The following is a 72089-nucleotide window of genomic DNA, read 5'->3' on the forward strand; positions in this document are numbered from 1 at the left end:
GCCCCCAGCCTGCTCCCTCCTCTTCATCAACCCTCTGCTTCTTGCCCTTCTCTCCTTCCTCAGTTTCGACTCCGGGATCTGTTATCACCTCGCTGTGGCCAATCCCTTTGTATTTCCTATGAAGTGGAGCCAGAAGCCATCAGCCCTGGAGGGACACGAGCACCTCTTCCCCCCCAACCTGCAGGTGAGCAGTTCAAATCCTGCCAGAGAACCTCAAAAGGGAGACTGCGCGGGGTGGCGGCGGGGGGTCGGGGGGGCTTCACCCGGTGGCTCAGTGGGTAGAGTCTGCCTGCCCGTGCAGAGGACACGGGTTTGAGCCCTGGTCCAGGAAGATGCCACACGCCGCAGAGCAGCTCAGCCCATGTGCCCCAGCTACCGCAGCCCGCGCTCCCCAGAGCCCCACTCAACGACGAGGGCAGCCTCCACGGCGAGAAGCCACAACCAGAGAGGAGCCCCACCGGCCACAGCTAAAGAAAGCCGCGCCCAGCACAGCCAAGACACAGACCCAGCACAGCCAAGACAAAACAGTTCTTATTTAAGGGAGACGTGTTCCTGAGCACCAGGGTCAACAGGCCCCACCGCTGCTGGAGCCCGTGCTCCGAATGTCCCTTCAGCTCGCTCTGCACCACCCGTCTCCAGGCTCACCCCTCCCGAGGGGACGGCTCTCAGGCCTCCCTCCAGCCACGGTCCTGCCTTCCCCCCGGGCCCAGGAGGCCTGCAACCCTCCCCTGCCTGCCGCCTCCGCCGCCAGCTTGGCAGTCTCTCCTCACCACCACCCAAGGCACGTCTAGCGCCTTCAGCTCCAATCACGCAGCAACCGCACCAAAGAGACTACCGTCCTGCCTCTAGAGAACCTTTGAACCAACCGCGTCTCCCCCCCACGCCAGGACGTTTCATCCAAGGCACAGTCATCGCTCGTCCGACCGGTTAACGGCCCCCTGCTCCCCCAGCTGCTGGGCTACAGTCTGTTCTCCACACGGCGGCCTGGTGACCACAGCCTGGAGCGAAATCCTCCTCTGCCTGAAACCTTCGGGCGGGCCCCAGAGGCCAACAGGTCAGCGCTGTCCGACGGAAATGTCTGTGGTCGTGGAAGTGATCCAGGCGTGTTTTTGGCCTCGCCATGTGGGGTCTTCGTCCCCCGACAGGTGGCGGAACCAGAGCCCCTGGCAATGCAAGCATGCGGTCTTAACCCCTGGGCCGCCGGGGAGACCCCGTGGACGTGATCCCACTGTTAACACAGGAGACACCATCAGTGCTACGTGTGGGAGGTGAGCGCTGAAAACACGGGTATGACAATTACACTTTTTTTTTTTTTTTGGCTGCACAGCTTACGGGATTTTAGTTCCCCAACCAGCGATTGAACCTGGGCCCTTGAGAGTGAAAGTCCTGACCGCTGGGCCGGCAGGTAATTCCTGAGTTATAAACTTTTAATGAAAACACTTCTGTTCCCTCACATGAAAACAGCCGCCTATGGCTAGAGGCCACCACCCTGGAAAGCGCAGCTCTGTGCACCTCACCCCACCCCCGCACCCGGGTGCCCCCTCCCGAGTCTGCCCACCACAAACACTGCCCTGGAGGCAGGCACAGCCGTGCCTCTGCTCAGAGTCCCTATGGCTTCCCTTCTGACTCAAAACAAAAGCCAAAGAATGTCCTTATTGTCACCTGCAGCTCGCTCTCCGAGGCCTGGCCGCCCCGCCCAGCGCCCCAGCCAGTCCCCGCCACCCCCCTTGTCCACTCCGGTCACCGGCAACTGCGGCCTCTCCCGGGGCCACTACCAAGGGCCTTGTCGTTGCCGAGCCGCTCAGTCACGCCCGACTTTGTGATCCCACGGGTGGCAGCACGCCAGGTTCCGTCCTTCACCACCTTCCGGAGCTCACTCAAACTCATGCCCATCGCGTCAGTGATGCCACCCGACCATCTTGTCCTGCCAAGGGCCTTTAACTCACGCTGCTGCCACAAGCTCAGAGCCCCTGCACTTCCTGCAGGACACGCCCAGTGTCTTCCCAGGAGGGCAGGTGGATCCACCCTTATTTGCCCGGAAAGTCCTGTCCCAAACCCGCTGTCTCCAGCCTTTCCTTTAGAGCACTTATCTCCATCTGATAAACCCTGTTTGTTTACTTGTTTATGGTCTATCGCCTCCAGCAGGGCAGGGCCTTGTCAGTTTTGCTCAGACCACTATTCCTAATGCCTGAAACAGTGCCTGGCACTCGGGGCGGGGGGTGGGGGGGAGGTGGGGGAGGGCGGGGGGTGGGGGGGGGAGGTGGGGGAGGGCGGGGGGCGGGGGGGGAGGTGGGGGAGGGCGGGGGGGCAGTGGGAGAGAAAGAGCTGAATTGGAGGAAAGAATGTGGATGGCATGATGGTGCTAAAAACTATTGCGAAGCATCTCAACCCGTCTGCAGATATCCCCCGGGGAGCGCTGGGGCCTGCAGTCAGTCACTCAGTCGTGTCCGACTCCTTGCGGCCCCCTGGACTGTAGCCCACCAGGCTCCTCTGTCCGTGGGATTCTCCAGGCCAGAATACCGGAGGGCATCTCCTTTCCCTTCTCCAGGGCATCTTCCCGACCCCAGGATCGAACCCAGGTCTCCTGCGTGGCAGGCAGACTCTTTTCCTCTCTAAACTCTGCCTCCTCACTTGCAGAGGGCGGGTGCGTGCTCTCCCTGCTCTGGTCCTGAGTACACAGCCACACACTGTCCAGCGTGGACGCAGCGGTGAGCAAAGCTGCCCAGGGTCTCTCTGCCTCGCAAGGGGGGTTTCCGTCACCAGCAGAAAATCCTTCATGTAGGGCCACACGGTGACAATGCAGCCTCCTGATTAAATCTCTTCTGACTCTATGCCTGCTTAGGAGGAAATGAGAATCGTTACTTTGATGACAGACCAAATGAAAAATAATTCAGTCCTGCTCACAGGAAGTGAGCCTTACGCCCGACTTTCACCCTTTATCCTCTCCCCTAACTGGCCTGTCTCTCTCATCAAATTGCTTCTAGGTTCTCCAAATGCTATGCTCCAACACTTCGGCCACGTGATGCCAAGAGCTGACTCATTGGAAGAGACCCTGATGCTGGGAAAGATTGAAGGCGGGAAGAGAAGGGGACGACGGACGATGAGATGGCTGGATGGCATCACTGAATCCACGGACATGAGTTTCAGCAAGCTCTGGGAGTTGGTGATGGACAGGGAGGCCTGGTGCGCTGGAGTCCATGGGGTCGCAAGGAGTCGGACACAACTGAGTGACTGACAACATGCTAAATAAAATACAGTTGGCCTTCATGTCTGAAGGTGTTGCTGCTGAGAGTGCTAGTTTTATGCTAAAATGTTTGCCGTCAGCAAACAGTCATGGCCAGTGAATCCCAGGCTAGCCCCTAAGCCTTGGCCAGCTTCCTCTTCACCCACTGGACAGGGGTGAAGGCTCGTTTTCCTTTTCCCCTCGGTTTTGCATTTAGCATATTTATGAGGAGCGAGAATGGCCTTTGTAATTCGAGCCACAGGTAGCTAAAAGGCCTTAATTCTATAGGCCGGAAATAGTTTTTGCCCTGAGTCCTAACTCTACGGGCTGTGAAGCCTTTTGGTGGAAGGGGAAGACTTTCTGTCTCACATCCTGTTCTCCGATGCTGCCTGACTGCGGCACCAGTGAAGGGGAAACTTGTATCTTTGGCTACAAAAATGCAGATGTGACTGGTGTCACCCGGCGGACAGAAAACCTGAAAACTCCCAGGGACTCTGGGACTCCTATTTCCAACATCCCTGCTCGTCAGAGGGGGAACCCAGGTCAAGCAGTCTGCTGCAAAGCTCAGGTGCTGTGATGCATGCAAGCATCCTGACGTCCCTGCCATCCCGATGCTTTCACGGAAACATGATTATCCTCTGAGTGGTGCAGGGGGCAGGGAGGGAGACAGAGAAAGAGAAAGAATTTCCACGGAAGGCCTGCATATGACTCTTCTGATGCTATTCGCAGTTATGATTTGCAAATTACTTTTCAAAATTACTTCTCTCAAAATACCCAGACACCTGGCCACAGGCTGCCAAGCAAATGCTAAAATAGGCCCTTGACCAGCTCACCCCAGGACTTCACCACTCAGCTGCCTTTGACCACAGATGATCTCTGCCAAAAGAAATACGAACAGCTCTGGGAAATGATTACTAAAGTTGGGATGGGTCCAAGCTTTTGAAAAGTGATGGTCAGTTGTTTGGAATATCCCATGGCCAGGACGTTTTTCTCAACAAGTCAGCTCTGTGTAATGAAAGCAATTAGGAGAAATTCAGATGGGCCCACAACTCTATCTCTGCCTAATATGGGAATAATAATTAACTGCCCTGAATCGGAGTGCTGGCTCACAGCTGATGATTCACCTTTCAAGTTGTGCAAAGAAAAGGTCAGACCTTTTGTAAAGCAATTTAATGGTGTGTATCAAGAGTCATAAAAATGTCTGTTCCCTTTGACACAGGAAGCTTACTGCTGGAAACCGGCCTGCAGAGATGAGCCAAAAGAAAAAGATGTTCCCTACAAAATCTGAAACAATCTAAATGTCCAATAACAGGAAATCTAATTATGGTGCCCTTTTCTTATGAAACATTACAGAGCCATTAACGGGAATTAAGAAGAGTGTCATGATATGGGGATGATGCCGGGGTCAACATGACGGTCGGACACGGTAAGATCATTCGGGCACCCGGCTCGAGGCAGGAAGTGCAGGCCCTTGGATGGGGAATCCGTATGCAGGCCCCTCCCACTTCCAAAGAGGCCTGGTCTGTGAAAGTCTCTGGGCCCGCCCCCTACAGCCACTGCACGCTCTGGGAGGCCAGTAAGCCCTGCCTAGTCTCGACTTTGGATCCTGGACCCAAAGGGAGGAAAGTCCACAGCGGTGAGACCTGTTTTGACGTTTGTTTCTCAAAAGCAGACTTTTCACCCCCTGGGAAGAGCAGCTTCCTCTGGGACCCATCAACCGCTCTCCTCGGGGAGGTGCAGAGAAGGGGATGCAGAGAGCGGATTCATCGTCTGTATGGACAGGGCAGGAAGGAGGCAGTGCAGGGAGGGGCCCTGACACTACAGTGGCGTCCACACAGAGGCCGGTCACCAGGTTTCCACATGAAGTGTGACCGTGCACATCTGCTGCAAAAAGCACTAAGGCTGGGGGATCTACTACATTCTGTAGGTTTGTCTTAGTGTCTTGAGCTCTTTGAACTCAGGTATCTTAGAAGAACACCTATGGCTCAGCCAAGGCTTAGGAAGCCCAGACACAGTCATCCTGCTGTGTCAGTATGAGTCCCTATTGGCAATCATTGATGGATGTGACTTACACGGCTTCAAATGAGTGTTTTTCCACTAGTTCTTCCAAGGGAAAACCTGAAATTCTCCGGGATCTCTTCTTACGCGTGGAGCTCTTCCTGAGCCGTCCTGCCTCTGTTGCTCGAAAACTGCTGTGACCTTGGGTCAAGGAGACACTGGTGCTGGCACTGCTCAGAAAATGTGCTTCTCTCACTAAAACAGCCACTTACGCAAGAATGTGGAAATGATTTATCTCGCGGTGTTTACAGCTGATCTTCCTGCTATGTCAGGACCGCGCAGTCCGTCAGGGACAAGTGGTTACACGCTCCCAAACAAAGAAGGACGCTCGAATGGCCCAAGTGTTGAGTATCCAACACACCCGAACCACCTTAATAAAAGTTACATTACCCACACCCCAAAGAACACAACCACCAACAATAAAAATACAAAAACAAAATTTTTTTGTCTACACGGCATTCGGGACCTCGGTGGCGCTAGTGGTAAAGAACCCGCCTGCCAACTCAGGAGATGTAAGAGACACGGGTTCGATCCCTGGATTGGGAAGATCCCCTGCAGAAGGGAATGGCAACCCTTCAGTGTTCTTACCTGGAGAATCCCACAGACAGAGGAGCCTGGCAGGCTACGGTCCCTGGGGTCGCAGAGTTAGACACGACTGAAGCGACTGAGCACGCACACATGCGTGATCTTAGTTCCCAGACCAGGGACGAAACCCGAGCACCTGCAGTGGGAGCTCCAAGTCCTACGCGCTGGGCCACCAGGGAATCCCGAAAAACGTTTAAGTGCTAAGAGCAACAGAACATAAAATACATCCATTTACGTCACATACAGACTGTCTTCCACATATGATGTTAAGCAGTGGCATTGCAGGATATGAGGATAAAATCAGAAAGGAAAAGAAAAGGAATCAAGTGTCATAATCAGAGGCTGCTTATTTTCCAGGAGCAATGGCACCCCACTCCAGTACTGTTGCCTGGAAAATCCCGTGGACGGAGGAGCCTGGTAGGCTGCAGCCCATGGGGTCGAGAACAGTCAGACACGACTGAGCGATTTCACTTTCACTTTTCACTTTCAAGCATTGGAGAAGGAAATGGCAACCCACTCCAGTGTTCTTGCCTGGAGAATCCCAGGGACGGGGGAGCCTGGCGGGCTGCCGTCTGTGGGATCACACAGAGTCGGACACAGCTGAAGCGACTTAGCAGCAGCAGCAGCAGCAGGTTTACTATAAATGTGTGCAATAATGAATGGATAAATGCACAGATAATAGAAACACGGTTTGCAATGTGAGGCTGTGGAAGCACGTGGACCTGCCTTCACAAGTCGGAAGACAGACCCCACCCCAGAGAGGACTCTGCGTACACACCGTATTCAAAACCTGGGTGTTAAAATTCAGGTGCAGATGCTGCCTTTAAAAGGCAGAGACAATATTAGGGGCTAAGGAGGCCATCTCTGTAGACTGGGTCACGTTCGAGTTTCACAAGGCTCTCGGTCACAGCGACCACCAGGCCTTGAGCGCACGCCCAGCCCCCGGCCAGTCCCACCTAAACCTCCTGTGCCCCTAATTCACCGTCTCCCCTCTGAGCAGTGGGCTCCGAGGCTGCTCGAGGACGCCACCGTCACTTCTCCTGGGGTCCCGTGTAAAGCGCCCCGAACCCCTGCCCGGCTCAGGTCCTGGGCCCCTCCTCCCAGCACTCATCACAGTCCGGTTATCTCGTTTGCTGTTCTCCATCTGTTACTCCCACCGGAACGTCGCTCCCCGGAGAGCAGACCCTTGCCATCCTACTTTATCAGCGTCTTCCAGCACCTGACACAGTGCCTGGGACCTGGCAGATATTCAAACTCTTAAGAATGAATGAATGACTAAAAGAATATGGACCCAAGGGTGAGGCAAACAGCTTATCAGGAGCTCCAGGAAGAGCTGTGCAAACATGCTCTCAGACCGCTTACTCTCCCCTGCTATCTGTTTTTAAGTGAGATTTAGAAAGAGGCTAAATAATTTACTTTATTCTCCATGGAGGAACCATCCAAGTCTTCCCACTGAAGGCAGATTCTAAGAAAGACCCAAACAGTTCAAAGTGCTCTCAAATTTAAGTTATGGCCTACATTCCTACAAGTGTATATATTTTTTAAAATTAATGTATTAAAACCTGCAAGATTCCAGCTATAGCATCGCCTCCAAGTCTATTCAACTTACCAAGTAAGTATAAAGGTCCTGTCCTGCTTCTCATTATCATGGCTATAGTGAGCATAACCCAACCCACTAACTCAACAGTGAATCTGTAGAAACCCAAGATTTCTTCTTTTTGCCCTGAGTGACTTTAGGGTACTCTAATTTTTCATTATGTCTGGATTCTCAGGAAAGGATGTTACCTAACGGGACCTTTTCTTAGAAATGGGAGCTTCGACGTCAGCCTAACTTCACTCTGTTCTGGTGCCACTGAGCGCAGTGCACTCCCCTGCCTTCCCTGAGCTGTGGACTGAAAGAAGGAAAAAAGCATTTCATTTAGGGGGAGATATGGGCATCGCACCAGACTAAGTGCATCACTCCAGCTAAAAAAGATTTTTTTTTTTTGGCCACACAGCTTGTGGGTTTAGCTCCCTGACCAGGGACTGAACCTGGGCCACCACAGTGAAAACCCCAAGTCCTAACCACTGGACTGTATAGATGTATGGATGTGAGAGCTGGACCATAAAGAAAGCTGAGCACAGAAGTGATGCTTTTGAACTGTGGTGTTGGAGAAGACTCTTGAGAGTCCCTTGGACTGAAAGGAGATCCAACCAGTCCATTCTGAAGGAGATCAGTCCTGAATGTTCATTGGAAGGACTGATGCTGAAGCTGAAGCTCCAACACTTTGGCCACATGATGCGAAGAGCTGACTCACTGGAAAAGACCCTCATGCTGGGAAAGATTGAAGGCAGGAGGAGAAGGGGACGACAGAGGATGAGATGGTTGGATGGCATCACCCACTCCATGGACATGAGTTTGAGTAAGCTCTGGGAGTTGGTGACGGATGGGGAAGCCTGGTGTGCTGCAATCCATGGGGTTGCAAAGAATCAGACACGACTGAGCGATTGAACTGAACTGAACCAGTGGACTGAGGGAATTCCCAAACATAATTTTAAATTGCATGCACAGTACACATTCTACTGGAGGTTTTGTGCTTTACGCTTTACCTCTTCCATGTTGCCAGATACTTCACGTTTATACTTTTCAGTGGTGGATATTTCATGACAAATCCCATAATTTTTTCTTTTTAATGCTCCTTCTGTGGGACACGAGGTATGACTTATGTGTAGGGAGATCATCAAAAGGAACACCACACACATCTGTCAGATTCTAAAGCAAATTCTTGGACTGAGGGATCCAATCAGAGAACACAAACATTTTCACATCTAGATCACATTTCAACCCAGACTTCGGCTTTGTTCTCAGAAGCATGAGTAATCTGGGTGTTCCTCGAAATGCAGAATGAGTATAAAAACACTATGGTTTTTGTTTATGTCAAGAAAAGCAGTGGAGAAACAGGAAAGGGGTCAGCCATATGCAGTGGCTGGTCCACCCAGCCGGGCATTTCTGGGGAGTCGAGGCGCTCTGGGACGGCTTACGAGCTACGCCCTCCTTAGCGCCATTCTGCAGTAATTATTCACAAAACTATCCCGTATACCTTCTCTTCAGAAACCGGCTGAGAGGTGCTGGCTGTACCCCCTGATGGCCGGGACATTACCACCCTCATCCCTGTGGCCCCGGGCTCTGCCGTACACGTGCCGACCCGCTCCGCTTCCTGAATGCTAACAACAATGAAGGAGGTCTGAACTCACCACACACGTGTAAGTCAGACACAATCCTTGCTTTTGCACTCAGCGAATCTTTACTTACCTACTGATCTGGTCTTTGACAGATCTCTTAGTCAGAACACATTTCAAAGAATGTCAAAAGGTGAGCCCTCCGGGAAGGTCAAGTTCAGATCCTTCCCCTCCCTGAGGTCCAGCCACATTCAACTTGATGGAGCCTGCCCCGCCCAGCCCGATACCCTGACACACGGCCACACTCCTTGCTGAATGTTTGGTATGTTTCTATTCCCTAAAGGACCAATCTCTACACAGGAATATTAAAGATAAATTTAACTGGAAGAAATAAAGTAAGAAACAGCCGTGGTGCGCATCACAAATAGCTCCCTTTGAAGGAGGTGGAGGAAGGGAGTCACGGCGTGAGACGACCGGACTACCATCCCGGAGGAAACACCGGGCCCGTGAGCGCCTCTCCACAAGAGACGTGGAGCCAAACACGGCTCATCGCGGGAGCCACACAGCGACCCGGGGTGATCAGGCAGCCAGCGCTCGGGGAGAGCGGGAAAGAAAGCCCAACAGAGGAGCTGACACGACAAACAGAAAGCTTTGTCCAGTTGCTTTACAGTCTGTGGCTTCTAGTTCCTACAAGTAGGTCGGTAGTGGAATTCCGCATAAACCATCTTTAAAAGAGTGCACTGAGATTCCTAGGAAGGTTTCTAACGCAAGAGCTCTTGGGGATTTCAGCAAACTTTACACTTTTCTCCAGTCCGTGGATGACTCCACCCAGTTACACATCACCAAGTTCGGGGCAACCTGTCTCCAGCCACGCAGCGTGTTCCGCGTACGCGATACCCCCACGTGGCTCTGGGTAACGAGTGCATGCTGACAGCGTGTGAAAAATAAAACCAAGGTGACGCTGCAGCTCCAGCGAGGACAGAAACTAGAGCAGGACTCCAGATAGGTTGCACAAGAGTGTTAAAGAACATAACACATCACCTCTACTACAGACAGAGGCTGTACACGAGTTTCCATCACATTCTTTAATACTCATGTGGTTAGAGAGAAATCCCATTCAATATCACGTGACAACCCTCAATGGGAAAAGAATTTGAAAAAGAATAGATGCGTGTGCATGGAGGGTTGGATCACACTGCTCTACACCTAAAGTAACACAACACTGTGAATCAAATGTGCTCCATACAAATAAAACATTTAAAAAGGACAAACTTAAAAAAAAAGAGAGAAAACCATGTTGGTTCACTCTCTTTAATAATTTTTTTTTCATTCAAAAAGGTACAGGATTCATTGCCATACACAGAACCATCCCACAACTATTCTAGAATTTAGAAAAACTCTGAAGATAGCCTAAGCACCCTGTAATATGTTGTCTCTGTGCGTCTCAGAGGAACGAGCACACACGTCTGACAAAGACCAGAAGTTGCTGGGTTAGCATATTAACAAAGATCTACCAACAATCACAAAGGTGAATTTATATTCCACACTAGCTCCAGATGGAATAAATACTATTCCAACTAAATCGTGAGGGTTAAGTTTAAAGAAACTTTATATTAGCTTATTTTTAAGCAGACAGTAATATTCCAACTAGAACGACCATGTAGCAGTTTCTCTGTAACTTAAGGTCGAAGCTGCTTCTGTTTCTGACAACATGGACACTTCAGGAGGCTCTGGCCACTTCCTTTCTGTTGTCTTTTGCAGAGCTTAAATCTCTACATGTGCATGTATCGATGCAGACACATTAGAATGCACAAGTACACACAGACTTGGGCAGAAAACCACCCACAATCCCATCACCCAGACATAACACAGCCAGCCCTTCTAGACTTTTCTTTACGTGCTCGTTCTTAGAAAAAGAAAAAGGAATGATCCTACACTTTATTTTACAGCTCCTTGCTTCTTTTTTTTAAGAAACTGAATCAATATCGAGCATTCTCCCATTTCTATGAAATCACTTTTTTAAGCACTGGGCGGCTTATGGGATCTCAGTTCCTTGACCAGGGACTGAACCCAGGTCACAGCAGTGAAAGCGCAGAATCCCAGCCAGAAGGCCACCAGGAACTCCTCCCAAAAGCATTTCTAACGAGCGCACTCTAGAAATAGAGAGGGCTGGTCGGCTCATCTGCACATCTAGAACGCTTCCACCTCCCACTTACAGGCCGTGCTGGGACGAGCATCACTGTCACATCCACAGTGCTCCCACGGAACTCACCCCAGGATGGTAACTGGTAGCTCAAATGCTCTATGAATATTGTAAGACTTTTGACATAATTGACCTCCAGCAAAATTGTACTAATTCAAACAACTGGCTGTATGGGACAGGTTAGTCCATTTCAAAGGGTTGGGACATTAACGGTGTGTTTAACTTGCATGATGTCTTAAATCAAAACGCAGGAAAAACCCATTAACAAAAAATGCCAATAAACCTTCAAAATAATCATGAAAATGCAGAGGAAAAGGACTGAATTTCCCCTTAATCAAAATGGCAACGCTTCTCAGAAAGAACTATCTGGAGTTGGTGAGACCGGGCATAACCTGGGCACTTTCTGACAGTGAAGCTGAGAGAGCACGCGCACACGTTTCTGGAGGCGAGCTTAGCGGTGTCAGAACCTTGAGAATCTTCCAACTCTAACCTACACTTACGGACTCAGTGCAGTAACAGAGAGAGGCACAAACAACTACACACAAAGGCGTCACAGCTTTATATATTTCATCATCACAACAGTGAAAAATTACCAACAACCAGTAACAGGGAAGCAACAAACCAGATTTTTAAAAATACACAGAAAAATCATAAAAAGGACAAAAACTAGGGAAAACTGAAAGGAAATATGACAAAATGTTAATTAAAAAGTTTTCTAAATGTTGAATGTTTTTTTTTTTTTTTTAATATCTTCCTTCTTCTTAGCAATGAACATTTGTTATCTTGATAACCAGAAAAAGCAAAAGAAACTTACATATAAACTTTTTTCTTTTGGTAAGGTAAAAATGCTCCCAAATCCCCTTTCTGTTCTAGAGTTTTATCTTCTGCATCTTGGCTCATACTGTTAATGGACTCTGTGCACCTACAGGGTTATAACTTAAAATATGTCTGCTTCTAAATGCTGTCCTACGATCTCTAGAGGGTTCATGAAAGTATTTAAAATTTGTTTTTCTTTAGGATGAGACGATTTATATGAGCTTTTAACAGCATAGTAACTTAGCAATTAAGGCCCACCTATGGCACGTGTAGCAATAAAAGATGTTTTCCTTGCACAAGGACAATCAAGTGTGACAGAAGGCTGGACACAAGGAAGAGAATTGGTTACTTATTCTCCAGCTCACTGCCCTGTGCAGCAGGCATCTGGAAACAGAGCAAGGAAAGGGGATTGGGAAGAGGCCTTTGGGGTTATTTGTTCATTCGTTAGAAACATTCAGAAGCTGCCCTGAGATGCTGGCGTAAAACCTAGAGTCGCAAACGCCCGTTTCTCTCCCTCATTCCCGCTAAGGGATAAGATCCAGGCAGACACATAAGACAACTCCATCATTCAGGGAAGGCATGCTCCTCACTTTCCAGAACACATTTTTCAAGTTATCAGTTGGGTTTTAGTGGGTCCCCTCCAGCACCTTTTAAAAGATGAAATAAAATATATCAGAGGGCGATAACAAAGATGTGTGTGTGTGCACACTCAGTCATGCCCAACTCTTTGTGACCCCGTGGACTGTCACCCACCAGGCTCCTCGGTCCATGAGATTCACCAGTCAAGAATACTGGAGTAGGTGCCATTTCCTCCTCCAGGGCATCTTCCTGACCCAGGGATCGACGCCAGGTCTGCATTGCAGGCAGATTCTTTACCACTGAGCCACTTGGGAAGCCCAATACTGAAGACATGTTGTATGAAAACTGTATCTGCCATCTGATTTGTATTAGGTGATGGACGGTGCCGTCACGGGGAGAGTTTGAAGGCTTCTTCTATTCTAATGTAGTGAAGAAACAGTGAAACCAACATTCTCCCCCACCCCTGATCAGACTGAAACCCCAAATCAAGTATTCCTGGAAAGTATGAAAAAGTAACGTGGGGCAGAAGGATCCCGTAGTTATGCCCTAACCTAACCTGAACCCCAAACCACAGGAAGTGTTGGCAGCGCGGCCACACGGAGCCCTGGTCTGTTTGTTGACGCTTGGTTCCCCTGTGACACCGTAATTACACAGACTGCGGTGCTGCAAACCCCAGGCTCTCTGCGCCCTACTCCTGGCCAGACTGCTCCTTCAAAGCCTCCCTTTGTGAACTGGACGCACAGCCCAGATGAAACTCTCCAACCCAACCTCCTGCGTTCACTGCAACCTCTCTCCCCGCGGCCTTTCAAGAGGAGGCTTTTCTCCACTCACTTAACACTCACAGGGCACCTGCCACAGGCCCGGCCCCGAGGCAGGGACAGAGTGACCGGCAGGACCCGTCAGCCTGTGCTGGGCTCCCGCAGGGACATACACCTGCCTGTCGTGAGGTAGGGGCAGACTCTGAGAGAGGCGACCACCGCGGGCCGAGGGCCCTGCAGGAAGTTTGGGGTTTACCTTAGCCGAGGAGCAACACTGAGTCCTTCTAGATGAGACAGACTGCACGGTGGCAAAACGGAGGCTGGGAGGAGAGGAAGGCAGTTAGTGGAGAGACCAAGGGACTTTTCTTGGGGTGACTGAGAACCCAGCCACCTGCTGAAACGGGGAGAATTCGGAAGGATCGGGTTTGGGGGCTGGGAGGTCTCACCCCTCTGCTTTCTAAAAGCTTTCTGAAAGCTCCCCTCCTGTTTTGGGCCCCAGGGCGTCTGGCTCCGGCCCTGCCCACGTGTCTCTTGGTGGGTCTCCCAAGCATCTACAGGCCCCAAAGGGAATGCTCTAGAAAGGGCTCCTCTCCTCGCCAAGTCCTGCCATGCTCCTGGAAACCCTCTGGATCCGAGGGGCTGCCACCCATGCCCTCACCCCTCCGAGTTCCTAACACCCCGCTCGGCACCGTCCGACCGGCCCCCACAGCAAGGTCGGCCTCTGGACTAAACCCCGCTGCCTCGGCCTCCACCTCCCGTTCCATCCCACCCACACCCGCGGCTCTCCTGCCCCAGGGCTCTCTCCTCTCCCTGCCCGTCTGACATCCTTCCCCACGGCAGTTCCGTCCTGCCGCCTGGCCAGGGGGTGCCACCTGCCCCGCGGTCGCGGTGGTGCCCAGGCCTGGCCTCCTTTCCTCGAGGCCATGCTGCCTGCCTGACGTCCCCAGCCCCTCCCCCGGAAACTCCCAATCCCCCCTCATCACTCCGGGCTGCTGCCCTCTGTCACTTGACTTTAACTAAGGTCAAGAGGAAGGGCCACGTCTGAGTCTTAGCTTCTCCATCAGCTAGTGGAGCCTGGCACGCAGTCCGACTGTTACAGGTGATACCCTACCTTGAACATGGACATACTGAAAGGGAAGTGATTCTTGAGTTGAAGAGTGACGTCATCATTTTAGCTCTTTCACCAAATTCACCTAGTCTGTTACGTTTGACTGGAAACACCGCCCACCATGAAAGGGACATAAAACTGGCTTCTCACTTGCGGGGACTGGCTTCACGTGGATCTACTTTTGCTCCCCCTGCAACCAGGGGCGTAAATCTGCAGCATCCCTGGCTGGTTAGGATCCACTTGGCAGCACAGAATACTGAATCATCGACTTGTTAGAAACGTTAAGGTATGTTTCCCTTTTTTGGGCAATTTTAAAATAAAAAGCTAATATTGAAAATTATTAAAAGTGTGTGGCATTAAACCTGCTAGAAAAGACTGATGTCTGTGTTATCAGCATGTTAAAGTGGGAAGTCTCAAAAGTGAGGCCAACCTGTTACATGTAATTATGATATTACTATTCATCTTATACAGGTATCTTAAGCAATTTGTTTTGCTAGAAATTCTCAACTGTCCTAGTTGAACTAAATCCTTAAGCAATAAAAAGTATGAGCTGCCTCTTAATGAGATAATGATGACAAGGTGCTGCTTTGCATTGAGAAGCATCTATATCCTCCAAGATGAGGTGTTTTATGCCTGACATCCACTCATGTGGAATACTGAAGTCAGACCCCAAATACTAGCAACAAGTTTTGTTTTCCTTTCTACTATTTGTGGGGAAAGATTGAGTGGGAGAGCTGACTATATAATGAGAAGTCCCAGAAAAACCAGTCATCAGATTATCATCACAAGCAGCAAAAAACCACGTGACATTTTTGTTCTTAAAAATATTCTCTATCTTCAATTTCCCAGTTCATCCTCTAAGCAAGTCTTAAACAGCTTCAGAAAGATTCAATAGACGACAAATCAAAAAATACAGTTAATGTGTAATAAACACTAGTTTCTACTCTTGACTATGTCATTTTCTATTTTCTCTCTAAATTAGTTATTCTGAAAACAAACTGCATGGTATTATAAACAACCCTGATACCATTATACAACTCCCTTTTCTAAGAAAATTGTATTTTCTCTTATCTACTTATTAGTATTTATTAAGAATGCTGTGATGAATAACAAGAAGACAAATTTCTCTATAAATTGTTATATTTTGGGGAAACAAAATGTGGAAGGTGGTCATAATTATACTAAATTTCCTTTATATTCATCATGCCAATGGAAACCACAAAAATAATCCAACATTGTAGAGGTAGAAAACAATTTACTTTCTCATGTTCTAAAATGTCCTTTCCTCAAAAAACCTTTTCCAGTGTACAAACTGCAACATTAGCACTATCCGCTATACACACTGCGAACTGCCCACACGGCTGAGCACAGTGGCACCAGCACCGCCGCAGGCTGGGATCACAACAGGGACGGGCAGAGTCTAAGAAAGAAAGGGTGAAAACAGAAACCTTCACTCCCATACATCCACTCAGCACACTTCTGCCAAGTCAACCTCTTTCAAGTAAGGCCACAGGCCTTACCTGTCACAGAGCAATTTCCTGTCCCCGCTCTGACAGTCACAGCAGTCCCGAGACCCAGGCAGGCACCCATTTTATACTTACGGGGAGAAGTCATCCAGAACAGGTTAGCAGAGGCTTGAAGCCCTGCTGCCAGGAGCTGCTCAAAGAACTCACGCCTCTGGGACCTGGGGCTCAAGCTCTGTCTGTCCATTTCCTGGAAGCCCGGCACCAGCTGGGCAGGGAGCCCCATGGAAGGTGGAGGGGGTCTGGGCTGGGCTACACTCACACGGCCGCTCTGCCCTTTCCACCGTCTCTGTTCACCAGTAAGATGAGGGGATTATGATCCTGCCTTCCAGGCTTGTCGGGAGAACTAAATGAGGCGAAGTATGCCAGCTCTTATACAAAGTAGGTGTTCGGTAATTGGTAACGGCCCACCACCACAAAAGCCAGCAGAACCTCAGGAACGGGGTTCTTCACCCAGTTCAGGACACGTGCTTGGGGTGACAGGGCACACATCAATCGGGCTCCTGGGGGTTCACACAGCTCCAAAATCAGACATTCGGGCCGATGGAGCACAGTTCCAGGTCACCTGTAATAACCTGCTCCTCCCAAGATGACAGGCCCCCTCCCTGCTCCATGCATGTCCAGAACGGCTGCTGATCTGAAGCAGTGATTTGCACGCCACACGTGAAGGGGTTATCAGATAACACACACAGCTGAAGGCTGGTCTTTAAGGGACATTTCCTTTTTAAAGAGAAGAGAGTCTTGGAACAAAAGGGAGATTAGTTATCTCTTCCTTCACTAGTTTGTGTTTTGATGCTTTCAATATAAACATGAAATTAATATAAATAAGGAATTTTAGCTAACTACAAATAGATTTATTCTCATTAAAGAAACTAGGCTGATCCCAAACTCTGAATATCACATAATAATCCTAAACCCATCACCATGGTGAGCCAGAAATTGTCCAGCATGCACCAGAATCGTTATAGTGCTGAGTCAAATCTCCAGATGCCTCTAATACTCCATCAGCGATTTTAATTTAAAATTTAAGAAGCAGGAAGTTCCTTCAATTAACTAGTATCACTGTCAGATAAAACAATGAGAGTAACTGGCTTTAAAACAAGCTTAAAAATGAAATCACTGCATCAGGTAGGCCCAAGGAGGCTTTTGAGCAAAGCTTCTGGGTAAAAATCACCCCGTCTTTGACCACACACAGCCCTGTACGCATCTCTTACACAGAGACTGGTCAGGTCATCTACATATTCCAGGAGCTCCCCTGGCCTGCTCCCTGGTCACCTCAATAGAGGCGGCCTGAGAGACACCTTCTGTGCTGGGAAACCTTTGCTGTGGGGGATGTCTAGCGACATCCCTGGTCTCTTTCCACAAGACGCCAGGAGCAGACAGCCTGGCTCCAAGCTGTGACAACTGCACCTGTCTCCAGAAACCCCCCATCATCCCCCAGAGGGCAGAACAGCTCCGGGCTGGGAACCATTGCCTTTCCTGTCTCTCCTTGGGCGTCGCAGTGCATGGGGCGCGACCTGGCAGGTTAAGGAAGGTCATCAGCTCCAGCCCCTGGGCTGGAGCTCCGTGCGCCGTTTCACAGACAGGAAACTCAGGTTCAGACGATGAAGTCACTTCACTCCCATCCAACGCAGAGCCTCACTGCTAAGTCACGTCCAGCTGTAAAGTTTTCTATCTGGACCTTTCCATAAGGCCAGAAGACCCCTGATGAGAGAAGGCACAGTGCGGCGGGGTAGAGTTCCAAACAAAACAAGCCCCACCAGACTTAGAATCACCAAGGGGTTTCACCACTTCTACCCAACGTGCGGCCTCCCCCGGGTCTCTATGCCTCACCAGGGATGTGGAAACGTCGGGCCCACCCCCAGCACAAGGCACGCGTGCCGACACCCGGGTGTGTCAGCCCTGCGGTCTTACATCCCCACGCGGGACAGCAGCCCCTGCGGGCCTTCCTCCCCTAGGGCCCCCTCCCACCTCCCACACCCCCCGCCAGGCCTCCCTGACTCCCTGCAAGCACACACCCCAGCCTGCAGCCTGCGACGCGCCCGGCCGCCCCGCTCCCCTACTGGGGTGCAGGGCACTCTGTCCTTCATCTCTAACCGCCCAGGACGCTGCCTGGCACCCAGGCGTTTGACTGGTGGATTGACTTTAAAAGCTAAGCCGACTGTAACAGTGGTGGCGACGGACGTCACCGTGTACCGCGTGTACCGAGTCACCACGCTGCACACCAAAAGCGAGGACAAAGTGACATGTCAACTAGGCTCAGTTTATTTAAAAGGTGAACAGAGGAAACCAGAGAAATTCCAATTAAGGCCCTGCGGGGTCGGGATGGAGTTTGATTCTCCCATCGAAGGGAAGCCAAGGAGAAAGTGTGGGAGCCTCAGTGGAAGTCTTAGGGCAGCGCTCCGCAGACATCCCGGAGGCTCTGGCTCCGCTGCATCTTCGACTCGCAGGCCCAGGTGGGCAGGGCTGAGACGCTGCGGGTCTCACATGCCCAGGTGATGCCCACGGCGCAGGTCCACCTTGCACAGCCCGCCCCGGGACAACCACACAGGGCACCTGGGCAGGGTCTTATCAACGCTGCTCCGAAAGGAGACTCGGGGCCACGGAAGACTAACCAGAGTGGCCTGCCCGTGGAAAGCACACTCGTGTGTAACTCTGTACCGCCTGCCTTCTAGCTTCAAAGGCCAAGGAGGTGCACAGAGAGCCTGCGCATCCCAGACTAAACAATCCCAGGTTTACACGACATCTTGTCCACAATGTGATGACCATCTACATACATTTTGGTCTTGTTTGGGCAGTAATATACTGGAATCTGTAATATTTAAAAATATTAAGCTTAATTCCTGATTACCATACAATAAATACTGATGATGAATGTGTCTCATTCAGTGAGGGATAGCAAACGCTCTTTTCCACAGTCACTGAATGCCGCAGGACTGCTTCAGCATCACCTACGGAGCAGGGGACACGGCAGGCCCAAGAGCAGGTGGCGGTCCTCAGTCTGAGGTGGCAACAATGTAACTGTGACTAAAATTAAGAGCAGCACTGAGCATCACCATCTCCAACTTACAAAAGCAGGTTTGCCTCTGAGAGCCTCTGTAACAGGAGAACGCTCCCTTTAGTTTTATTACAAAAGGCAACTTTAAGTAAGCAATGCGCAACTATCAAAATGTCTTTAAAAAAAATTACCCCTAATTTAAAATCAAGTGATGCTATATTTCTAACAGAAAAAAATGACTAAAACTTATATTATTTATGGATTAATAAGTTTCAGCTAACCAAGATGTTTGATAGAAAAAAAATGACAGGAAAATCACAGAATTTTTAAGATACCCACTTCCAAAGTGCAAACCAAGTTTATGATTTCTTGGTTCTAATCAAATACCCAATAGTGATTATTCCTAAAAGATAATTCGCTTCACATGTTACTCTCTTCGGTGTTTAACTTTTACCTTCCAACAGAAATTTCTAGAAATGCACTGCAATTTTATCAAGTGAGAACTTTCAGTTTTCTTCAAGATCTTTAACTCACATTTTACCATCAGCCTGACTGGTGCCACCCAACACCTGCGGGTCCCCCGAAAGGTCTCAAGTGGATGTTCTTGAAACACAGGCAGAAACCGTACGTGAACAAAGAATTTCAAACACAGGTGAAGCTCAATTTTCTAGGCATGTTGATCAGAAATGGGTTTTTTCCAAAGCCCAAGTCAAGCTGGGTTCAGGTAGGCAGTGGTTGCTCCCTCTTGACAGGCTAAACTTTCTTCCCCTGTCTTCAGAATCTCAAGAGCTCTGAATATATTAATCTTATTTATTGCTGAGCTACGTACCCACCATCTGTTCTTACTGGTATTTCATCAGAAAATTCTTTCTTTAAGGAATATATTCAGCCCTAGTAATTTGTGTCCTGAATATTTTGTTGGGCAAGGAGTACTGAGGATAAATTTGAGTACCTAAATAACTGTTTACACCTGGCTTTTAAACAAAATCATTAGCTGAAACATGAAAGAAAATTCTACAAATATTTTAAATTTCTTTTCTCACATTCAGTTGCCAAGATTCCAACTGATATTTCAGTATTGAACGTTTTTAACGAACAGTACTTTCAGGCCATTCAAAATGTTTTTGTATTTTAGTTCCAGATGGAGTACTGGTTCAGCTGGGTGGACTGACTGAATATAATCCAGAGGGATCATTGCTTGTTAAATTATAAAACACGCATACAACCTGTCCTCCTTTTCACACGTCATTTACACCAGCAGCATCGGCAAAAATACTATTATGTCATTAATAGTCCTCTCCTCTTCTTGCCAAACACCAATTTCAGAGGTTTAGTAAAACTCAGAGTGAACAAAATGAAAGGCTGTGATTTTCTTATTCATTCTATCAGTCTTCTATAGAAAATTTCCCCCAATCTTATTTTGTCTCCACCGTGCACTCCTGTGTCTCCCCGGCAGGAACCCACAGGAACCCACGTCAGCTTGGCACCACTGCCAGTCTTCCCAAGCTGTCTCACTCAGCCCTTCAGGACCCTTCAACGATACAACCAGAGGAAACGCCCTTTAATACCAACCTCCCGGATCCCTCTTCCCTCTACACCTACAGTCCTTCCTTCCTTTTCAAAGACGAATCTGCCATAACAGTTCTAATACTCTGAACATGTTCTGTTCAACGTTTATAGGTTTTTTATATTCACATAAATCCTTACGTTTATGTGAATATAAAATAGGTTTTTTATATTCACATAAATTCTCAGAGTAAACTATGTTAAATCTAGTCATAGCCTGATTATTTTCCTTACTAATTCAGCAATTTAAAATGTTAGCGAGAAATGGGCTCAGATTTTTCTAAACCTTAAAAGATCAGCTAAATTACTGACACCTCTAAGAAAAACACACAGCTAACTATTCCAAATGTGACTGAGTATAGAAACACCTACAATATCTTAGTGGACTTCATTAAAAACAAGCTAAACGTCTATAACTTCTGCAGGACTGTCTCCCGAATCCAGAGACATAGAATTCCACAGTAACTTACCTCACAAACACAACCCTCAACAGTATTAACCCCATTTAAAGATGTTCACTGAAGGTCTACTTACAGCAAAAGTGGAAAGTACTGCAAGATCAAGGTTTTTTTAATGTAATCACTAACAGGCACTTTTACTGTTTGGGCCCCTAAGTAAGAGAGGGCACCTTCAGAAAGGATTTTTCCAGTCCTGCTCTCAAGGTCAAGGCTGTCTACCAGAGTCCCAGAAGGATACCCATTTACAGCTCTCACCACCCTCCATAAAGAAGGAACTCTCAAATGTTTGCACTTGGCTTTCTTGTAGGAAGAGCCTAGTTATGCACAACCAAACATAAAACAGTTATACTGCTGATCCTGTCGCTCAATTTTGCAATCCACTCCTTAAAGAAAAAAAAACAATCTAAAGTATCACTTTCAGACTTAAAAAATCTGCATCCCCAAAATCAAAACTTGAGTTCCCAACTAAAATTAACTTTCCAATAGTTAATGCTTTAAAACAAGATTCTTATTCAAATTAGAAGGAACGGATTGGCCATCACAAGTTAAAATTAAACATTTTGCAATGCAAACCTTAAAAAATAATTAGGGAGTTCCCAACTTTTTACAGTCACACTTTTCCACTGTGATAACCAAGTGCGCCTTTATATACTGTACTTGTCATTTTTTCTTTCTTTTGTGGGTTGGGAAGGGCAACTCAAGAGCTTTTGTCTTAATCCCTAAACTCTGTGCATATTCACTTCATCACATCTAACAGTAATTTTGACTCTAATCGTTTTGATGAGAAAGTCACTTAAAATTCTCACCAACCAATGGAAGCTATGTGACTTTGAGTTACTAAAGCAAAGATAACAATATATAAACACAAAGATTAGCCATCTTTTTCCTAGTTGGGAATGTAAACAGAAGTTCACCACGGTTGTCTGTTATTTATTAATTGCTCCACAATGAACTACAGTTCATACCAAAGTACCCAAGGAAGCCTAAACTGAAAAATCACAAAAGAACTGTTTTCCCATCACAGAGCTCCTTTACCCTCTGATCACTTACCCTCCAGGACCCCCAACAGTACTGGGCTGTTTTACAATCCCTACTTCCCCTTCAAATCCTGTTCCCTCTGGTCTCCATTCTAAGAGATCCCTACCTCTCTCCCTGAACACACCACCTCTCCCCACTTCTCCGAAACAGGCAGCACATTTTCCCCTGTGGAGTGTAAGGTCCAAATCATTACATTTTTCTGTGGCTATTCATCTACATTTCCCAAGAAGATACCTATTTCAACACAAAACATGCTTTATTTACAAGGCTTTTATCTTGCACAGTGTATTTCAACCCAGCTAGTCACTCAGGCTACCTGAGGTACAGGCTTCGTGTTATTAAAAACTCACAATTATTCCTTCCAGACAAACAGGCTGTGGGCTTTCATTCTGGCCAATACACTTATGCAGGAAGCTACTTCCGTGCAAGTGAAGAACCACAGTAGTTGACTGTAGTTATTATGCGCTGTTAACACATTTCTTTGTTGATGGAAAAGACTGAACTATTGTCTAGCCTAGCATCTCGACAGTACTTATTATCAGATGAGAAACTGCAAAGAATTATCAATTCTATTCATTATTTGACCAGCTTACCATAAAACTCTATAGCTTTATGTAACCTGAATGTATTCCATAAATGCTAACAGATAAAAGAAATTTTAATACTGAAAACCACTGTTCCATGCTTTTTAAGTATTGCCTATGTTATTTATACGACAAAAGTTCAATGTTTAAACAGCCTTCTAAAGAAAGGACCCTTAACCTGAATTTTTTTTACCATTACCAGGTTTTGGTGGGGGGGAGTTCTTGTGAGCCTATGTGATGGGCTTGTAAATTTTCATGTGCAAATATATTTCTGCTAATGCAGGGGGCGGGGAGACATCCACTCCATAATGAGCTGCCCAGAGTCCATGACCCTAGAAATGCAATGCAACTCTTCCCAAAGGTTCACAAAGAATTCAAATAGAATCTGCTTATGTTACACTCACACAGTCAATACTTTTTGAAAAAGGAAGAGAGGTAAAAACAAAGCAGAAATAATCTGAAAAATGCATGCCCTCTTTACGGTAACGATCTCCTTTAAAACCATATAATCTCAGAGAATTTGGGGGCTTTTGTAGATCTTTTTTTTTTTTTTTTTTTTGATCAAGGGTTAAGGACATAAGAATTCCCAGATGCTGTCTTCATGCTAATGTGCATTTTAAGGAATAAATTATCAAGGAGATAGAGAAATAACAAGTGGAAACTGAAACAACACCGTTGCTCAAAATCTATCAGAAACCGTCTATCGCACTTAGAAGGCACAGCAGGCTGGAGGAGCCCCTCAGAACTGTCCTCGTGAACACCAGACGGCCAACATCCGTGGGCCAGAGCCACGCCGCCTCCCTCGACAACGCGAGGCTGGCAGCAGAGCGCTGACGGAGGAGCCTCGCGTCACATCCCAGAGACGAGCTCCTGTCGTCGCGTCTCAGAGCACACAGAGACCGTGGCACTGTGAAACGGCAGTCTTCAGGCGCAGCTCACTAAAAATGGAGCTCTTTAGTCCAGCAGTCAATTCTTTTCTGAGGGAAATTCTCCAGTTCAGCAAGAACTTAGGAATTCGGAAGCTAAGAACTGTGTGGCCTCAGGAGGCTGGACTGCTCAAACTCACGCAGTTCAGGCTTGAACGCTACTAATGACAAGTGACTACAAAACCAGACACCAGAGGTGAACCAAAAGCTATGCCTCTCTCGTCTGATGAGTGTAATACAGAAAAACTATCTGAGGTAGAAATATTTGTAAACTGCAATTTTTAAAAAAACTTGTACAGATTTTTCCCCCACATTTTTTTTGTTTTCATTATAGAATAAGATTACCTTACAAATCACTAACAGGCAACTGCCAAATTATGGTAGACCTTATCTTGAATTCACAGCAGCAAAGTCCAAATTCAAAGCATATTTACCTACTTCATAGCCTAATATGTGAGGAGTAAAATCTTAATTTTAAAATTATCATATTCAGATACAGACATTCCATGCAAAGGATAAAAAGGGGGGAGGGTCAGTAGATGAACAAAATTAATGCTAAGGTTAATTAATGTTACGGTTAATCTAGAACAGAGAAATAAGTCACCGGTGCAGAAGACATCATGAGTTGGATTTTAACGCAGCATCAGTGAGATTTCACTTAGTGCTCTTGTTCAAGAAAACGACCAAATCTAGGGAATAATCTTGGCAAAGAGAAAACAAATTTACTTTCCCTAATTAAATGGCTCCATGAGTAGACAGCCTCTCTACAGAGAAATCCACGTTTACGCTTAACATGAATGTATCATTTGTCTACATAGTATGATATACGAAAAAAGCAAAGCCTCAAACACCTATTCTACCCTCTAAATTTCAAAGCATAATTTTTCTCACAGATTTTACACACACATACAATTCTTCCCCTTTATCTTTAAAACTTAACATACATACTAACTTTCAAACCTTTTCTGCATCCTCAGTATTTACATGTCTTGGCTCTCTCCCTCTAATATCTATACTCACAACTTCTTGAAACACTGTTAAACTATGATTTAAAAATGTTTTCTTCCCTACTAAAAATGCTCAGGGCCACCTTCGTATCATACTGTTCTTTCATTACAATCTTCTGGGGTTAAAAAGGATGCACCTAGAACCCAGAGATACTGGAATCTGATTTAAAATGAAACCTCAATAAGTAATCTCTCTGGAATAATATTTGGGATGGCTAACCGCATTTCCATGTTCTAACTTCCATACTATTAAGTTTCTATTGTTGCATACGCCTCAATTTGAAGAAAATATTCAACCAATTTTCAAGTAAAATAAAACCTAGAAAACATAAAACACTCAAGTTAAAAACACAGACATAAAATCCCAGTCCCTAAACTGCAGGTTGTATTACTGACGTAAGTATTTTATGAAATGTATTTAAAATAAAAACCTGAAAAATGTGGCTGGATATTAAGTGATATCTCCTTTCTTCGATTTTGTGATTAACAGGTCTTTTATTGGTAGTAAACTAGAGCAAACAATCAGAATAGTACATATGCAGTATTCAGTACACACAATAAAAGTTAAAGGAATTCAAAACCTGTATAAAACAAAACACTGGAGAAAAAAATCATACAGCTCAAGAGATACAGTGGGAAAGGTCCTCTCCATCCTGACTGCAGCTTGTACTCTGCGCCCAACAGGACTGACAGCACTCACCAAGATAACACAGACTTTTAGTGCTGAGTGTATTTAAGAGGATTAAACACGTTTTCTAAGAATCTTGCAATGACAAATAAGTGACACTTTCGCTGGTAAAGCAGACCTTTAAAAGAGGAAAGTGGGGATAGGAAATTAACTATTTTGTAACCATTTTAAATAATTTCTCTTTTCCAAACACTGCTTTCATAACAGAAGTGTTTTACACTTGCACAATATTAATTACTTTATTATACATGGAAGCCTGTGTTAGGCTCATTACACAATAAGACTGCAAACAGCCAGTGGTACTTTTCTGACGTCAGAAGAGTACATAAGACTGAAACATCACGAAAAGTACATAAAAAACTCATCAGCATAAACATCAAAGTACATTAAAAATATAATCAGGAAAAAAATACAATTGCTAAAAAGTGGTTTAGAGCAGAGCCACTGTCTACCAGTGGCCTCAAATGGCAATTAGCGTTCAAAGCAAGTTTGGATGACTTTACAGGACCCTTCTACAATACTGACTAACGCACCCTTTTAACATGTACATTACACAGGCTGCAATTTCACAAAGAGGTGCTGATGTCATTACTTACTAAAGGAGATACTTTAACCCTCACACTGGCTCTGTCACCAGCTGGAATTACCACCTTATTAATATCCACAGCTCCGAGTATGTGGGGCTTTATAATACATGGACATCTGTGTGGGCTGTTTTTTAAAAAGGGGGAGGGGGGTGTTTGACCTATCGTTTGGTGTTTGGATGCCATAAGGCATAGGAAATGCACGACGAATCATGCATTGGAATGTGAATCATTCTAGAATTAAAACTGTTCAGACAGGGAGCAGAGGGAACCAGGAAGGCCTAGAACTCTTAAGAGAGGACAGGTTAAGAACCAAAATAACAAACTCCCCCAGAGTGTGGGTGACATGTAATAACAGAGACAGAGAACAATGTTTTTAGGCCATGTATAAATACCACACACCCCAAACCTCAAAGAATTATGTAATTCCAACTTGGGTTCTAATACTGGAACCAACCAACCACGTGGGTTTTAACACTGTGCCCATCAGCTCTGGATGGAGTCACAGTCTTCTTACTGTGACTGGGATAAGGAGAGGGTGCTTTTTCTTTTCCTTCTCTTATTAAAGCTATCATTCCAGGCTTTGATCAAAGATCCAAGAATATTTGTTCTACCAGGCTGGAATGAATGTGGTTTGGAAGATCAGAGTACATTTAAAAGCTGCAACAAAATATAGGTAGCCAACATCTCAGAATTTTGGATCAGCCCAGATGGAGACAGCAAATTGAAATGTTTTCGATCCCTTAAATGATGAAACGTGTATCACATCAGCCCAGATAGAGCAATTTGAAATGTTTTCGATCCCTTACTTATGTGATGAAATGTATTATCATACTATCTGTAAATTGGATATTCCATTACAGTGATAACGTACAGAATTCCCATGCGTTATTACACTTTCCTGAGAGTAAAGCAATTAGAATAACCTTAATCCTAGCAACAAAGTTTTTTTTTTGTGGTTTTTTGTTTTGTTTTGTTTTTTTGTATGATTTTTTTTTTTTTTTTTTTTTGCATTTAAAACTTTTGGGCTATTCCCTGACAATCTATACATGTAAATTTGATTGCTAAACATTGTCACTTCGAATGTCAAACTATTTTAATCTATTGATTTTGATTAAAAATCATAATACAAACAGAGCTAAAATCACGCTAACAAAATAAACTAAATATGAAAAGTTGCATTGAAAGGGCATTACATTATTCTTAATAGGATCGTGTAGAAACATTCCAATGGCAGTGTTCTCAAAATAAAACAAAATTACATTAGAAGACCTCCAGCCTGGTCACTCCTGGGACCTTACCTGTAACTCTGGCTGGTGGGGGTCTTTACTCTGGTACTACATGGCTCACTAACATCAGACATCATGTTTGTATACCCTGAGAAATCTGACACTGAAGTCCTTGCTCTATGGTCCACTTCTCCATTAGAGTTAGTGATAAAGGTCATTGGCACCCTGCTGCCCGACTTGAACTGAGAACCAAACGCTTGTGCGAAGTTCTCGATCTGGTACGTTGTTCTAGGCTCTACGTCTTTCTGAGGATCTATCTGGCTAGCTAACTCCTGAGATGGAATCTGAAAGCTTGTTGAGGACTCTAAGTTTTTCTGCTGTTCCTTCTGGCTAGTCAGTTTCTGAGATGAAGACTGGAAGGCTGACGACGTCTCTAAATTCTTCTGAGAATCTATCAGGTCGTCCAGCTCCTGGGAAGGTGTCAACTGCTGATGTGTGGCATCCAAAGCGGATAAATAAAGACCTGGCTGAGACCCAAACAACATCCCAAAAGGAGGCTTTGGCAATGAAGATGGCAACACTGAGGTAACAGACTGGCCGAAACCACACTCCAAAGGAGACGTAGTGTATATCTGTTTTTCTGGGAATAAAGTGTGGTTGTGGAGAGGTGAAGACAGGCTGACAAACTGGAAACCGTGTCCCAGAGTAAAACCTGCATTCGTGGATTTTTCAAAAGCCTGTTGGAGGTATTTGGAGTATTCTTGCAACATGCTCGCCTTGTCATTTGAAGGAGTTTGGGTGCCAGGGCTCAAATTTTCCTCTTGAACCAGTTCCGAGTGTTCTCCTGAGGCGTGCAGATCCACTCGTGGCTCCGCTATGCTGAAGGGGTCCTCCTTCTGGCTCTCCGACTTGTTGGAGTACTGATCCAAAATACTCTGTAAAACCTCGTCAGGAATTCCTGACTTGTCATGACAAGACTTAATCTCCGCGTTCAGGGCGGAGGAGTCAATAAGGGACAACGGGGCCTCACTGTCCAGAACACCGACGCCCGCGGACTGAATGACGGACTGCGGGGACACCATGTGCCCCACGCTCACAGAAAAGGCACTGTTGCTGCTGGCGGTTGGCAGGTATCTTCTTTTCTTTGAGAACTGCATGGCATCATCGTAGTTACTGCTTATCTGACCTTGTTTGCCACCTGTACTCTGGAGGAGACTAATGGTCTCCACGCTACTGTTTGACACGATGCCAAGGGAGCCGCTGGGTTTCCCGGACAAGGACTTCTGCCCAACCAGGTCTGGTAACGGTGACACAAAATTCAGGTAGCTTTTATCGGTGCTCTTCCTGCTTCCTTTCTTGAAGATCAGTTTTGGCACCCTCTTCTGGAGCTCGTCTATGTCAGGGCCAACGATGCCTCCACTGGAAGGCACGGCAGGCATTTCTACGGAGTAACTCTGCGTGTTCATACTGGTGGACAGGTGGGATTCATTCGCTTTCCCCGCCTTGGGCTCCTTGCTCTCAACCGCGAGGCTCTTGGACTTCGCTTTTCTCCTCGAAGAACTGGTATTTCCCTGAGACAACACAGCCAGGTTACCCACGCCGCTGTGGCTGCCGGAGGACCCAGGTTCCGCGCCGGGCGCCCCCTTGCCCAGGGCCTCCCCGCACGTGCGCCTGTGCTTCAGCAGCCGGTCAGTCCTGGAGAAGTACTGCTGGCAAGTGTCGCATCTGTATGGCTTTTCTCCGCTGTGCGTGCGCTTGTGCCTCTCCATGTGGTACTTCTGGATGAACTTCATGCTGCACTGGTCGCAGCCGAAGGGCTTCTCGCGGCTGTGGATCTTCTCGTGCCGCTGCAGCAGGTACTTCTGGATGAAGCCCATGCTGCACTGGCCGCACTGGAAGGGCCGCTCGCCGGTGTGGATGAGGACGTGCCGGCGCAGGTGGTAGGAGCTGCGGAACGCCGCGCTGCAGTGGTCGCAGACGTGGGGCTTCTGGCTCGGGGACAGCACGGAGCCCTCCCCGTCCCCCGCCGGCGGCGGCTTGGAAGAGGCGCCCGGCTTCCTCTTGGCTTTGATTCCCTGAGATTCTGGCTTTGGCCTCTTGGCCTTCTTGACGCTCGCGTCCGGCTTGGGCTCCTCGGGGCCGCGGGGGTCGTCAGTCCGGCCGAGCAGCACGTCGCGCGGGTGCGGGTGCTGGTGCGGGGCGGGCGGCGGCGGGTGCAGGGCGCTCAGGTCCTGGATGACGCCCGCGCCGCCCCCGTCCCCGCCGCCCAGCCCCGGCGCCCGCTCGTCGGCCCCCGCGAACAGCCCCCCGTAGTGGGGGTGGGGGGCGCCCGGCGGCTCGTCGGGGTCGGCCGGCTTCTCCTGCTTGATGCTGACCAGCGACTGCAGGAAGCCCCAGGGGGTCCTCTGCGCCGGGAAGGCCGCGCCGGGCGCCGCCGGCTCCTTCTTGAAAGTCACGTCCGGGGCGGGCGCCGGGGGGGGCTCGGCGGCCGGGGCCGCGGCCGGGGCGGCGGCCAGCACGCACTGCGGGGGAGGGGCGGCCGCGCCCGCCGGCCGCGCGAAGCTGGCGACCGGGGGCAGCCGGTGGTTGAACATCACCATGCCCGGCGGGAAGCTAGGCTCCATCTCCGCCCGCCCGCCGCTGCCCGCGCCGCCGCCGCCGCCGCTCAGGAACGCGCTGCCGACTTTCATGCCCCGGAGCAGGCCTGGCTGAGGAGAGGAGAGAGGAGTGGGCCGGCCGCCGGCCGCGGCGCCCCCGCCCGCCCGCCGCCGCCGCCACCCGCGCCCCCGGCCCGCGCCCGCCCGCCCGCCGCCGCCGCCGCCGCCGCCCGCGCCCGCGCCCCGCACTTACGGGTCCCGCCGCCGCCGCCGCCGCCGCCTCCGGTTAATAAAAATAACGCCGTCCTCTCCACAATGGAATTAAAAGCCTGCGCGGCACTGCGCAGCCGCGGCGCGGAGCCTGCCGGGAGCTCGGCGACCCGGCCCGAGGGCCGCGGCGCCGGCCAACGCGCCTGCGCGGCGGCTTCCGCCCGGCCGTCTGTCAATCACGCGGGCGGTTGGGCGGAGGGAGCCCCCCGGGAGGGGAGGCCCGGGGCGGCCTGGTGCGATTGGTGGGGACGCGCGCGCCGGGAGGGCTGCGGGCTGTACGGCTGCGCGGCGGCGGCGGAAGGCCTGAGGGACGCGAAGCTGCGCGCGGCGGGGTCGGCCTCTCCTGTCTCTGCGGCTTGCGGGCCGGCTGTCGCACCCGAATCCCGGCACGGACCCGGGGGAAGCTCGGGCGCCGTGGCTTCTGCCCGCTTTGCAGGGGGCGTCCAGTGCTCGGGGTTTGAGACGGGGCGCTTATGGCGCCTCTCCTGGGCTGGCACACTCTTTAATAATGGGCGCGGACCCTCTGCATTTGTGGGAGGGGCCCGCTTTGAAACCGCAGCGGAGAGAGGTACAGTTGAAAAAAGGAAAAAAAACAAACAAACATTGTCTTACTGCCAACCTACCTGAAGGCTACGGGAAGAGGAGACCGCGTGTAATCCAGGTGCGGCAACCCTGTAAAGCACGCCCACACACATACTTCATCATCATCAGATGTTTTTTAAATGCCCGCATACCTTCGCAGTCTGTCTAATGAGTCTGCCGGCCCTGTTGTGTTGCTGCCTGGCGGTCTGTGTTATTTACGAAAAATGGACCGCCAGGCCCCTCTAAGAGCCCTCCTCCGATCCACTCTCCCTTCTATAGGATACGGAGAAACGCGGGCAAAATCACTATAATTTGTTTTCTTAAGAGAAAGTCACAAAGCAAAATCATGAAATCACTGATCAACAAAAATCGAACAAATATATATTCATTGCTTAATGTACACACAAGGAAGGCACCCACTTTCATGTTAAGCACGTAGAAACTTAAGACAGCAACTTTTCTAACCAAGACTGTATGTAAATCCCAGACTTTTTTTTTTTTTCCAGATAAAAACCAGCCTTATGACAATAATTTCTTTGCATGGCACATTTTAATAATGAAATTACAAGTCCATTGCTTCACTAGTCCATTGAAATTACTAGTCCATTGCTGGTATTTCTAGCCAAATAACTTCTCATGGTTAAATAAGAAATGACGTCTCATTGAAATTTCCCAACTGGAAACTTAAAAATTATTATTTTATCCTTATGGCATCCGGTCCCATTACTTCAAGGCAAATAGAAGGGGAAAAGTGGAAACAGTGACAGATTTTATTTTCTTGGGCTTCAAAATCGATGCAGACAGTGACTGCAGCCATGAAATTAAAAGTTGCTTACTACTTGGAAGGAAAATTAGGAGAAGGCAGTGGCAACCCACTCCAGTACTGTTGCCTGGAAAATCCCATGGACCGCGGAGCCTGGTAGGCTGCAGTCCATGGGATCACTAGGAGTCTTATACGACTGAGCGCCTTCTCTTTCACTTTTCACTTTCATGCATTGGAGAAGGAAATGGCAACCCACTCCAGTGTTCTTGCCTGGAGAATCCCAGGGACGGCGGAGCCTGGCAGGCTGCCGTCTCTGGGGTCACACAGGGTCGGACACAACTGAAGTGACTTAGCAGCAGCAGCAGACAGCAAAAGAGCAGAGACAACACTTTGCCAACAAAGGTCCATATGGTCAAAGCTATGGTTTTTCCAGTGGTCATGTATGGATGTGAGAGTTGGACCATAAAGAAAGCTGAGCACCGAAGAATTGATGCTTTTGAACTGTGGTGTTGGAGAAGACTCTAGAGAGTCCCTTGGACAGCAAGGAGATCAAACCAGTCTATCCTAAAGGAAATCAACCCTGAATATTCTTTGGAAGGACTGATGCTGAAGCTGAAGCTCCAATACTTTGGCCACCTGATTCGAAGAACTGACTCCTTAGAAGAAACCCTGATGCTGGGAAAGATTGAAGGCAGGAAGACAAGGGGACGACAGAGGATGAGATGTTTGGGTGGCATCACTGAATCAATGGACCTGAGTTTGAGTGTACTCAAAGAGATAGTGAAGGATGGGGAAGCCTAGCATGCAGCAATTCAGTTCAGATCATTCGCTCAGTCATGTCTGACTCTTCAATCCCATGGACTGCAGCACGCCAGGCCTAGGGGGTTGCAAAGCATTAGACACATTACTTTGCCAAAAAAGGTCCATCTAGTCAAGGTTATGGTTTTTCCAGTGGTCATGTATGAATGTGAAAGTTGGACTGTGAAGAAAGCTGAGCGCCGAAGAATTGATGCTTTTGAACTGTGGTGTTGGAGAAGACTCTTGAGAGTCCCTTGGACTGCAAGGAGATCCAACTGGTCCATTCTGAAGGAGATCAGCCCTGGTATTTCTTTGGAAGGAATGATGCTAAAGCTGAAACTCCAGTACTTGGGCCACCTCATGTGAAGAGTTGACTCACTGGAAAAGACTCTGATGCTGGGAGGGATTGGGGGCAGGAGGAGAAGGGGATGACAGAGGATGAGATGGCTGGATGGCATCACCGACTCTTTGGACATGAGTTTGGGTGAACTCTGGGAGTTGGTGATGGACAGGGAGGCCTGGCGTGCTGCAGTTCATAGGGTCGAAAAGAGTCAGACACGACTGATCGACTGAACTGAACTGAGCTGAGCAACTAAACAACAATAAACGGGCCTCTCTGAGCTCAAAAGCTCGTGCTCAATCGCTCAGTCACATCCAACTCTTTACAGTTCTTTGGACTGTAGCTGTCCATGGGATTTCCCAGGAAAGAATACTGGAGTGGGCTGCCATTTCCTCCTCCAGGGGATCTTCCTGACCCAGGAATCAAGCTCATGTCTCCTGTGTTTCCTGCCTTGCAGGCAGATTTTTTTACCTGCTGAGCCATCAGGGAAGCCCCTCAAAAACTTAGAGACAGTATTTAATAAGTATTTTGAATAGAGAAATATTAGTATTTTTGTAACCTCGTGCAACTACACTGAAGTATTCTGCCACATAAACTGCAACTTTGATACTGTCAAGTACAGTTAAGTGTTAAAAGAAAGACTGAAGATTCACAAACTTGAGGCAGGAGTATAGTATTAGTCAATGCCTATGAGAAATGAGGCTGTCCCTTTACTCGGGGTGGCAGTGTTTAATGGTAAGCTGGGATGCATATAAGCTAGTCCAAGCATGAAGGGCAGCAGGACACTCATATGAAAAGCCAACTTTGTTCCTCAGTTATCAAGATAAGAAACCTGTCATTTCTCTCCTTCACTCTGTCAGCCTTGAGATACTCCAAGCCGACTTGCCTCTGTGTTGTACACCCCATATATCAGGAAGATGAAGAGACCCTGTAAAATAAAATGGAGGGAAAAAGCTGTTACCGCTAATCATTTCAGCAGTAGAAATACCTGAAATAAACTTTCCTGGGGACAGACAAAAGAAGACACACTTCATCAAGGTCAATTTATTTTTCTATTTTTCAACATTAGAAGCGGTGCCTTGAGCATTTATAAGATAACAGACCAGCACATCACTTAGAGTGCTTGTGCTATTCAGTTTTCCTTAGAAATGAAAAAATAAAAATGCCATCCCAGGTATGTAGAATATGAATTAGAAAAATCAGTATACCAGTCTCTGAAAGATAGCTGGGTAACGGAAAACAAACTCAGGAAATGTCATCAAAGGAATCAGAGAAAGAGCGCTAAGCATCAGTATTTATAACCAGTCTTTTAGACTACAGCAATTAGAATACGTTTGTCACAGTCTTCAGTGGGGTAAAAAATCTTTTTTAATATTAAAGTATAAAACAGCTGAAAGAATAAAGTTAGGGTGGTAAGTGTGAATAGTTTTTAAATATTTAAAATGCCACTTCAAGTTAAAATTTCACATTATCAGCCGTTGTGAAACTGCACATCTTTTTATTGTATCCTATATGTAATAAAACTTCCAAAGATCTGTATTTATTAGTTCTTAGCATTAGAAAATACTTAATTGTAAGATATCAATTAAATCTGTCTCTTAAATCTAAAGTTGCACAAGGAACTATATTCAATATCCCGTGATAAACCACAGTGGGAAAGAATATGAAAAAGAGTGTGTGTGTGTGTGTGTGTGTGCGCGCGCACGTGCGCGCACGCAGCTGAATCACTTTACAGTAGAAGTTAACATTGTAAATCAACTATACTTCAGTAAAATAAACATTTTTTTAAATCTAGTATCTTACATTTTAAAAGTAAATAAAACTGATATGGCTTAAACTTAGGAATAATATGGAGCAAGAAATTTCCCATGTGTTTTTGCCTTACAGAGGAAATAAAAATCTGTATTGTATTAGTCTTGTTAGGTACTAATAAATCAAATACTAAATAGGTGTCTGGGGTAAAATCTGGACCTGATTCAAATAAAGTAATATGGCATTTTCAAAAAGAAAATATTACAGGAAAATTTAAACATTTGTTTTACCTCTGAATACTTACATCTTACAGACTATGGGAACCACCCTAGAACAAGGAGACTGAATAAAACAGAAATGAGTTTTGTTCTTTGTTCTGGTTCCTTTTTAGCAGACTTTATTTTTTAAAAGCAATTTTATATTTACAGAAAAATTCAGAAGATAGTACCGAGGGCTTGCTTGTGTCTGCACTCAATTTCCTCTACTGTCAACATTTTACGTTAGTGTGGCACGTTTTTTTACAATCAATCCTGTTGGTTTTCAAGACCACTATGTAATGCCAGAAACTAGAACAATTACAGTACTCGCACCGCATCTTTCAAGTTGCCTTTGTCAAGATACACAGAGTGCCCACAAGATATACAGAGTGCCCACTGGATTTAAGCTGCTTAAGTACCACTCATGTTCTGGGCTATTCGTACGTATTCTGGATCATTCAAGAAGTACTTCTTTCTCCGATTTATGAAAAAGCTGTAAGATAACGGACATCCCTCCTTCCTTTGTGTGTGTGAGTGTGTGTGTTCAGTCATGTCTGACTCTTTGCAACCCCGTGGATGTAGCCAGCCAGGCTCCTCTGTCCATGGAATTTCCCAGGCGAGAATACTGGAGTGGGCTGCCATGCCGTCCTCCAGGGGGTCTTCCCGACCCAGGGGTGGAACCCGCGTCTCCTGCATTGGCAGACGGGTTCTTTACCACTGCGACACCTGGGCAGTCCCCTCCTTCCTTTAGTAACTGCTGCTTTTTATATCGTATTGTGTTCTATAGTTGTAAAGTTAAGAGTAGGTCATTCAGACTTTAATTCTGTTTGTGAGATAGGAGTATTTTGCTTTGTGAAATAGATAAGTTTTTTTTAAGAGTTTGCCATTAACACAGCATTATATATGCTTAATTGCCGATCTGTCAATCTGTCCATCCTCTATCACCCATCAACCTGTCTTACTTTTTGGTACAGAAATCAGTACACTCTCCCTGAAGTCAATATTGCTTACAGTAATAGATGACTTTGGGACTAAATACAATTTCCTGTATATTGAATAATATGCACTATGATATCAATATATTAAGAAATTTAGCTGTTTTCATGAAATCCACTGGATGCTCTGAAAATCATTTCTCTTCTAAAATTTGTATAATTACTCCAATAATTTATTTTGTAAATTCAATTTTTCCAAGAGGGAAAAAAAATAAACAGTCACACTTGCCCTCACATCTTGGTGAAGTGATGAGAATATTTGTATTTATTGCACTTCCATATTTCTTGTTACACATTTTAAAATTTAATACATTTATCCTTAAAGTACTATAAAATGATCAACATCAAAACTCTCCCTGTTGAAAAAAGAAATTAGACTGAAAAGAGATTTTTAAATAAAAGCAGCTTCAGTCTCAAACATTTTTTTTCTCTTTTTCCTGTTTCTTCAACAGACACACTTAAGAGCATGATGAGCAAAGCCCCTAAATGATGATTTCCCAAGACCCCAAGAAGTCTGCGCCTCGAAGTCACTCCAAAGAATGCCTGTCTTTCTTCCTCTTGGGTTGTGCCCCTGATACCACCACAACCAGTTGAAAGGTAAAGTGTTAGTGATAATTAATTTTTAATTGACCTGTGTGCCTCACCCACGATGCCTTTTTTCCCCCTGATTTTACCAGCTATTGAACAGTTGTGATGGTTTGCACCTAACTCTGAAGAATTTCATAAACCCTTCACTGCTGGATAAACATCCCATTTCCTCTATTTTCCAATGAGAAAAATCAAAAGAGAAACAGCGAAACAGAGCGGTCCTGAGCCATAACTATGACCCACTCTCCAGCCCCCCGCAGAGAATGCCTTTAAGGACAGCTGGAAGGAAGCAACTGCCAAACTTCAACTGGCACTAGGTTCCTGGGGCTCCTTACGCCCACATTCTGTGCTGCCAGGGTGAATACTGGAGTGTGCCACATCTCCGGATGAATGACCCCGCACGTCTGTTAGGAAGTTTCTGCAGTTCCATCCAGACACACCCAGCCATCGTGTGTTTGGAGTCCTTACCTATAGAGGGACTGCTTTCTCAATATTTTAGTCCCAGTAATGTGAAAAGTGTTAGTTGTTCAGTCGTGTCCAACTCTGACTCTTTGCCATCCTATGAACCATGTAGCCCACCAGCTTCCTCTGTCCATGGGATTCTCCAGGCAAGAATACTGGAGTGAGTAGCCGTTCCCTTCTCCAGGGGCTCTTCCCAACCCAGGGATCGAACTTGGTTCTCCCGTATTGCAGCGGACACTCTTTACCTTCTGAGGCAGCAGGGAAACCCCTAGTCCCGGTAAAAATAACACTGATTGGGAGGGAGCACCCCAGGTGTGGCTGGATTCCTGTAGCGTGTGCGTGCTTACAGGCAAGAGCCATAAAGGGGAAGAACACCAGGATGTCACATTTAATACTGTACAGAAGTTAAAAATAGAACTTAAGGGGAGGAGGTGGGACTCATCCTGTTTCTTTATTCTCATTTATCTATAAAACTTTCAAAACTGAGGCAGCTTTGTAAATACTGTTACAGAAGTCCGTGGAAGAGTGTCTGGTGATGGATTCAAGGGCTGATACCTAGTCTGTTATTTCTATATTATTGTCCTGAACCTTCATAGGGCACTTCGTGACTGCTACAAAATAATCTTCTTTGAAGTGCTAATATGTTCTTTCCTGGCAATACAAAGAACAGGAAAGGTGCCACAGACACAGTATACCGCCTACTCAGGAATCTGAATCAGATTAACAATGCTAATATATGTAGAGCCCTCTCAAAGCACTTTCATTTACATAATTCCGTTTGCTCCTCACCACAATGCTGCCAAGTGGGCGGCGTGCGTATTATTGGCTTTATCTTATTTGTGGGGATCTGGAGGCTCGCTTGGAGGGCCAGCACGCGGACAAGCTGGCGGAGCCAAGGACTCGTGAGTTCTCACTCCTCACACCCTGCCTTCAGTAGACACTTTCATGACTTAAGTCACCAGCTTGAAGATAATGCATTTGGAAAGATCTTTCAGAGCTGGAGTTTGCTGGAAGCATCTTGCAGTTTGATTAGCTCAAGATCAGGGACTCAGTCTCCAGTAATAACCCTGCTCCTCTGCCAGCCTAAGAGGGCCTGGCAAGTGCAGCAGGAAATGGGCTTCGCAAGGGTGATCCTTAGCTGCTCTGTGCCAGGCCCCATCTTTTGTCCTTTCCTACCAAATTCTCCTTCAATGATACCTGCTTGCTAGTTGCTGGGAAATGTATCTTTTCACATCCAAAGCCTGCTAAGTAACCGTATAGTCACATATCCTTATCAGCATCTCCCGAACTTCTTTGCATGGATGGCCCTCTCCGTGTGTTTATTTCTTTATAAATCACGCTCCAAAGTAGCTGCTGTTAACAATTCCCATTTGGGGGACAAAATCCCGTAGAAACAAAGCATCAGGGGACAATGGCACATATGCTCCAGGTTGCTCACGGCAGCACGCGGTGAGGTGGCAGAGACCTGGAAACAACCGCAGGCCCTCCGACCCGAATACACCGAAACACAGCGAAAGACGGTGGCACCTCCAGCCCCTGGACTATCAGGCAGCTGCAAGCGTGAGTGAGAGCCTGTGTACCAGCCTGGAGAGATCCCCGTGTGGTGTTAAATAAGAAAAGGGGAGAAGACAGACACGTGCGTTATATCGTCTCATTTTCGCAAAACGAGTGACAAGCCTTCCCTTCCTCTTGCCCAAATAGAACTGATTAAACTAGAGAAAACAGTAGAAAGCTTCACACCAAACCATTTATTATTTTTCATATGCTGGATGTGAGTGTGGTCTGGTGAGCAAGTGGACACAGAAGTTCGAGCCTTAGGAAGGATGTCTGGGATGGAAATCTGTATGGATTGGGAGTCACAGAGTTCGTGGGAGAAGGACACCAACACCCAGGTCAGCACGTTAGGGTGAGAGTAGAGACAGGGGCCGTGGACAAGACCTGGGGGGCGTGATTTCTGCGGCAGAGATGACAGAAAGAAAAGAACCAGTGATGATCAACAAGGTCCTCCTGTACAGCACAGGGAACTATATTCTATATCCTGTGATAAACCACAAAGGCAAAGAACATGAAAAAGAGTATATAGTGTAACAGCGAGTTTGCTGTACAGCAGAAATTAAACACAACATTGTAAATCAGCCATACTTCAGTACATTTTCTTTAAAAGGAAAGAAAGGAGCCAGTGAAGGAGGAATCAGGTTAAAAGAGGGTGTTTTCAGGGAAGACATGGGAAGAGCGTTTCAAGGAGGAAGAAATAATTAGTGGCAAACGCAGGTTAAAGGGATCTAGTTCTGGCGCTTGCCAGCTCTGTGAGGTTGGGCAAAGTACTCGACATCTCTGTCGCTCACTTTCATCTTGCATAAAAGGCGCACACGCATTGTAACTGTCTCACAGGATTGTTACAGGAATTAAATGGTGTAAAGTGTCTATAAAGTGCTTAGAACAGACCGTGGCACGAGTAATTGCCACTGAATGAGGACTTCACAGTAAGGTCAAAATGATGACTTCACAGTAAGGTCAAAATGATGACTTCACAGTAAGGTCAAAATGATGACTTCACAGTAAGGTCACATAAAGGCCCTGAAGCCCTAGTGGACTTGGGAGGGGTTTATTCATCCCTCTTAGGTCTGTGTCCCTACTGTGTTTTAGGCATGTTAGATAGTTACTCTTCAGTCAGTAAGTCGTGTTTGACTCTGCGACCCCATAAGCTGCAGCACGCCAGGCTTCCCTGTCCTTCACTATCTCCCAGAGTTTGCTCACACTGATGCCCATCGAGTCGGTGATGCCAGCCAACCATCCCATCCTCTGTTGCCCCCTTCTCCTCCTGCCTTCAGTCTTTCCCCGCATCAGGGTCTTTTCCAGTGAGTCAGCTTCTCACATCAGGTGGCCAAAGTATTGGAGCTTCAGCTTTAGCATCAGCCCTTCCAGTAAATACTCAGGGTTGATTTCCTTTAGGATTAACTGCTTTGAACTCCTTGCAGTCCAAGGAGCTCTCGAGTCTTCTCCAGCACCACAGTTCAAAAGCATCAATTCTTCGGCGCTGAGCTTTCTTTATGGTCCAGCTGTCACATTTGTACATGACTACTAGAAAAACTACAGCTCTGACTATACAGACCTTTGTCAGCAAAGTGATGTCTCTGCTTTTTAATACACTGTCTAGGATTCCCTGGTGTCTCACCTGGTAAAGAATCCACCTGCAGTACAGCAGACTCTGAGTCCGTTCCTGGGTCAGGAAGATCCCCTGGAGAAGGGAATGGCTGCCCACTCCAGTATTCTGGCCTGGAGAGCTCCATGGACTGAGTAGTCCATGCAGTCGCAAAGAGTCAGACACGACTGAGCGACTTTCACTTTCACAGCTTTGTCACAGATTTTCTTCCAGGGAACAAGCGTCTTTTAATTTCGTGGCTGCAGTTCACTCTAGATAGATTCGTGAACAAAACAATGAACTTGCTCTTCATGGAACTCAGACTCTGGTGAAGGAGGATTATTGGATGTGGACTGTGTGTGTTGTTCTCCTCACCTGACGGGTTGACCCCGCTCATTCTGCACAGCTACCCTCTGATGCGGGTACCATAATTATCCCATTTTACAGATAAGAACACTGAGTGGCACAGGGGGATTTGGAAAGCCCCTGGGGGCCAGGAAGAGGCAGAGCAGTCTTTGAACCGAGCTGGACTGGCTCTGGAAAACACCTCCTCGGGTTCCACATTTGTGGTCTCCAGGTGGCTGCTGCTGACCTCACACACAGCCGCTGCACAAGCACGGGGTTGGGGGGAGTACCCAGACTGCAGTTAAGACAGCATTGAATGGCAGCTTGTTTATCAAGAGAGAGATTGAAAGCATTTCCACAGAGAAGCAAACTAACAAAGTCCAAGCCCGTGGGTTTATTTTGTTTGCATGATAGAGTAAGGAAATGGCTGAAAGCTGGAATGGTAAGCCTGTTCTTTGGTTAAGTCTGTCTCAAATATCTGTTTCCACTATTTTTTTTTGCAGTGAGCTAGGGGGACAGTCAAGACTAAGATCTCTCGTGAACGCTTGAGAGTGTATATTTGGCACTATTTATTAAAGCAAAGTCAGTGTAATTGAAGTATCAGATCCACATGTGGCAGAATCTCATTCTATTACAAAAATCAAAGACAACGAAATGTATTCTTGACCAGATTTGAGACGGCTAAAGCTTGCAGAGGAGAGATCAGGGTTTTGGGTCAATGTGAAAAAATGGGAAGAGTAGTCTTACCTTTCCTTGGTATGGTTCTGAGTAAGTAGGTCTCAGGAATCTGCATTGTTCATGCACACCCCATTGGTTCCGACGCGTAATAAATTGTCAAATTCATTCCACTAGCTCTGTGACCTAGGGCAAATTACTCCATCTCTCTGTGCTTCAATTACCTCATTATGAATGGCAATAATAATAGTATCTACCTCAGAGATTCATTGGGATAATCAAATGAGTTAAATTTTAGCACATGCCTGGCTCAATATAAGCACTGTACACATATCTGTCATGTACAATAAACAACTCATTTTTTAAAGTATAGTTGATTCACAGTATTATATTACTTTTAGGTATACAACATAGTGATTCAACATTTTTATAGATATACTCCGTTTAGACTTATTGTAAAATACTCTCATATTCCCTGTTCTGTACAACACATCCTTGTACCTTATCTATTTTATGCATGGTACTTTGTGTTTTAAGGAATAATCAGCAAATATAAGTCTGTTTCACTTTAGAGAGGTTGGAGTTTCCCTTATCTGAAGACCAAATAAATTCTATCTCGTGACAATTTTTAGGTGTTGTAACCACAGGGTGTGGGGAGTAAAGAAAAAAATAGGAAGAATTCCAGGACAGAATGTAAAGAATTTTAGCAACAAAAATGTTCTTCTAAAGCTTTTTTGAAGTTAAGATAATTGGCCTGATATTCTCTAAGGCTTGCATTATATGTGTGTTAGCATTTTACAGCTCTCTGCTACAAGGACTCCAGAATACAGTTTACATTTTCTATGTCAGGACCCTCTCGGTTGCAAACGACAGAAACTCCACTGAAACTAGATGAAACACATAAAATGGGAGATTTATTGAAAGGATACTGGGGTAGCTATCAGAATTGAATAGCTAGTTGAATAATTAAATGTCAGAATGTCGAGAAGAGGCATGTGAAGAGGCCTGCTTCTCCACATCCTCCCAGACCATTCTCGCGGGTGGGAGATGTCATGCCCAACAAGGTCCAGACTCCTGGTTCTTACACCTCTACACACAACGGGGGAAAAGCAGCTTTTCTCTCCAAAGTCATAAGACAGGACTCTGGCCTCATGTGGGTCACATGTCCCTTGGTGGGCCAATCACGGGTGGTCTGAGGACTGGACTGTTGTGACTGGCTCACACTGGTTTACAGTCTTACCCCTTAACCAATCGTGTGACTGGGAAAAGCAAGATCCTAAGAAAAGACGGTCTCTTGCCTTCAGACCACAGGGCTGAAGCCATGGAGAGGGATAGACAGAAATGTCTGACGCCCCAGGAAGACTTTCCAGCAGACAAGCTCACTGTCCCCAGGACTCACAACTTAGTGAGAGAGCAAAACAAACAAGGCTGTATGTAAGAAACACAAGCAGCTCCTGCAGCTCAACTCCAGAAAAATAAACGACCCAACAAAAAACGGGCCAAAGAACTAAAGAGACATTTCTCCAAAGAAGACTTACAGGTGGCTGACAAACACATGAAAAGATGCTCAACATCACTCACTATCAGAGAAATGCAAATCAAAACCACCATGAGGTACCATTTCACACCAGTCAGAATGGCTGCGATCCAAAAGTCTACAAATAATAAATGCTGGAGAGGGTGTGGAGAAAAGGGAACCCTCTTACACTGTTGGTGGGAATGCAAACTAGTACAGCCACTATGGAGAACAGTGTGGAGATTCCTTACAAAACTGGAAATAGAACTGCCTTATGATCCAGCAATCCCACTGCTGGGCATACACACTGAGGAAACCAGAAGGGAAAGAGACACGTGTACCCCAATGTTCATCGCAGCACTGTTTATAATAGCCAGGACATGGAAGCAACCTAGATGTCCATCAGCAGATGAATGGATAAGAAAGCAGTGGTACATATACACAATGGAGTATTACTCAGCCATTAAAAAGAAGACATTTGAATCAGTTCTAATGAGGTGGATGAAACTGGAGCCTATTATACAGAGTGAAGTAAGCCAGAAGGAAAAACATAAATACAGTATACTAACGCATATATATGGAATTTAGAAAGATGGTAACAATAACCCGGTGTACGAGACAGCAAAGGAGACACTGACGTATAGAACAGTCTTATGGACTCTGTGGGAGAGGGAGAGGGTGGGAAGATTTGGGAGAATGGCATTGAAACATGTAAAATGTCATGTAAGAGATGAGTTGCCAGTCCAGGCTCGATGCACGATGCTGGATGCTTGGGGCTAGTGCACTGGGACGACCCAGAGGGATGGTATGGGGAGGGAGGAGGGAGGAGGGTTCAGGATGGGGAACACATGTATACCTGTGGCGGATTCATTTTGATGTTTGGCAAAACTAATACAATTATGTAAAGTTTAAAAATAAAATAAAATTAGAAAAAAAAAAGAAATACAGATACGCATAGACTAAAAAAATTAATGAATGCAAAACGAATAATAAACTCCATCAGTGAACGGAAGAAATAATAGCGCTTTGAATTTGACTCATTTGGCGTTCTGCCTTAATAGTGTTTCCAATGAGTTAAGTCTGCTTCGAAATGTTGATTTGAATCTTAAATAATTATATCAAACATTTAAAAAAAAGTGCAGAAAGGCTGTTAAGTCACTTCAGTCATGTCCAACTCTGTGCGACCCCAGAGACGGCAGCCCACCAGGCTCCCCTGCCCCTGGGATTCTCCAGGCAAGGATACTGGAATGGGTTGCCGTTTCCTTCTCCAAGGCTAATATATGTAAATTATGGAATTAGAAAATGCAAAGTTAAATATGAAAGGATCACAACTCCCCTGGTGGTCCGGTGGGTAACACTCCCAATGCAAGGGGCATGGGTTCAATCCCTGGTCAGGGAAATAGATCCCAGATGCCAGAACTAAGACCTGGCACAGCCTAAACAAATAATAATAATAAAAATATGAAAGAATCTCTTGTGAATTGGGATTCTGAGTCTTAAAAGAGGAGGGAGTATCATAGTGACCAATGAGAGGTCTCATGCCTGAGAGACAAAGATTATGTGAAAAAAAACTTGCTTGGATGGAAAATCCTGATTAGAGTCTTTATAGTTTTCTGCTGAGTCCAAAGTAGTTATTTACTCCGGAAAACAGCAGAGTTATTAAAGGAATTCTAAAAAGTAAGTCACCATGCTGCTGCTGCTGCTAAGTCGCTTCAGTTGTGTCCGACTCTGTGCAACCCCAGAGACGGCAGCCCACCAGGCTCCCCCGTCCCTGGGATTCTCCAGGCAAGAACACTGGAGTGGGTTGCCATTGCCTTCTCCAATGCATGAAAGTGAAAAGTGAAAGGGAAGTCGCTCAGTCGTGTCCGACTCTAGCAACCCCATGGACTGCAGCCTACCAGGCTCCTCCATCCATGGGATTTTCCAAAAGTACTGGAGTGGGGTGCCATTGCCTTCTCCAAGTCACTGTAGAAGCTAATAATGTAAAGATCTATAGGAATAATTAGAAGGGGGCTTGGGGGGAAAATGCAGAAAGCCACAAGGGGAAGCTATTGGGAAACCCCAGAATAGAGGCCAGGATGCCTCTGTGAGAACAGAGGTGAGTGGAAAACCTGAATGTGTGTTATAGGAAAAAAAGTTGTCAAGTTTGATGAACTGGATACAAGAAACCAAAGAAAACTCAGTGCCAAAGAAATGTGAATATTTTCAACTTGAAGGTGGAACAGTAGAGGGGAACTTGCGATGACTGCGTGGACAGGTGGATGGGAGGGCATCACGTAGAGACTGGAAAGGGCTTGGCCAGACTGTCGTGCCGGAGAAGTGGATGTAGGGACAGAAAGACAGGGCTGGCTTTCCGATAGGGCATGCAATTCAAAAAGACTGCGCTCTGCTGGAACAGATTTTGCAAAACAACCCGCATTATAATTACAAAGGAGTGAGAATACCACCGCCACTTACTTCTGCGCGCACTCAGTTTTCCAAGTCATACCGGCCCTGGTTGCTTCACCGATGCTTGAGAAGGTTCAATCCTATTAAGCTTTCAGTGTTCCCTAATTCAGGGCATGGATTTTGACCAGCATAATGGAAGTTTGCAGAAGGTGCTATTTGGTGTCTGGATTAACCTGAAAGTCACAGGTGTCAGATAGGACATTCGCAGACCTATTTATACTTTTTTAAAAATAATGTTTTTCATATATATATGGTTTTGTTTATTTGTTTATTTTGGGCTGCACTGGGTCTTCGTTACTGCGTGGGCTTTTCTCTAGCTGCTGCGAGCGGGGCTCCTCTTCCTTGTGGTACGTGGGCTTCTCATCGCGGTGACTTCTCTTGCTGTGAAGCACAGGCTTTAGGCTCATGGGCTTCAGTAGTCACAGCCCCCGGTCTCCAGAGCACAGGTTCAGTAGTTGTGGTTCATGGGCTCAGTTGCTCTGCGGCTTCCAGAGTCCCCTGGACCAGAGATCAAACCCGTGTCCCTTGCATGGGCAGGCTGATTCTTTACCACTCAGCCACCAGGGGAGCCCTGGTTTACACCTTTATGATAAGCTTTGGGCCGAGTTTTCAAACAAGCAACGCACACATTGGTCTTCCCCACCAGGATCTGTGCTCCTTCAGGACACAAGCTTCTTATTTGCTTTTCCAATCTTAGTGACACATGGTGGGGTACTTAAAAAATGACCCCTAAGTGACAGAAATAAAGGCTGTAAGAGCAAACAAGTGATTACCCAGTTTGCTCTGCTAGTGAGTGGCCAGGCCAGAGCTGGAATTCAGACCCTCTGCTCCTAGGCTCAGGCACAGCCTCCAACGCCAAGCCCAAAGCTTTCACTCTCTTTTAAAGAAGTCTCTTGGGTCTCCATACCAGGCAAAGTGGCCCTTCTGAGCTGAGCGTAGTTTCCATTGTAAGGAAACTGTGACTCTTAAGAGTAATTTGCTTTGGCAGCTGGATGCTCAGAATCAAAAGTGTGGCCTGCCATTAGCACCTCTGTGCTTTGTCCTAATTTCTGAGGATCTCTATAAACCTTCTCAAGCTCTTTTTGGAAAAGGCGAGAAGCAAATGTACATGCAGCAAATATTTAAGGCCCAGCTCAGTACCTGAGGTTAAGAGCGATGACGTCTTGACTTCGTATTTATAGTGACCCATTTTCTCCTCCTTAGCTTTGGTAGAATTTCTCAAGCTATTGGAGTTTTTATTGAAAATTAATACAAAACTCAAGACTCCTGGATTACTTAAAGAAAGATTTAACCTGTTAGAAAAAAACCTTGACTGAGAAGAGGAGTGTTTAAGGAAGTACATTGATTGGGATGATCCCCTGGAGGAGGAAATGGCAACCCACTCCAGTATTCTTGCCTGGGAAATCCCATGGACAGAGGAGCCTGGTGGGCTACAGTCCATGGGGCCACAAAGAGTCAGACATGACTGAACGACTAAGCATGCACATACGTGCATATGATACACTGGTATGACCAGCATGTATATTGACATGCTAGAACACTTGCTGACATTAAAAATAATTTTTATCAAATGTTTTTAATTTTGTGGGGAACTGCTTAAGATATGTGAGTGAAGGAAAACAGAATAAAGAAGTATTATCTTGGCTATGTAAAAGAAAATGCATTTAAAGAGAAGAGCGGAAATATGGCAAAGTATTAATGATGATTACTTTGAGTTGTAGGATTATGGATTATTTTATTTTCCACATCTACTATATATTTTTTGAATTTTCTATGTTATTATGAGAAATATGCTTTGTAAAAATAGATTTTAAAAGATTTTTTCAATAGCATGAGGCAAAAATATTCTAGGCTGTTAAATGACAAAAATCTTCATACATATTTGTGTCACAATACAATCACAAAGATACAATGGTACATGTAGAAAAAAATGGAAAAAATACTCCTAAATGTCGCTACTATGTGGTAAAATTTAAGAAAATGTCCTTTTTCCTGTTTTTCTTTTTTTTTTTCTGTTTCTCCAGTGGATGGGTGTGTCTTTTACAATCAGAACTGCTCCTCCAAAGTAATATAAAAAACTCTGTGGGCCTAAAAGCCTAATAACTCTAAACTATCCAGAGTAGCTACTCTGCTAATTATTTGTGAACTATGTCTGTCGTAAATCTAGACTTCCACTTGCATTTTTTAAAAAAGATGTCACAACATATTTCTGGGAGAGTTTTGCAAAACTAGCTCAACATTTTAGCAGGATCGGACAACCTGTGGTTTCCTAGAACATCCCAGAAAAATCAGAGCTGAGGACGACTTCCACACTTCCTGTTGTGTCTGGAAGATAATGACACGGCGTGGACAGTTTAAGGAAGACAGGGGCATCTCGCTGCTTTGGTGTCTGGAAACAGAGCGTGGAGGAAAGTTGCTGATGCCCGTGGTGCCCTCTTCTATGCAATTCGGGCAAATGGCTCCAGGCAAACAGACCCACTGAGCGGTTGCCATGGTCTGCTGAGAAATTCGAAAAACAAAGAAAGCCTAAAAATGTTGGCATGTTGAAACAACTTGTATCTTCTGCCAAAGTCAGCTTCAGCCCTCGGAACTCACACCGTTCGCACGTGGAGTCGGTAGTCCAGCAGCTTCTCAGATCAAGGTGCTACGCTGGCAGAGGCACCCTGCAGGTAGGCCCCCATCACCCACATCACTGGACGAATACTGCTGAGCGTGCGCTGTGAGCGTGTGTTGTTGAGTGCTTTAATTGGCCAGATAGTCAACTTTCAGATTTCTAGTCTCCAGACCATCTCATCACATTCACGGGCTCCTCTATCACACATACATATACCAATCAGTGTAAAATTCAGTGGTGTTATTACATGTATACCCCTCCCCCCCAAAAAACAGCTTTTTGAAAGAAGGAATAAGTATGAAACTTTAAAAATCAACAGTATGATGGCACAAGTCCAAACTGCTTGGAAATCCCCCCTCAAATCTAACCCCCGGCATAGTATTTATTTGTAAGCGCCAGAACTCCTGAGGCTGGCCCATGCAAGTTCCCCTTTCCAGTTCCTGGTATTTCATTTATTCCTTATAAACATTTGCATAGTACTTTATAGTTTGTGAGTTACTTTTACGGAGCGTGATCTCATCTTGGCCTACAACATCCCATTCTAAAGATGAGGAAAAGAAGTCATTTGCCCAACGTTGCAGAGCAGCAGAGTGGAGACAGAACCTACATGCTGTGGCTCCTGGCTGGCGTTTTTCTGGTGTCACACTCTCCTCCTTAACAAATGACATGGCCTGTCCCCGCCGGCTGCTTTTTCTTTTACTCCTGTAGTTGTCATCTTCACCTACTTCGTGTGGTAGGCCAAAAATTAAGGGGTGAATTTCCTACAGAAGATACTGCGTAATCACCATTTCTTAAGATGGATTTAAAAGCTCATTTAACCCATCTTTGAAAGGCGAAACTGACTAAATCTACTATTTCTGCCACATATCTTGAGTTTTTTAGGCAATGAGTTTTTGGACCTAACCTACAATCTGGTGAGATCAAGCAGCTCTCAGGAGCAGTGGGCCCACGAGAGCTGAAAGTAACGTGTACCTCTGTGGCACACCCACAGCCCGAGTTCTGGGCTCTAGAATTAAATTGTCCCCACATCCTGAGTGATTAGTCGTTCTTTTTTCAAAATTTATTAGCATGATATTACTGCTCTGCATGCTAACTCACTTCAGTCGTGTTTGACTCTTTGCGACCCTATGGACCATAGCCTACCAGGGTCCTCTGTCCATGGGATTCTCCAGGCAAGAATACTGGAGTGGGCTGCCACTTCTCCAGGGGGTCTTCCCAACCCAGGGATTGAGCCAGGTCACTTATGTCAATCTGCTTTGGCAGGCGGGTTCTTTACCCCTAGCGCCACCTGGGAAGCCCGTTACTGCTGAGATCAGGTCAAAGAACCTTCACTCCTAAGCAGTATAAAATACGGATTGGAGGTAGGCTCCCCATTCTCTCACTTTTTCGTTAAATTAAATAATAGTTATCCTGTTCTAAGCAGGCTCTGACCCCTGAGTGGATGGCCTGGAGAGCTGTGCCTCCCCTGGGTGCTGACCTCAGAAGCAGCTGATCCTATGGACACAGGAGAGTCGGCAGCGGCAGCTCAGCATCAAGTCCACTGACAGCAAGAGCACCGTCTCCAGTTGGACAACTTTAATACGAAAGTAGCTGTGAGAGGCCCCGGCGGGGCAGGGGCACCCAGATCCTCAGGGCGCTGTTGCGTGGCATCTTGAGAGCTCCGTTAGGCTGCCTTCTTCAGGTCAGAGTTCTACGGGCTGAAATAAGCACTTCCGTGTTACTGCAGCAAGACTGTGGGCTTCCAGTGAGCTTGGAAACACTCAGGAGCAAGCCACACACGTACCCCACCTGCCCCAGCCGTGTGCAAGTGTGCACACCCAGCTGCGAGAGGACGCAGAGCTGCTCGGTGTGGTGGGAGGAAGACCCGCCTGGGCTGTCAGGCTTCCGAGCCTCTTGGCGGCCCTTCCACCACCACCACCGAGGGCCGGCCCTTCAGGCACTTGACAGGGTTTCAAGGATCCACTGACCGCCGCCCAGCACTTGTCAGAGGCGTCCGGGACACCTGACAGCTATGGGATGGGGTCTGTCGACTCTTCCTAGAGTCTCAGAGTGCTGGTTCTGCACGAAGTGACACCGTGAGAAAGCAATATATTCAAATCGTGTTTGCACAGTTTCCTTCAGCCAGTAATATTATCTATGTGAATTTTTAAGCTGAATTTTTATTCTTTTAGAAGTTATACAGAGGTTACAGAATCAAACGGTTGCCCGAGACCTGTGATAAAAAGCATGGACCTCCACCTCCAGTTTCCCATTCCCCAGAGGCGACTAACTTTTACTCTTTGAGCTGATTGTTTTCGTACTTACCATGTCTAAATGATACGCTTTTCTGACTAGTTCCTAGTTCTCGGTTTTCATTCCATCTATGGACATTCCACAGGGGAAAATGTGGACTTGGCTCCCCATAGCCCCGCTCTACTCGATGACCCTGACTGTCCTTTCTGTGCATTTACCCCTTCTTTTTGGTGGAGTGTGTCCTTCAGTAGCTTCCTGAGAAAGGGTGAACCGGAGACGAAGCTGTGGCCACACACATCTGAAAATGCCTCTTGTCTTTCCCTCATGCTTGGTGGACGGTACTGAATTCTAGCCTGGAAATGATTTTCCCTCAGACGTCGGAAGGCCTCTAGCAGTTATCCTCCAGCTTCTAGGGCTGCTTTTCAGAGCTGGATGTCATTGTTACTCTTGATCCTTTCTGTGAAGACTGCATTGTTCTGTCTGAAAGCTTGTTCTTCATTAGTCCCAGCATCTGCACAGGTTCGTTCTATTTATTTATTATTCTAAACTTTATTTTATTCATTTAGTTTTATTGAAGTATAGTTGACTATGCCTGGGTCCGAGGCTCCTGCCGAGCGGGTGTCGAGCACCCAGGAAGCAGGCACTCCGCACTCCCCCCACCCCCCGCAGGTGCCTGAGATCATCAAGCACGTTTACCACCACATGCCCAGTGCCACGGACGCCACGGCCCAGGAGACCATCTGGAAGGTGCTCCACGTGCTGGCCCAGGCCTACACGGATGAGGTGGTCCTGACACTCTTCGAGATGGACGAGCAGTCCCAGAGGTGGGTGGGGTCCCCGGGGCGGCAGACAAGTCCCAGACTCTGCTGATCTGCTTATTCTTAAAATATGGGCTTCCTGGGTGGCTCAGTGGTAAAGAACCCACCTGCCAATGCAGGAGATGTGAGTTCGATTGCTGGGTCGGGAAGATCCCTTGGAGGAGGGCATGGCAACCCACTCCAGTGTTCCTGCCTGGAGAATCCCATGAGCAGAGGAGCCTGGCGGGCTACAGTCCACTGGGTCACACAGAGTCAAGCACGACTGAGTGACGAAACGACAGCACAGCTGACTTACAGGTACTGATGGTGTTCTTGGTGTCGTGGCGTCTCACTCATGGAGCTGGCACTTGGAGGTTCTTTCAGTCTGCAAACACTTATCTTTTATGTCTGGGAATTTTTCTCAAATAGTTTCTTTGATCATTTCCTCTCTTTCCCCTGATGTCCCACCTCCCACCTTTGAACACTCTATTATTTAATGTTGGATTTCCTGGATAGAATCATTAATTTCCTTTTTTCTTCTCACATTCCATATTTTATCTATTTATTCTGCTTTCTACCCCTTCCCCCAGAGGCTCAGATGATCAAGAATCCACCTTCAATGTGGGAGACCTGGGTTCGATCCCTGGGTCGGGAAGATCCCCCGGAGGACGGCATGGCAACCCACTCCAGTATTATTACGTGGAGAATCCCATGGACAGAAGAGCCTGGCCGGCTACAGTCCATGGGGTCGCAGAGAGTCGGACACGACTGAGAGACTAAGCACAACAATTCTGCTTTCTGGGATGTTTCCCCAACTTTATCTTCTCGCCTCTTACTGAGTTTGTTGGTTTGTTTAAATATTCACTTATCTGGCTGCTCCAGGTCTTAGTTGCAGCATGTGGGGTCCCAGTTGTGACATGTGGGGTCTAGTTCCCTAACCAGAGACTGAACCCAGAACCCTGCATTGGGAGCTCGGAATCGTAGCCACTGGCCCACTGGGGAAGTCTCTGACCTTGTGTTGAGTTTTTAATTTGTCATGCCATACTATTTTAATTTTCAAAAACTCTTATTTTCTTCCCTGAATTTCTCTTATCCTTTAACAGTATCTTATTCTCGTTTCATGGATACCAATGATACTAATTTTACAATTTGGGGGTGTCTTTTTTTTTTTTAGTTTTCTCTTTCATATATTTAAGAGTGGGACACAATAAAAGTTGGCTGGAAGCTCTGTACCTGGGGATGAGAGCTTATCAACTGTGGGCTTCTCCAAATGGTGATCTGGCTAGAGTGTTTTACTAGTTTAAAGTGTTAAATCATGAGCCTTTTGCTAGGTCGCTAAAAATTCCTCAAAATAGCTACGTTTAGGACAGCAAAATAGGATATAATATCATTTATTTCACTATTTCTCTAAGTTACACGTTTTACTTTAGCACACTTTTGTGTTTATTTTTGTTGGCATTCTGATTATTTTCAGGTAATAAAAATAATTATCTGACTGTGAGGGGTAAATTCCTAGAAGGTAGGCTCTGACGAGTTGGCAAGAGGGTTTGTTTTGAGGCAGACTCCTGGAAAGCAGATTGTCAGTATTCCTCAGGAGCCTTGCGGTTTCTATTCTCTGCCCCACTGACCCATGGAGTTTCTAGTTCACAGAGCCTGGTTTGGCTTCAGAGTCGTCACGAACAGGTTACTTAAGCTCTGGGGCTCAGTTCAGTGCCTGCCTGTCAGCAAACACTCAATAGATGGGGGCTCTTGTTACTGACTCACCGCTCTGCTCCAGCATCAAACAGTTAATGAGAATTTGATGAGGTTTGCTGTCTTTAATTTCTGTTTCTTTGATTAAGAACGAGGTCTAGTTTTTTCCTACCTGGGTTGGACACTGAAATTTTTTCTCTCATGAATTGTCTCATCAGGCCCTTTATAAATATTTCTGTTGAGGCACTTGAGATGTTATTGATCTGTTAGAGCTTTGCACATAAGTAACCTTAACGTCCCAAAATCACTGCAGACGGTGACTGCAGCCATGAAATCAAAAGACGCTTACTCCTTGGAAGGAAAGTTATGACCAGCCTAGATAGCATATTCAAAAGCAGAGACATTACTTTGCCAACAAAGGTTCGTCTAGTCAAGGCTATGGTTTTTCCAGTGGTCACGTATGGATGTGAGAGCTGGACTGTGAAGAAGGCTGAGCGCCGAAGAATTGATGCTTTTGAACTGTGGTGTTGGAGAAGACTCTTGAGAGTCCCTTGGACTGCAAGGAGATCCAACCAGTCCATTCTGAAGGAGATCAGCCCTGGGATTTCTTTAGAAGTAATGATGCTGAAGCTGAAACTCCAGTACTTTGGCCACCTCATGTGAAGAGTTGACTCATTGGAGAAGACTCTGATGCTGGGAGGGATTGGGGGCAGGAGGAGAAGGGGACGACAGGATGAGATGGCTGGATGGCATCACTGACTCGATGGACGTGAGTCTGAGTGAACTCCAGGAGTTGGTGATGGACAGGGAGGCCTGGCGTGCTTCGATTCATGGAGTCGCAAAGAGTTGGACACGACTGAGCGACTGAACTGAACTGAACCTTAACGTCATTGTCCATCCAGCTTATTATTTTAGAAGTCAGATTTTTAAAAATATTCTAAATATTACATTTTATATAATATATGATAAAATGTATTTATTCTATTATTAATATAAAATACTTAAATTAGAACATATTTTAAATATATTTTTTAAAGTAACTTTCTTTCTCCACCCTTCTTAAACAAGGGACACATGCTCATTTTAGACTGTCAAGGGACCCATAAATTAGGAATTAGAAAAAGAAAACCTTAAGTCATTGCTATTTTTGCCACCTAGGGCTAGCCACTGCTGCCAGCTTGGTACGTACCTTTCTGGTCTTTTATCTTCAGGTATCTTTATCATACCTAAACATGCACATATGTTACATATGTATGTATGTTTAAAAGGGAAGGAGGGCTGTTTCTGTCCTCTCTGCTTTTCACGTAATAACAAATCTCAACCACAATCGCACTGTGGTTCATTTCAGTTGGATTGTTTTCCTTTCAGAGTGTTGTGTACATTGTACAAATGCATTAGTCAGCCTCTTTTTAATAGCTTGGAAAAATTTAGGGAAAAACCATCAAGAATGAACTTAAACACACTTATAAGGAAACAAGGAAATAAACTGATTTTGAAACCAGGAACCTTTATTAGACAACCACCAGCTTTCACAATGTTACTGCTGAGAAACATCACATAAGCAGATCTTCAGAGACCATGAGTTTCTACACAAAATGATAGACCATACACTTCAGTATCTGTTTGAAGAAATGCAGAATGTGATTTTGACAAGACTGTGAATCGCACTCTGAACAGCGCTCAGCAACATCCGTGACAAAAGGAGAGTCAACGTTGCGCTCGGCCAAGTGGGGCCCTTACACAGAGGGAAGCTGGCCTCTGTTGACCCCAAGGAATACACAGTGTCCAGCCCTGGCGCCCACAGTGGGGTGAGGGAACCCCAATCCAACTGTAACCCAGGCTGTTCTGAACGTGACAGCTCCTGGAGTGAAATATTCAGGAATTTGGAAGCCAGAATTTTAAAGCTGTTGTCTTTTCCTTTTTTAACATTTGTTTAAATCTTGTTTTGGCTTAATCTGATTTGGGTCTGTAAGATGATCATTTCCGCCTGTCCCCAGGAGCTGAGGAAACAGAAGCGGCCTCAGCGTGCACGCAGTGCCGATGGTGTCTACTGCACAGGCCGTGTGCTGCAGCGCACTTGCTCTCCAGCTCACCCTGCAGCAGGAACGCAGAGAGGCGCAGAGACGCCCACCCACTCGCCCAGCGTCATAGGTCAGTAGGTAACAGAGCCAGGAATTCAAGCCCAGGTCCAAGCACAGGGCCCTTCTCACGGCATAAGGGGCAAGGACGGCTCGGTGCTCTATTAACCCTGCTGACCACTGTGGTGCCTTTAAAAGAGGACAGCGCACACGAGACACTCTGAGAGCTGGACTCGGCGGGGGGCCCAGTGACCCCACCGTGGACATCATGTCCACCACGCCCCAATTTCTGCCTTACTCCGTGAGTCCTCCCTCCACGACTGAACATAAGCTCTGACTTTTGTTTATAAAATCTGATCACTATGGGTACAGGGTATCCAGGGTAACAGACCTGATGATAACGACTCCTTTCTCTGGCTCAGACCAGCACATGAGGTGCAGAGGGCAGGACCCCTAAACACAAGGACTCCACTGCGCTGCTCTGGATGAAGCACAGATGTACAGAAATGACTGATTTATGGTCAGCAGTTCCCATCAAGGGGAAAACCCATTTGGAAGCTTCGCATGGAAGACAGACAATGCTAAGACTTAGAATGGAAAGAACTGTCCCTTAAGTAAAAAGGAGTTCTCTAAGCCTCCCTCCCCGTGCTGCTCAGCCGGTCCAGCACCTTGGCATCCGGACAGTTTGTGGAGAGATCCGAACAGAGAGGCGGCCCTGACTCCCCTTCCGGAGACGGGGCGCCAACACGTGCCAGCTATGTGCCCGGCTCACTGCCAGGTGCTAGGGTGCAGCAGTACTAAAACCCAGTCCTTCCCGGAGGAGTTAAGTCTCTGGGAGAGGGAGACAGAAAGATAAACAACGAAGTGCCCAAGTTGTCTGGGGAATTACTCGTTACCCTACAACACCAGGACAAGCCAGGGAACGTTTACCAGATAAGAAGCCAGGCAGTACGCTAAGTGTCATCTGTAAGTTTCAAAGGGTGAACAGGAGTTTCCCAGAGAGCTGCCATCTCAATACAAACCCGCTTCTTCAAGCCTGGCCTTTGGGAAGAGAATTCACTAGTAGAGATGACATCATCGGTGTCCCGATGTTGACCTTACCGTTTGGAGGGCATCGAGGAGGGAGCTCCTGCCCACTTTGCAGAATGGGCACCTGGTGGGCAGGTCTGTGTCTTGTCCCTTCTCATCTCCCTGCCTGTTGAACAGAGTGTTCGATATGGGTGTGATGGATCCGTGAATGGATAATTGAGGAAATCAACAAATCAATAAATTAATCCTTTATGATTCTTCATTGGAAGTGAAACTTCTAAGCAAGACCAAATAAAGGCTTTCTCATTATAGAAGATAATAGAAAGGAAACAGAGATTACAAACAATCAATAAATAATCTTGCTTGAAAAAAATGAGCCTCCCTTCAGGAGTTTGGTTTCCCTGGTGGCTCAGTGGTAAAGAATCTGCTTACAACACAGGAGATGCAGGTTCAATCCTTGGGTCAAGATCCCCTGGAGAACGGGATGGCAACCCACCCCAATATTCTTGCCTGGGAAATCCCATGAACAGAGGAGCCTGAAGGTCTACAGTCCATGGAGTCGCTGAAGAGTCAGACAGGACTTAGCAACTGAACAGCAGCAATCCCATCCTGGCCACTGGGGCACTACTTTAGCATCTTCCTTCACTCCTTCTTCATTTGACTCCTTGCCTTTCACATTTTTGCATCTAAAATAGGGGACCCAGAGAGAGATGAGAAATTATGTCTCGTACCTACCTAAGGCCTTCTACACCGTTTCCTGAGGAATCACAGCCTTTCCTCGATGGGAGAGGATGAGGAAGAGCTTAGACTCCTGTGGGATAGGAATAAAGGAATGGGTAAGGTTTTGTAACGGAGCCAGACTCAGGCATGGGACAGAAGAGGAGTGCGGGTTAAAATTAACACGAGGGCCAGCCTTAAGGGGTGAGACTGTCACACAGAATACGTGGTCAAAATGGCCATCTTTAAATAGCTGTGATAAAACAACCTTATTCATAGCATTTAAAGTGTTATAAGCCTGACTGTAACCGGCGTAGACACCAGTGATTCACAGAAAAGTGTCCTTGCCAACAGAGGATGCTACAATCGATGGGAGTCCTGCCGGGTGATTCTGATGGGTCATCAGGGGGAGGCGATTGAATCGTCATTGCCAATTTCAGGCAGCACTGCCTGTCTGTTATTAGCAAAACTTTCCTTTATTGAGACGAATCCTGCAAGTGGAAAGACATGAGGTTGTTCAGCAAGATGCACTCCTATTTTCTTCGGTATGAGCCCCGAGCTGTGGGCCGCAGGCTACCCTGACTGAGAGCCGTGCAGCTGTCGCAGCCGCGGTTGTGCTGTTTTTTATTCTATCGGCATGTAGTTGACTCACCGTGTTGTGTTAGTCTTAAGTGTACAGGGTAGTGACCCAGTTATCCACATGCACATGTTCATTCCTTTTCAGATCCTTTTCCCATGCAGGTTATTACAGAGTGCTGAGTAGAATTCCCTGTGCTCTATAGCAGGTCCTTCTTGGTTATCTGTCTTATGTAGAAGTGTGTGTATATTAATCCCAAGCTCCTAGTTTATCCTTCCCAATGATATTGTAGTTCAAAGTAAGTGATATGACAGAGATGACAGCTATAACCAACCTAGACAGCATATTAAAAAGCAGAGACATTACTGACAAAGATTCATCTAATCAAAGCTATGGTTTTTCCAGTAGTCATGTATGGATGTGAGAGTTGGACCATGAAGAAAGCTGAGCACCAAAGAATTGATGCTTTTGAACTGTGGTGTTGGAGAAGACCCTTGAGAGTCCCTTGGGCTGCAAGGAGATCCAACCAGTCCATTCTAAAGGAGATCAGTCCTAAATATTCATTGGAAGGACTGATGCTGAAGCTCCATTACTTGGGCCACCTGATATGAGGAACTGATTCACTGGAAAAGACCTTGATGCTGGGAAAGATGGAAGGCAGGAGGAGAAGGGGCAACAGAGGATGAGATGGTTGGATGGCATCACTGACTCAGTGGACATGGGTTTGGGTGGACTCCGGGAGTTGGTGATGGACAGGGAGGCCTGGCGTGCTGCAGTCCATGGGGTCTCAGGGAGTCGGACACGACTGAGCAACTGAACTGAAGTGACTGAAGACAGAGATTGAAAAGTGAGCAGGTTATGAGGCCACTGAGGATATGCCTTTATGGGCAGAAGGGGGCTTGGCTGTCGTCTGGATCAGCCCCCAGCGCCATGACTTCCCAGAGAGTAAACGCTAAGAGCAGTGGGGAGCTCACTGCAGCGCTGGTGTACAGGGGGTATCGGGCTGGCTTGTATGAGTCCCAGTGCCTTGGCCTAGTTTTGCTCTTTGGGGCAACACAGAAGGACTCCATCCTGCTTTCAAAAGCAGGAAGTATTTGAGGACACGCACACATCCTCTTGCATCTTCTGCGCCAATTGCTGGGGGTTTTCTCAGCACTGACCTGTGATCTTTGTCCTCTGTCTGAACATTCTCTGGATTGTAAGGCCTCTGTTGACCATGCACAACTGGAGCTGATCTGTGAGTGTCTGAACAAGCTCAAAGCCAACGGTCGGCATGCCATAATTCAGCGTTAACGTCTCCTACAAATGCGTTAGAATTTCAGCACCACAGCACCTCACAGGGTTCCTGGGTTCGGGTGAGATGCATAAAGTGACGGAAAACCCCAGATCTTATTCACATAAACCATCCAATTGCCTCTCCTCTCTTGTGCTTTATTTGGAGGATTTGAAATCAGAGCTTTATGTTCTTTGTTTTTGTTATGTAGACCAGCTTTTTATGATTAAGAGAGCAATCTACTGCTTTTAAAAAAATATTTCTTCATTGTAAAAAAAAAAAAATCTGGTGGGAAAAATACGCAGGGGTGTCCCCAGTGGCTCAGTGGCAAACTGCAATGCAGGACACGTGGCTCTGATCCCCCGTCAAGCAGATCCCTGGAGGAGAAAATGGCAGCTAAGCCAGTATTCTTGCCTGGAAAATCCCGTGGACAGAGGAGCCTGAGGGCTACAGTCCATCGATCAAAAAGAATCAGACACAATTTAGCGGCTAAACAACAAGAAAAGTACAAGAGGAAAGTAAAAATCACCCCAAATTCTTCTCCCTAGGAGTGATTACACTTAAAAATACATACAAATCTGTGTTTATAATAGTATCGAAGAAAGCGAACATGACTTATTAGTAACTTTACATTTGTATGGATAATAACGTTTTGTCATTTTTAAGAACGGAGAGAGGTCGATGGCATAAAACATAAAAACCTAAGTTGCCAAACTGTATAATCTCACGTTTTTTGGTAAAAAAAGGAAACTCGTGGTTAGGATGTGGTGCCTTTACTGCCATGGCCCCGCGTCAGCCCGTGGTCAGGGAACTGAGATCCCACAAGCCACGCAGCGTGGACCCCAGAGAAGGAAACTCCATGCTTGTTGATATGAAAGTACATTTTAAAAAAAATAGGACCATACTATTTTCTGTTTTGTTACATGCTATTTTCTCTCGCCATCTGTATTTTTGAAGGGAATAAATGCAGAACTACAGCATGAATTCCCAGGTGGCGCTAGTGGTAAAGAACCTGCCTACCAGTGCAGGAGACATAAGAGACCTGGGTTTGATCTCTGGGTTGGGAAGATCCCCTGGAGAAGGGCATGGCAACCCACTCCAGTATTCTGGCCTAGAAAATTCCACAGACAGAGGAGCCTGGCAGGCTACAGTCCGTGGTGTCACAAAGAGTCAGACATGACTGAAGTGGCTTAGCACACACGTGCTGGCAGCCCCATGGTTAAGACTCCATGCTTCCCCTGCAGGGGGCACAGGTTTGATCGCTGGTCAGGGAACTAGGATCCCACATGCCACGTGGCTCGGCCAAAAACAAATACTAAGAAGAGACTGATTTGGGGAGGGGCCAAAGCCTGAGATGAGGACTGCGTGCAGGATGCAGAGGCAGAGAGGTGGAGCTTTGAGGGGACAGAGATGGACCTGGGTGATCTCCAGTGAGACACCAGTGACAGAAAGCGCCCAGAGCAGGCCAGCAGGTGAGGGTGCAGGCCGGGCTTCTAAAGACAGCGCTGCAGCGGGAAACCTGGGCTCTGAGCGGGCGATGCCAGCAGGCGAGGCGTCATCCCTGGATGACGTCAAGGAGAAGACTGATCTGGGGTTTCTACCCAGAACAAGATGACCTTTGGCCTTCCCTCCCCTTGTACTGTAGTTATTTTTGAGGGAGGCAATGTAATAATATTTGAACTTCACACATCACACAAGATAATGTGAAGCCATGCCGATAATGATGACTCACCCAGAGCTTGTGTCCGACTGTCCCTTGAATACCCGTCTTCAAAATAATAATAATTATTATTACTTTAGTTACAGTGTCTGTTTTACTTTAAGAAAATCAGAACAGATACCACTTTATTTTTTTTTTTAATGTATGTCGTCTCAGTTCATTATGGTGCTTGGGACTACATCGAGTGTAATGGTTCAGGTTCGTTCTGTGTGGTGAACAGTCATTCTGTTGACTAAACTCACTCTGTTTCATCTTAATTCTCAGCACTGAGCAGTGCTGTTGTCCAAACACCTCAGTGCGCTCTCACCAGAGTATATCTAAACCATCAGGCCTCGTGAAAGAACACCATTTTGGTTTGCCAAGGTACAAGAACTTATCCTTAATCACACACAAAAATTGTATTTTTAGGATCCTGCCAGAAAGCGTAATGTGAACTCTCTGGTACTCCATTCGTATCAGAGCTCACTTATGAGAAATGACATTAATGGATGATTTTTAGAAAGATATGCAGCATGTCTTTTTCTAGATACTCTTGACTTGTCTGGGACAAGTCAGACCATCAGAGGGCCATATACTTGATTGCAATGTTTTAAATTCTCCTGGGATTGTTTCTGTTTTGGTAACATCTTTACTGAGATATAAATGTTAACTCAAAGTGTCCAATTCAATGGTTTTTGGTTTTTAGAACACTCAAGAGTTGTATTCTCATCAATACCGTCAATTTTAGAACGTTTAAGTTGCCTAACCAAAAAATAAAAAAGCCACTCTTTAATTACCCCTCTTCTTTGTCTGTCTCCCCCTGTTCTAAGCAACCACTAATCTGCTTTCTGTCTCTACAGATTCATCTGTTCTGAACATTTCCTATAAATGGCATTATGTAATATGTGGTCTTTTGATTCGCCTCTTTCACCACTTAACATGAGCACCATGCATCCCCTGAAATCTGAGAAGGCAATGGCAACCCACTACTCTGCCTGGAAAATCCCATGGACAGAGGAGCCTGGTAGGCTGCAGTCCATGGGGTCGCACAGAGTCGGACACGACGGAGGCGCCTTAGCAGCAGCAGCAGCATCCTCTGAAACGGGGACATCTCACCTTGGTAGTGCCGATGCTGCAGCGGCATAGTCCTCCCCAAGTTGTTGTTGTTTAGTCGCTAAGTCACATCTGACTCTTACAACCCCATGAACTGTAGCCCAGCAGGCTCCTCTGTCCACGGGATTCTCCAGGCAAGAAAACTGGAGTGGGTAGCCATTCCCTTCTCCAAGGTATCTTCCCGACCCAGGGATCGAACCCAGGTCTCCTGCATTGCAGGCAGATTCTTTACCATCTGAGCCACCAGGGAAGCCCATTATTGTCTATTATTTAAATTGGGTTATTTGTCTTTTTATTACTGAGATGTATAAGTTTCTTTTATAAATACTGCCAGTATTATATTCTATATTATAGAATATAGTATTATACTCTATACTGCCAGTATAGAATATAGTATTATATTCTATACTTTGAAAGAAGTTCCTTATACTTGCAAGTATTTTCTCCCGCTCTACAGGTGGTCTTTTCATTCTTTGCTGTGTCCTTTGAAGCAAAGAAGATTTCTATATTGGTGAAGTCCCACTTATCTGTTGTTGTTATTGTTTGTGCTTTCGATGCCATATAGAAGAATCCATTGTCAAATCCAAGGTCACCAAGATTTGTTGTTATATTTTCTTCTAAGTGTTTTCCTTTTCTTTTGCTGTTTTTTTTTTTTCTTTGTCATACCACGAGGCATAGAGGATCTTAGTTCCCTGACCAGGGATCAAACCCACATCCCCTGGGTGGAAGCGTGGAGTCTTAACCACTGGATCACCAGGGAAGTCTCTTCTAAGAGCTTTCTAGTGTTAGGGCTTACTTTTAGGGGTTTGATCCATTTTGAGTTAATTTTTGTATATGGTGTGAGGTAAGGGCCCAACTTCATTGTTTTGCATTTTAGTATTACAATAGATAGCTTTGTGAAACACAGCTTTGTATTTTGCAAGGGATGTGGTTGGGAACAGTGTCCACTGCCTCACGAAAGTACCCTAAATGGAGACCCACAAAAGAGACTTCTCTCAGACCTCGATCCCTGGAAACTTTATATTTTACTGGTACAGTGAACTCACCACAGGATGGGACTCTTTCCTGTGGCAGCTGAGAAGGCTCAGACCCAAGTGTGCAGCCCACCTCTACTAATGCACGTGCTTAACTGAAGATAGACATTTCGTGTACGGTGTTGACTCTGATTTCATCTTTTTCTACCCTTATGTTCCTCTGCCTTTCTCATCTATTTTACTTTTATTCTGTTGCATTACATGTATCCCTGGAGCTACCCCAAATCCTCTTTTGAAGCCAAATGAGGTAGAAATAAGTTAAAAAAAAAAAAAAGACTTCCTGAAAATGTTGGTATCCTTTCAGTTCAGTTCAGTCGCTCAGTCATGTCTGACTCTTTGTGACTCCATGGACTGCAGCACACCAGGCTTCCCTGTCCATCACCAATTCCCGGAGTTTACCCAAACTCATGTCCATTGGGTAGGTGATGCCATCCAACCATCTCATCCTCTGTCGTCCCCTTCTCCTCCCACCTTCAATCTTTCCTAGCATTAGGGTTTTTTCAAATAAGTCAGTTCTTCGAATCAGATGGCCAAAGTATTGGAGTTTCAGCTTCAGCATCAGTACTTCCAATGAATATTCAAGACTGACTTCCTTTAGGATGGACTGGTTTGATCTCCTTGCAGCCCAAGGGACTCTCAAGAGTCTTCTCCAATACCACAGTTCAAAAGCATCAATTCTTCGGTGCTCAACTTTCTTTATAGTCCAACTCTCACATCCATAACATGACTACTGGAAAAACCATAGCTTTTACTAGATGGACTTTTGTTGGTAATGTCTCTGCCTTTTAATATGCTGTCTAGGTTGGTCAAGTTTTTCTTCCAAGGAACAAGTGTCTTTTAACTTCATGGCTGCAGTCACTATCTGCAGTGATTTTGGAGCCCCAAAAAACAAAGTCTCATTGTTTCCACTGTTTCCCCATCTATTTGTCATGAAGTGATGGGACCAGATGCCATGATCTTAGTTTTCTGAATGTTGAGTTTTAAGCCATTTTTTCACTCTCCTCTTTCACTTTCATCAAGAGGCTCTTTAGTTCTTCTTCTTTCTGCCATAAGGGTAGTGTCATCCATGTGTTTGTGGTTATCAATATTTCTCCTGGCAATCTTGATTCCAGCTTATGCTTCATCCAGCCCAGCATTCCACATGATGTACTCTGCAGGTATCCTTTGGTATTTCTTTAATTTTGTCTCACACTGTGGTTGCCTGTTAAGGTGCGCAAATTCCACACTAGAATTCATGGCAAATATAGTCTTTCCCACCTTGGGTGCTCTGCACCCTCCACTACCTACAGTTTAATAAGAGCTTATATTTAAGATGTATCTGTTAAATGACTGATTGAATGAGTAAATTAATGATTGAATGAGTGAATGAATGAATGAGTGAGGGAATGAATGAATGAGTGAGTGAGTAGTTGAGGAATAAATGTAGCCCAGAGGGAGACAGATTTTGGGCCTCCTCCCTGCTTCCATTTTAGGAAACACAGGAAAAAGCCCAATATTCAACATGATAATTTAACCACCCACTGGCAGTATTTATATAATCCTACCCATCTGTGCCTCTTCCCATTATATATCTGTCAGGTGCCTCAGAGTCACCTGATGTACTGATTAATAATGGAGATTCCTGGTTTGCATGTAGGGAAAAAGAAGAACATGTAAGGAACCCAAAAAATCAAAGCAAGAATATCCAAAGACACAATTTTCCTTTTTCAAAAATTTGCCTAAGGTTTGTTTTGCAGGGAAATGGACACCATCTAGTTAAAGCTCTATAAGCTTGAAGATTCAGGTGAGATAACTTGTATTTATTATGAATTCCATGGATTCTGTTGGCTTGTAACCAGGGATAGCTGCAGTGTAAGAAATATGACACAAAAACAATAATCTTCAGAAGCAATGGTTAATTTTAGCTATCCTCTAAATATAGATTTAAGATGGCTGGTTTCCTTTGAAAAGTGGGTGAAAGGGTTATTTTGGCAGCCTTGTTCTTTGGTACCGTTCCGGGTGCCTGCCCGAAGGCCATGCCAAAGTGTGAAATCGCAGGGAAATACCAGGCAGGTAGCCAGAGTTTGAGAGATCAGATAGAAAATAATTCTTTTCCTTTTACTTGGGACAGTGAAACCTAATTATCTCTTCTGCATTCGAAGATGTATTTTTGGCATACTTTTACAGTACTAGTAAATAACACTTTGTAACTGGAAAAATTCCAAAACAATCATATAGAAACCAAACCTTTCGATCTTTATTCTTTCCTTATGTCTGCATGGGTCATTCATGTTTTGAAAGCAGCTTCAGCAAAATCCCCTGGTTTCGATTTTATTAGGATAGCTGTTTCATTCACTCTTTCTGACAATATCCTTCTAAGCCAAATTCATTTCCCCGTCCATGGTTGTACATGGAGAGAGAACCCTCCCCTGGGACCCCAGCTCAACAGACGTACCTCTCAGGATGCAAAGTACTGAGCCTGATATACACGCCTCTCAGAGCTCTGCAGTGAGGCCTGCTGGAGCTAAGAGACGTGAGAAAGAGACCCGTTAACTTAATGAGGCTGGATCTTAAATAATAAAAGCTGTATGCGGTACACTGAACGGTGCTCAGTCCCTCAGTCGTGTCCGACTCTTTGCGAGCCAATGAACTGTAGCCCGCCAGACTCCTCTGTCCATAGCATTTCCCAGGCACTGAAGTGAGGTGCCATTTCCTTCTCCAAGGGATCTTCCTGACCCAGGGATCAAACTGGAGTCTCCTGAATTGTCAGGTAGATCCTTTACCACTAGCGCCACCTGGGAAGCCCCATATACTGAATAAAACAGGGAAAAAACAGAAACTTAAATGTCCAATGATGAAAACATTGTTGATAGTTCCTTTCATCCAAGTGACAACATTAAGCAGTCATTAATTTTTCAAAGGCCTTTTAGCAACTTGAAATTTTCCTTATGATAGATAACGATGTCAGGAGAAAAAGAGGATAGAGCAGGTGACCTCAATTATATAACTATATTGAGATCTGAATACTGAAAAAGACTGAAAAGAAACAGCCAAAATAGTAGTGGGGATTTTCTCTAATTGTTGAACTTTCTGTGATTTTTATTATCTGTACATTTTCTTAGGTTTCCTAATTTTTTTCCAAAAATAATCCCAGTAAGCTATAAGTAATTGTGTTTATTTGAGTTTTGTTGTTGTTTGTAACTTATTTTTAGCATACGTGCTAGCAAAGCAAGCGCCGAGACTAAATTTTGAAGACTGAGCTGGAAAGACGAGCTTATCTTCCGTTATGATTTTGTCATGGCACCCACCACCGACCTCTTGGCGCTTCCGCAAGTTAGGAGTCTTCCCAGCTCAGCGTGCACACAAGTCACCCGGCAGGCCGCAGCCCTCCTCCGGCCCAAGGTTCACCGGAGCGGGTGTGCAGCGGGGCCGGGGTCTGCCTTCCCGGGCATGCGGCAGTCTGCGGTAGGTGGCAACGGACTTGAGGGGCACCACCCTGAATCTCCCAATCTCACCCCCACATCTCTGCTTTCTCTCTCCTTATCGTGCCGGTCGTTAAATTCTCCTGAGGGAGGCGTTGGCGGGGGCGCTAGGCGCTCCTGCTGGGAATCGGGGTCTCAGCAGCCCGCAAGGACGTCGCGCGTCAGGGAATCACTTCCCCGGTCCGTCCTCCTTGCTCACCCTCCTTCCCCTTCCTGCCACTCTCCCCTCCATTTCGGTTCCTCTTTGGAAGTTGCATGTGGGGTCCCTTGTCTAGAACTGAGCCACTAGCTAGATAGCTCTAATCTGGGCTTCCAGGATGGCTCAGTGGTAAAGAATCCGCCTGTCAAGTCGGAGACGTGGGTTCGGTCCCTGGGTCAGGAAGATGCCCTGGAGAAGGAAATGGCGCCCGGCTCCAAGATTCTTGCCTGGGGAACCCCAGGGACAGAGGAGCCTGGTGGGTTACAGACCAGTGGGTCACGAAAGAGTCGAGCACGACTGGACAACTGAGCACGCAGGCACGCGATCTTGAGTATAGTTCCCTGTGCGGTACAGCGAGACCTTGTGTATCTGTTTTATATACAGTGGTGCTGCTGCTGCTGCTAAGTCGCTTCAGGCCTGTCCGACTCTGTGCGACCCCATAGACGTCCGGCAGCCCACCGGGCTCCCCCGTCCCTGGGATTCTCCAGGCAAGAACACTGGAGTGGGTTGCCGTTTCCTTCTCCAATGCATGAAAGTGAAAAGTGAAAGGGAAGTCGCTCAGTCCTGTCCAACGCTCAGCGACCCAATGGACTGCAGCCCACCAGGCTCCTCCGTCCATGGGATTTTCCAGGCAAGAGTACTGGAGTGGGGTGCCATTGCCTTCTCCGTATATAGTAGTGAGTGTTAATCCTAAACTCCTAATTTATCCTCCATTCCACCCAGGACACACATTCTTACGTTTTACTGGATTAAAACAAAAATTTGTCAGTGATGATGTGGTTTTGTAGCATCATCTGCTGCCTCTTCAGTATCCCTTCACCTCCCACCCAGTCCTCACTCCCTGAAAACCCCTTCTCCCCAAACCGCCCCCACTGAAAGTGACCTCCTCAGCCTCATGGACACACTCCAGGCCACGTCTTGCTTGGCCTTCCCTTGAAATGACCCCGAGGCCCCCCTCCCCGTGTCAGCACAGGGGCAAACCCACAAAGGCATCCGGGGTGTTGGCTTCAGGCACAGATGGCCACCGCCCCTCCACCCTGCACCCCTGGAGGGTCTTCCATCTGAGAAGCTTGGAGTCCAGGCTTCCTGGCAGCTTGGGTCTCTCCCCAGGCGAGGTGATTGCTTCTGTTCTGAGAATTATTCCAAGTAAATGTGGTCAGGCCTCTGACGATGGGAGCAGAGGGAGGAGAGGTTTTGCAGCTGGGAAGGGAAGTGACAGTCATGTCTGACTCTTTGCGACCCCATGGACTACACAGTCCATGGAGTCCTCCAGTCCAGAACACTGGAGTGGGAAGGCTTTCCCTTCTCCAGGGGATCTTCCCAACCCAGGGATAGAACCAGGGCCTCCTGCATTGCAGGCAGATTCTTTACCAACTGAGCTATCAGGGTTCTGGAAATGTGCCTCCCCGGGTCCTCTTCTCCCCCAAACCCCCTCCTATCCTCCTCTCCCCCACCCCCCACTCTAAATTTTAAGGCGGCTCCCACCTACCTATTTATGTAAGAAAAGGAAAAGGTGATCAACCTCATTGTAATTCAGGAAACAGGAGAAAAAATAGCAAAACTTTAACCTTTGGAAGGGTTTTTTGAACAGAAGAACTACGTGGTCTAACTGCATCACAAGCCAACACATCTTTGTTCAATTAAAGATTTTAGAACCATGAGTAACCATCTAGATTTGCCTCGAGACACAATGACTCAGATCAGAGTTTGTAGAATATGAGATCATTTTTTTTTCCATAAAAAGAAACAGCGCAATATCCTGGCTACCAGAAATCAGGGGGCTGGGGCTGGACCCTGGACCCTGTCTCCTCAGCCTCATCCTCCCTTCCCAGGTGTGAGACTTCCTCCAGGACTGGCCCCAGCTCCGTACTCTCCTCACTCTAAAACCTCTCCTGAGGCGTCTTCATTGTGACCACACTGAGGACTCTCAGGTTGTCATTTCTAGCCCTGGTCGCTCTCTCGAGCTCCAGGAAGACAGCCGTCTGCTCGACATCTCCACTGCGTGTCTCCAAGGCACATCCAGCTGGCCCTCTTCCAGGTTTTCCTCTGTTGGAAAATGACGCCACCCCTCACCCAGTTCTGTGACCCGGGAACTTGGTCCCGTCCTGACAACCTCACATCCTAACTGTGTGCCGGGTCTGCTGCTTTCCATCTTCAGCCCCATCACCGCCGCCACCGCCTCGCTGAATACAAGGCTGAACAAAACCAGAACTTTTTCCTGTTTGCATGGTGTTTGCAGTCTATACATCACAAAGTAAAATAAGTCATAGGAAGAAACATATCATCACAATCAGATTCAACCGGGATCACTGGATCAGTGACATGAGGGAGAGAAATCCTGCCTGGGGAGGAGGCAGCAGGGGGCCCCCCACCCCCGGCCCGTTCAGCCCCAGTGCCTCCAGGGAGTGATCACTGGGCTGAAAGGTGAAGGAAAAGTACCAGGGTTCACAGTGGTTTAAATGTTGCTTTAACAAAACTTGGATTAAAGAGTTAAATATTAATCCAGTCATGAAAAACTCGTGTGTATTTATCCCTTCTTTGAAAGAATGATCGTTTCCAAGATTTGGCAAAAAAAAAAAAATTCTTCTTAAATTGCAAAAGATAATAGATTCCAGTCCAAGAGGATAGACATTTGAAATACACAAAAACAACAAACGTGCAAAGAACTTGGGAAAACGTGTCTTGACCATTGTATGAGAGATCCTACTTAATGAAATCCCTTGTGAAGAAGGTGATTCTGCGTCATACATGGTAAGCCATTTGACCTTGTGGGCAGGTCTGCACAGTCCGCCAGGACAGACCTGTTTTTCTGTTCACAGAATCCTCCAGAACGTAGGCGCACACGCATGCCTGCATACACCTGGAAAAGATCTGCAAGAGTAGACTTTCAAAACTGTTATGAAGCTTGAACTAAACCATCTTGGTCTCTAATGTTAAAAGGCTTCCCGTGTGGTGCAAGTGTTAAAAAAAAACCCAGCTGACAATGCAAGAGACATAAGAGATGTGGGTCTGATCCCAGGGTCAGGAAGATCCCCTGGAGGAGGGCAAGGGAACCCACTCCAGTGCTCTCGCCTGGAGCATCCTGTGGACAGAGGAGCCTGGCGGGCCGCAGTCCACGGATCTCGAAGTCAGACACAACTGAAGAACTAGGTGCACACATGCTGACGTTAAAGGCGCGATTAGACGTTTGACGTGAAACAAATGAAAAATTAATGTTCTACGCGTATGCAAGTGACCCTGCATGGCCGGGGGTGTGCCTGGTGTTCAAGCTGCTGTAACACAGAGAGCTTCCCCAAGGTTGATTTTGTGCACTGACTTGTGATTTTCTGTTATCACTAACACAAATATTTAAGCTTATTTCTACATCTTAGAGTAAAAGGAAGATAAACGTGTTTAGAAAATGGTTAAAAATTACCTCAAACGGAAGGCTCTGGGCATATTTTATCAAACCTATTTTGCTACAGTTCTGCACTGTCTTCTCCTGAGATGAAATGCTCCGTATTCTAGAATGGGGACGACGCGCCCCCATCTCGGGAAAGCTGGGAAAGCGGGCACATCCCATCCCGTCGCTTTCCCCTTTGATCCCATCAACATCAAATCCCGAAGATCAAACCCCTCCTCATGGGGTCTTCACAGTGGCTTGTTCTGATGGGCGCCAGTCCACTGGGTTTGTTGTAATTCTCAGACAGTTAAGCCTCCTCGCAAGTGTTTAATCTTCTATTTTCTTGAGTCTATTTTGTACCCACTGCAGCGCTAAAAAACGTAGGAACTAGTGTTGCTTTTCACTAAAGAACCTGTCATACGATGGACAAAGGAGAAAACAGAATTTTAAAACCGCATTTAAAGGCTAATCTGGTGATATTTTTGGCTGTGCCATGCAGCATGTGGGATCTGAGTTGCCTAACCAGCGATCAAACCCATGCCCCGTGCATTTGGAGCACAGAGTCTTAACCACTGGACTTCCAGGGAAGTCCCTGGACTGGTGATATTTTAAAATTAATTTCATTAAAGGAAAACCAACCCAGTATGCCACTGTTCTTTAGGGCCTGAAACAGCTTTAGCTGTTATTGTTGAGGTCGCCAGAGTGTTACTAATAAGAATCCTAATGTTGTATGCTCACCTATGTCGGACAATTTTTTAAGTGGTTAAGTTAACCTAAATAATTAGGTTTAATGATTATTTGGTTTGCTTCTTGTGCAAGACATGCTACCAGAAGCCAGAGGAGCTCAAAGAAGATGACTACTGCCCTTGCTTTAAAAAATTTAAACTATACTAAATAATTACAGAAATAACAGAACATAGGCAGAATCTTAGAATTATAAGTAAGAAATAGTGTGATGGCATACGAGGGGTAGACCCTCTAATGGCACCTTGAAAAATTAGCAAGACTTTTGACAGACAAAGGAGGGGATCTCCCAGACACCCAGAACTAAATAACATCCATGGGAAAATCAATAAAGCCCACGACCGTGTTGACATTTCAGTTCCCAACTGAACAGTCGCTTCAGGTACCTGAAGTCTGCTTCTCTTGCTTTGAGTTGTTAATCTAAGGTTGTTCTTTGCAGCAGGACTATTTTTATTTCCAGAAGCATCACCTCCTAACCAGAGATCAGTCATTGTCACTGAATTAGAGCCTAACGACTTCACACAGAATCAGCCCTACGTGAGCTGAACATCTGTGGAGCATTTGAAAGTCTGCACATTCCCAGAAATTAAGGAATGTAGAAAATCTAATCAGTCCCACTGAGGATGGAGGAGTGTTTTGCCTCTGTGTCAAGGTGCTAGAGGAGGTGAATGGGACTCTCACCGGACCTGGTTCAGGTTCATCACCCCTTCAGAAATGTTCACCAACTCTTCTTAATACGACAGGCTCCATCAGTGCCTGACACATAGGAGGTGCTCAGTGCTTACTAACTCAATGACAGACTTTTCTGGGGCCTGACTCTTTTACCCATATCGTCATAAAAGTTGTTCGAGTGTTATAGAAAAGTATCTGCTCTGAGCACTCAATTCTGTTTATTTCAGTGTCTTTTATGTCCAATGCACAGATGGCTCATGCACCTCCTCAGTCTGCAGAATGCGTTTCCTATAATATCTTATTTGATTCTCACAGCAGTAGAGGGGTGAGTAGGGCAAGTGTCATGATTCCTTTTGTTCTCTCTTATTTTGCTGTGTCCCACAGCTTGTAGGATCTTAATTCCTGACCAGGGATGGAACCCTCGCCCCCTCCATGGAAGCGCTGAGTCCTATCCACTGGAGCCCCAGGGAAGTCACCACCACTCCAGTTTTACAGATGGAGCTACTGACATTCACGAAAGTCAGGAGACTTGTCCACGGCTGGAAAACTAAACTTGGCTTTGATGTAGATTTGGCCTCAGTCCACTTTCCACAACATCCCACGGCCCCCGCACACGAGTCCCATTTTTTCACTAGTCTGGATTACTGCTCGCATCGATCGATCAACGTGGCTTGATGTATACAACCACTAATTTTCACTCTCTACATGTATTTATTCTATCTACCCATCTATCTAGCAAAACGAGTGTATATAAGTAAAGTATAGTAGCAGTTGGTTTTAATTTTCAAATGTAAAAACAAAATCTTTTTGTAGAAAATTCTAATGAGAAAGCATCAGTTCAAGCTTACAAATTACTGTATATGAAATAGGTAAGCAATAAGGATTGACTGCATAGCACAGAAGATAATACCCATTATCTTGTAAAAACCTGTAATGGAATATAATCTGCAAAAACACTGAATCACTGTGCCGTGCACCTGAAGCGAGCACAGTGTTGTAAACCAGCTATACTTCAATTAAACCTGAGGTTAGCACTGTGGTAATGTTCATGAATATGTTACAAACAGGTAGATAAAATCCCTAGCTGAATACCTTAGGAGTCTTCAGAAATCCCTCCTAACCACTGCTCATACTGGACCGGTGACTTGTTTCCATGTATAAAGGATGTGCAGTGTTAATTAGGTGTTAAAATGCTCTCAAGTTTCCTTTGGCCAATGAGCTGCGAACGAGAATCCTGACTTGCACTTCACAGATCTGAATAATAATCCGACGGTTAGCTCATTACAGGAAATGTGGCAGTGTATGACAACATAGTCCATCTATTCTGGGGTTTTAGGGTTCCTATAGAACCCTCCCATGATTTGTTTATGATGTAGAGATGATTGACTCTGTCAGTTACTAATAAATGGTAAATAAAAAAGTAACCTGTGATATTAAAGTACGACATTAGCTACATTGTGATTAAATTACAGTAACACCGCCAGCTATAAACCTTTATAGAATCTTCTCAACCATGCAGTAATTCTCCTAACTATACTATTATGTAGAGCACAAATATTTCTCTGTAAGTCCAAAGCAATACATCAGGGAAGCGTTTACTGCCGAAGCTAGATTGAGAGTAAATGCATCTTGGGTTGCTATGAATAAAAGCTCTAGCTTCTCATTACTTTGTGACAAGACACAGAAATTCACTTTACTTTTCATTTAAGCTTTTCGGCTTCCGTTTATGGATGTATGCCTTCACGCTTTTATTCCCTCCTTGCTTCAGCCGTATGTAATAAATGATTATAAATTTTCACATTTGACCACCTCTCTGCTGGCCTCATGCTTAATGCACAAAGTTAGAAAGCTGCAGGTAAAATTTCACAAACACTTTTATTTATGATGTTGTCCTTGGCAACGGAAATTTCAATGTACCGAAATGAAAAGTATGATTAAAGGGGTACGGCGTCCTGACAAGGATAGTAGAGGGCAGCCTTCTATTTCCTACTGAAAATATATAATACTTTTCTGACATCAATTTCATAGAGAATAGACATGGGTTAGTCATGGGAAAAAACCATCAGAAACATGGTTTCTAACTTAGGCATTTTTGAATTTTCACTCTTATAACAGAAAGGTCTTGTCTGCACTCTTGAGCTTGTGACTCGAAAAAT

The 72089-nt window shown here is 46.1% G+C and overlaps 1 protein-coding gene across 2 annotated transcripts; it reads right to left on the reverse strand.

Annotated features, from left to right (window-relative positions):
* Positions 1-25064: 25064 nt before the first annotated feature.
* Positions 25065-30050, reverse strand: ZNF281 (zinc finger protein 281). 2 transcript variants are annotated; one of them, XM_024976912.2, is made up of 2 exons: positions 29941-30050; positions 25065-29794 (listed from the first exon to the last, which is right to left on the reverse strand). In XM_024976912.2, the coding sequence occupies exon 2, from the start codon at positions 29778-29780 to the stop codon at positions 27159-27161; it is 2622 nt and encodes an 873-aa protein (XP_024832680.1). In that variant the 5' UTR covers positions 29781-29794; positions 29941-30050; the 3' UTR covers positions 25065-27158. The 2 variants fall into 2 exon arrangements, with proteins under 2 accessions (XP_024832680.1, XP_024832679.1); XM_024976911.2 differs by having other exon boundaries at positions 25065-29798.
* Positions 30051-72089: the final 42039 nt, after the last annotated feature.

The sequence above is a fragment of the Bos taurus genome, chromosome 16 (assembly GCF_002263795.3).
Source record: "Bos taurus isolate L1 Dominette 01449 registration number 42190680 breed Hereford chromosome 16, ARS-UCD2.0, whole genome shotgun sequence".
NCBI lineage: Eukaryota > Metazoa > Chordata > Mammalia > Artiodactyla > Bovidae > Bos > Bos taurus.

Bases quoted from the DNA above. Each gene is read 5' to 3' on its own strand.
- ZNF281 (XM_024976912.2), bottom strand. From the start codon at position 29,780: ATGAAAGTCGGCAGCGCGTTCCTGAGCGGCGGCGGCGGCGGCGCGGGC.